At 39.1% G+C, this 71,163-nt stretch overlaps 6 protein-coding genes and 1 long non-coding RNA gene across 10 annotated transcripts in view; 4 read left to right on the forward strand and 3 right to left on the reverse strand.

Moving 5' to 3' along the window:
- LOC137718567 (sugar transport protein 5) overlaps nt 1-284 on the reverse strand; it is an 8,354-nt gene extending 8,070 nt beyond the window's left edge. Inside the window, exon 1 of the mRNA XM_068458119.2 lies at nt 1-284. This exon is cut by the window's left edge and continues 41 nt beyond it. Coding sequence (XP_068314220.2) covers nt 1-98 — 98 coding nt within the window. The 5' untranslated portion in view covers nt 99-284.
- A 7,165-nt stretch (nt 285-7,449) lies between these two features.
- On the forward strand, nt 7,450-11,356 carry LOC137717603 (uncharacterized). 4 transcript variants are annotated; one of them, XR_015965642.1, is made up of 9 exons: nt 7,450-7,678; nt 7,793-7,951; nt 8,032-8,098; nt 8,217-8,294; nt 9,359-9,550; nt 9,642-9,879; nt 9,992-10,158; nt 10,518-10,854; nt 10,969-11,356. XR_015965642.1 is itself a non-coding variant. In XM_068457017.2 (7 exons), the coding sequence occupies exons 1-7, from the start codon at nt 7,603-7,605 to the stop codon at nt 9,995-9,997; spliced, it is 816 nt and encodes a 271-aa protein (XP_068313118.2). In that variant the 5' UTR covers nt 7,450-7,602; the 3' UTR covers nt 9,998-10,251. The 4 variants fall into 4 exon arrangements, 2 of the variants coding, with proteins under 2 accessions (XP_068313118.2, XP_068313119.2); XR_015965641.1 differs by having other exon boundaries at nt 10,518-11,356; XM_068457017.2 differs by lacking the exons at nt 10,518-10,854; nt 10,969-11,356 and having other exon boundaries at nt 9,992-10,251.
- Nucleotides 11,357-14,578: 3,222 nt separating this feature from the next.
- On the forward strand, nt 14,579-23,315 carry LOC137716810 (putative protein phosphatase 2C 8). Its single transcript, XM_088698832.1, has 4 exons — nt 14,579-15,140; nt 21,369-21,493; nt 21,702-21,785; nt 22,971-23,315. The coding sequence occupies exons 1-4, from the start codon at nt 14,900-14,902 to the stop codon at nt 23,100-23,102; spliced, it is 582 nt and encodes a 193-aa protein (XP_088554958.1). The 5' UTR covers nt 14,579-14,899; the 3' UTR covers nt 23,103-23,315.
- A 14,266-nt stretch (nt 23,316-37,581) lies between these two features.
- On the forward strand, nt 37,582-38,130 carry LOC148694653 (U-box domain-containing protein 12-like). Its single transcript, XM_088698284.1, has one exon. It carries the CDS (start codon nt 37,582-37,584, stop codon nt 38,128-38,130), a length of 549 nt encoding a protein of 182 aa, XP_088554410.1.
- A 9,385-nt stretch (nt 38,131-47,515) lies between these two features.
- On the reverse strand, nt 47,516-51,801 carry LOC137716877 (uncharacterized). Its single transcript, XM_068456235.2, has 5 exons — nt 50,127-51,801; nt 49,866-50,028; nt 48,636-48,799; nt 48,019-48,274; nt 47,516-47,946 (listed from the first exon to the last, which is right to left on the reverse strand). The coding sequence occupies exons 1-5, from the start codon at nt 51,587-51,589 to the stop codon at nt 47,842-47,844; spliced, it is 2,151 nt and encodes a 716-aa protein (XP_068312336.2). The 5' UTR covers nt 51,590-51,801; the 3' UTR covers nt 47,516-47,841.
- A 4,001-nt stretch (nt 51,802-55,802) lies between these two features.
- On the forward strand, nt 55,803-56,900 carry LOC148694654 (uncharacterized). Its single transcript, XR_015965639.1, has 2 exons — nt 55,803-56,230; nt 56,354-56,900. It is a non-coding gene; the product is annotated as an uncharacterized LOC148694654 (long non-coding RNA).
- Nucleotides 56,901-57,528: 628 nt separating this feature from the next.
- On the reverse strand, nt 57,529-59,955 carry LOC137717906 (uncharacterized). Its single transcript, XM_068457410.2, has 5 exons — nt 59,564-59,955; nt 59,378-59,451; nt 58,614-58,743; nt 58,170-58,490; nt 57,529-58,068 (listed from the first exon to the last, which is right to left on the reverse strand). The coding sequence occupies exons 1-5, from the start codon at nt 59,678-59,680 to the stop codon at nt 57,796-57,798; spliced, it is 915 nt and encodes a 304-aa protein (XP_068313511.2). The 5' UTR covers nt 59,681-59,955; the 3' UTR covers nt 57,529-57,795.
- Nucleotides 59,956-71,163: the final 11,208 nt, after the last annotated feature.

The following is a 71,163-nucleotide window of genomic DNA, read 5'->3' on the forward strand; positions in this document are numbered from 1 at the left end:
GCGGCGACGACGCACGTTATAACCACCGAAACTGTTATCTTCCCGTCAACGCCAGTGACGGCCAGAGGTCCATCGACAGCGAAACCACCCACGGCCATTTGTTCCGCTCTTTAATTCTCACTCTCCTTTCCTCTCTTATTTTCTCAGGAAACAAACAGCAGGTATCGCTCAAGTAGTCCGCTCTTGGACAGCTGCAGTTTTGCAGAGAGTATGCATGTGCTGCTTGCCCGAGAGTTGGGGGTCATAAGAAAGTGATTAACTTATAAGCAAAGACTAATGGCGTTGCAATAATTAATTTGTTTTTGTATTTAAAAAGACCAAAAGCCCACGTTACCCGCCACCTTAGGTCCGTAACAAGAAAAGCTACCTTCCAGTAAGCAGGTCTATAGTTGTAAATTATAGGTCATTTTGTAAACCCATTATGCATGCATAATATCCATTTCCCTACAAAAATAAAATCCTAATGAGGGGAAAAAATGATAACTATACACCATTTTCCTCTTTCTACACATCCATATTTAATCATGTTTGTTATTTTTGTTTGAGTGATTCAATCTGATGGCTATTAAGGGTTCCACACCATTAGTTAGTTAAACTGATTGTACAAGTCAACAATTAATTAGTAAATTTGTTAATATTTGTTAGATTTGTTAGGATCTATTATAAAAACAGAGTTGTAATAATAATTCTCTAAGGTGAATACAAGTCTCACATTTTTTTTTCTCTAAACTTTCTCTCTCTATACTTTTTCTCTCTGCTATTCTTTCTTCTTCAGTTTCTGTACCATTCTCAAATATTTCAATGTAATTAACAATGATTAGAAATAAGCAAAGATTGTGTAAGAGGCTAATTTTTTTGTTTTTTTAAATAAAAATCAGCTCCCAAGAAAATCCTGATGAGAAAAAACAACACCATTGTCCATTACTTTATCAAATGTAAGTCTTTACGTAAACTTCAAAAAAGATGCAATCATATCACACGCATCAGCTAAATCCATATATGAATATTCGTAATTAGGTTTAAAAAGAGCGGGTACTTGATGATATTCCTAATTATGAATGCCAAATATTCAAATTGATCGAATACGTATGATTTCTTTGACATTCATAATTAGGATTTTTAAGTAAATTTTGAAAGAATAATCATGTTAGAAAAGAAATCATGATATTCCTTTAGTGATGGAGTATCAAGCTTCAACACGTTCACTTGAATTAGAAAAATGAATTGACCAAAAACAAAATGATTAGAAAAATGAAAAGGTCACATGCATGCAATTGTTTATAGATTAAGCTAATTAGCTAGGGGTGGGTAGTTGGTGATGAGACGAAAACGTGCACCTTCCCTTCCACTATTTCCTTCTGTTTCCGCTGTATGCAAAGTTTGATGTGACATGTGGCAGATGAGATGGCTTCCACTACGTGCAATTAAAGGGAATTACCGATGGAAATGTGTTAATTACCCTTTCTTTTTCTTTTCTTTTTTATCGATACGTGTTTATGTGGTTATTAATCAGTATTTTCTTGTTGATATGTGCTTAGGTGGTAATTAGTAGCAGTTGTAACCTACCTAGCACTACTAGAAAAAATCTAAAAACAATAAGTTGTGAATTGCTATAAAGAATAAGAATTTCCTTTTTGCGTATTGTGTTCTGAGTTTAAATATTAAGTAATGCTAGAGAGATTAAATATGTGAACAAAATTTTGTAAACCAAAGACCATAAAGTTGTCAATTGAATTATTACTTAAGCGTTGATAAGTGTGTTCATCCTATTGGTAACATATCATTTAGTTTGTAAATTTTGTCTTCCTAACATTACCTTTAATCTTATCTCATTCTTTTAGTAAAACTTAAAATATAATCTAAACTACATTAATAAAATTTTCTTTGTCAACCGAAAGAGGGTGAAAAGATAATTTTATCTTCTACCAGAAAACAAAATCATGGATAAAAAAAGTAAATTCACATAAACTAAATTTTACAGTTTTTTTGTCAAAACCTTATCCAAGAGTGATTCTAACATCCTCTAATTTTGAAAAATAAAATATAAAAAGAAAAACATCTCTGTAATCCACATTCATTTTTTCTCTCTTTCTCCTTCCCATTTTAAAATAAAAATAAAAATTATTTTCATACACAAAATATGGGACATATACTAATTGTTTATAAATAAAAAAAAAATTAAAATAAAACTCTTAAAACGCAGCATTTAAAGTAATGGAATGTCAACTCACCATAAGAGAATACGACAGAGTTTTTCATGAATAACTTATCACAAAAGCTTCTTCTTCATGATAGATTTGACTTCACATCGTGAAGCAAAATTGTACAAGATTCGTGCGAAGAGTTGAGTTTGAACATCATAAGCGGTGGCAGATGAACAAATATTGAGAAGAAAAACCCAAACCCCAAGGAAACACACTGGACAATATTATGCCTACTGCCGTGGGCGTTGAACCTGTGTAGTGGATGGGTGGATTTGTATTAGGATTGTGATTTTCACACACTCTTAACTACTTTTTTCATATCCTTTTATATTTTTAATACTTAATTTGTATCTTACTATTTAATCTTCCATATATACCCTCCCTATTTAATCTTTCATTAATTACCATAAAAAAGTAGGAAGGGTATATATGGAAGATTAAATAGTAGGATACCAATTAAGTATTAAAAAATAGGAAGGGGTGTGGGAAAAGTAGTTAAGGGTGTATGAAAATCACAACCCTTTGTATTATTAGATTTTAGAGTAAATCTCAGTTTACTATCCTCAAGTTTCGTGATTTTCAACATTTAGTACATAAAGTTTTTTTTGTCCCAAAGTCATACCTAAAATGTTAATTTTGGGACAGTCTTATATATCCGTTAGTCTGACTGTTAAGTCTCCTTGTTAACTGATGACGTGGCGCCCATGTGGATAATGATTGGATGTCACTTGTCATTAAGGCGTCCACATGGAAATTCAAAATTAAAAAAAAAAAAAAAAAATTCCTGCCCAACTTTAAAATATTAAAATAATTAATTAAAAAAAAAAAAACAAAACCCATAACCCTTTTTGTCTTCCCCACCCGACACCCCTCCACCCCCTTAGTCCTCGCTTTGTCTCTTAGCTATTTCATCAAACACTTTCTCTGCATTCAAAACCATCACAAACTTGCCAACCTCATACATGCCAACCCACCCATTAATTTCATTCAAATAAACATCATCCATCCCCACCTGACCATCAGTATAACACACAAGTAACCTATCCAAAATCCAATGCCATTTGGCCTTCCCGTGTGACAAATTGTAAATGAGTGTGGCGGCTAGACGGGTGAATTTGTCATTGCTCTCAACAATGGAGATGATATGAGTAAAGGAGGAATGGAATAGACTTGAATTTTCAAGGGAATTCACTATGGGTTGCCATCTCTCTCTTGTATCTTAAGTCGTGGAAGTTTTTGGTGATCGAGATCAGGAATTTCAGCATCATCAGAAGACATCGGGGCTGGATCAGAATCGTCCCCAGCACCAAGAGCCAAGTCATGGCGTAACAGAGCAAGGTTACAGCAGATTGGTGCGACTGCAAAATCCACAGCCTTGCAAAGAGTGAGGGTAGAATCCTGAATTGCACGGAACTCAGCACACATCGAAGCTTCAAGGGAGTCAATTGCAGCTAAGAGGTGTGCATCCATGGCAGGAAGATGGGTTGGGGGGTCGTGCACATGAGGGAAACCAGGATTCGAGAAGGATGATACCATTGATAAGATCCAAATCTCTAAGCCTTTAATCAACCTGCAAGTAACACAGAGGATAGAGAGGGAGAGTGAAGGAAGAGAGAGATGTCGGGTGGAGCCGTGGAGGGGGTGGATGGGATGGAGGGATGTCGGGTGGGGAAGACAAAGAGGGTTCTGGGATTTTTTTTTTTTTAAATACTTTTATTTAATTAATTAGTTTAATATTTTAAATTTGGGTGGGAAATTTTTTTTTTGAATTTTTAATTTCCATGTGGACCCCTTAATGACACATGGCGCCTAATCATTGTCCTCATGGGTTCCATGTCATTAGTTAACGAAAGACTTAACAGCCAGACTAATGGATGTATGAGACTTTCCCAAAATTAACACTTTAGGTATAGCTCTAGGACGAAAAAAACTTCATTTACTAAATGTTAAAAACCACAAAACTTGAGGGTAGTAAACTGAGATTTACCTTAGAGTTTAACAGTTTTAATATAACAGTTTAATTCGTTTAACAAAAAATATAACAGTTTAAACAATGGTACATCTCATACGCTAGTGCATTATAAATAACCTTAAACCAAGTAGAGAGAGAAATTGAATTGACATAAAATTAACTATTATTAACCTTTCTTATCTTTGTTGCAATTTGACAACATTCACCATACCTCCAATCCTGTCATCAACTTTATATTTGTTGTTTGTCTTTGAATTTGTTAAAATATTCATGCAAAAGAGTTGAGTTTCAAGTTTGAGCTTCAATTGATGGTGTACTTTGACGATTAAGTTGGTGTCCTTGAGCTTGTCGATCTCAACTTCTATAATCTTACTTCGTTTACTTTCATGATTTCGTTTATGCTGGATAACTGGTATGGCGGTTGGGTCCAAGTGGAGGCGATAGCAAATCACGAAGTGGTCAATCCCAGGCATGTCCTCTGCGGACTAAGCGAACATGTCTTTGTTGTCGCATAAGAAGTTGGTGAATAGTTCATTCTTTTGATCGGTCAATTTTGATCCGATCCTAGCTTGGCGTTTTGGTTTGTCGAGATCGAGGCTGATATACATAGCGTCCTCATCCGTCTTTGACTTCGGAGTGCTATCGTCTTGGTGGTTAATATCTAGGTTGAACTCTTTGTAACTTGTTTGTTGAGTCCTAAGCTGTGACTGCTATGCTGATTCGTCTATGAGAGTTTGGAAGGAGCACCGCTCATCATTCCCAATCATATTCTTGCTTTCAACAACACATCAGTGTGCCCTCGCTTGGTCTCCCTTGATTTCTTTATTCCATCCGGAATGACGTAGCGAAGCAGCTAGTGGTAGGTTGAGGGAACGATTCTCATCTTGTTTAGGTAGTTTTGACCGAGCATGGCATTATGAAGAGTTGGGCAACCATAAAATGGAAGGTGACTAGATGGTTGTATGCCTCTGCCTGAACCACAAGTTTCATAGCTCCTAAAGACCAAACAGAGGTTCCGTTGAAGGTATGAAGGTTATTTTTTCTATTGTTGATGTTGTCGAGGATTCTTATCTTCTCGACTGCGTCTTTGAAAAAGACATTGACTCATGATCCATTATCCACCAAAACTCGGCTAACCATAACGTTAGAAATCTATACCTTGATGGCAAGAGCGTCGTTGCGAGGGGAGTAAACATCTTCTAAGTTTCGATCAGAGAACATCAAGATGTTAGAATCGATAGGTAGTGGTTGTTGATTGAAGCCACCATTCGAGGCTTCTTGCTTGCTGCCTTTCTTTCCTTTCAAGTCTTTCCCAGATATTCTTGTTCTCCGTCTATTCAATTGATCCTGGATAGTGATTCTTTTCCTGACCATCGGACTGGGTGAAGGTCCTGAATCTTTCTAAACTTTCTACGTCGCATTTTGGGAGTAGGTTGTTGGGGCTATGCACATAGCTTAGATCAACGGTTCTTATTGGGTATGAGTAGGCGTTACCTATACCATTGCTCATTAAAACGGGAGACGACATCTTCAAGAGCCTTTACTCGTATCTTGAGGTCAGTGAGTCTCGCTCGTTCCTTAGATAGTGAGCTTATTCAGAGATCCTTTACAAACACATATATCTGCAACATAATCTCCCATATTCGGTCCACGACAGAAACATCTTCGTTCTCGCCGTGCCTAGAAGTGGTGCAATCACAACGTGATCTCTTTAGAGGGGCCTTCGTAGGGGTATAATGATATGCTTGAGATGGATATGAGTTCACTCCCAATGAAAGCAACAATTATTGGAACCAAATTCGTGCACTGCCACAAGTGATGGAGATGCATAAATCTGAGTAACCTGTAAAAGAGTAGACAACCGTGAGCAAGCTAAAGACTTGGTGTGTGCTGGTCAAAGGCTTTCAAACAGTTAAGTTAGTAAGCAAAATAACTCAAATAGTGGGCAAGAAAGTTAGAGTGCGATAATTGCATTACCAGAGATGAACCCTAGAATGATGTATTTATACCAATCGGGAGAGAGACATTTTTAAGATAAAATTCTCTATTAAACTGGGAGAATTTCAGAGGATATTTAGGAGTAGATATTGCATGCCTTTTGGGGGTGTGATTACTTGTGGTGCACGCCAATTCCTCAATGTAGGAACTCCAAGCATATACGAAACTTGGTTGATTTCGTGTTGGATCAAGTTCCCGTAACTTGCGGAACAAGTATGGTCATTCTTAGTGAAGTCGTTCGGACTTTGCCCATTGCTCAATTAATCTATCTTCGCTCAGAATTGTTGAGTCCATGACCAAACTTCTTAGATACTTGTATTCTGGTCCACCTTACTCCGGCCCTAGAAAATCATGGTCCCACAACTACGTCCCAACTTCACACCCTACTCTTTTTCTTACTGTAGATTAGTGTATAATATCGTTTGTACTCGAAAAAATCATTAAGCATATGTCCCTATGCGTGTGGTTTCATTATTTGTGCGTTTTAATTAGGGCTAGTACACAGTTTTTTGCAGTTTTATTTTAGGGTAAAAGCAAAGCCGAATTTTTTTGCGGTTTATTCATTTTAACTGGAATCGAAGTAAAATCAAACCATTCAGGTTTAGTTCAATTTGGTTTTAATTTGGGCCTAACTTATAGGTGTGTTAAAAAATTGGGCTTACCTTACATGCCTGTTTCGATTTCGGGTTCTCAACTTATTTTTTCAAATTTTAATTTTACAATTTTTTTTCCAGTTTGTTTTAGCCCTCAAATGGGAGAGAAGAACATTTTAAAGTAAGTAAAACCAAAACTGATAACCACTATACCAAAGTTCAAGGAAATTCCTTTGGGTTTGTTTCAAAATCAAAAGGGAAAAATAAATTCCAGCAACCAATGACCACTATACTAAGATTCAAGTATCCAAATTTAAATCTTGTATGGATTCCGCCAAATAACCAATACCCAACACCTAACTTGCTAATTAAATTAAATATTTCTTTATAATGCGGTTCGGCTCTATTTCGTTTCGTTTCCAAATATTAGGAATCGAAACCAAATTGTTATTTTAGCTTTTGGTGTGATTTCAAACTGAAACTATTTTCAAACCAAAAAAATGAATCGTTCGATGCAGTCCAGTTTAGTCTCGGTTCAGTTTTTGATTTTCCGTCCCAAATGCCGACCCCAAAACTTTGCACCTATATGGAATTTACATATGGGCGGAAAAGCGGAGAAAACCGGGAGAAGTCGGTAAACATAGTAAACCAAAAAACCACATTGAATAAAGAAACAAAAATAGGGGCATATTCGTCAACATACCGCCCAATAACTTGACCTCCTCCTCACTACGCTCGCAAAATCCCCCACCTCAAATCACAAACCCTAGCGCTCGCGAGCCCTCGGACACCGCCGCAGATTCACGCACCCCCGCCGCTCCAATCCCTCTCGGAGATGTCGCACTTCGGTCGATCCGGACCTCCGGACATCAGAGAGACCTACTCCCTCCTCGTCCTCAACATCACTTTCCGTAATTCCCCTTTTGCCCTCCTCCTCCATCATCCCCTTGCTCAAAATCCTAACTCTCTCCCTCTCTCTGAAACACTCTCTCTCTCTCTCTCACTCTCTCTTTGTGTGTTTACAGGAACCACCGCGGACGACCTTTTCCCTCTCTTCGACAAGTACGGAAAGGTCGTCGATGTCTTCATTCCCCGAGACCGGAGAACTGGCGATTCCCGCGGATTCGCTTTCGTTCGGTATAAGTATCAGGATGAGGCGCAGAAGGCTGTGGAGAAACTTGATGGTTCCTCTCTCACTCTGCCCGCTTATTAGCTTAATTAGAAGCTGGGATTTTTTAATTAATCAATTGAATTTTGATTTCAGGGAGAGTTGTCGATGGTAGAGAGATTATGGTTCAGTTTGCTAAATACGGCCCCAATGCGGAGCGAATGTAAGTTTTTCGTGTGATGTAATGGGTTTTGAGAATTGTGTTTGTTGCAAGTTTTGATTTTTTTATTGGAGTGTTGCTGTTTTAACAATTTTGGTTTGGTTTGTTTTTGATTTTCTAGCCACAAGGGTAGGGTAAGTGAATCAACTTCTAAGCTCAAATCAAGGTCCCGAAGCCGTAGCCGGAGCCCTCATCCTAGGTGAGGTTTCTTCATTTGCTGGAATTGGGTAAAGCACAAATCGTTGTATTCTGATTAACTATAATTGGGTAATACCGATATCTTGTGTTCTAATGTTGCGTTTCTAGTCATGCATTACCACATATTGGTTTTGCAGTTTCCTTCTGAATAATATGTGCGTGCTGTATTTAGTTGGTATTTACAGTTCACTGTTTGCTTTAATACATCTACGCATTTAATTTTAGCAGCTGATAGTTATCAGTTGCCATTGAAGTGGACTGCATATATGCCAGGGGTATGCTGTTGTAGCATGGGGTGATAGTTGTATCATAGGGTGATAGGTGTAGCGGTCTGGACTGGTCGATTTTTGTTTCTTAAACGCTATCTGGTATTGGTGTTTTTCACCATCCTACAACTTTTTGGGGTTTTGGTGAAATTTTCTGCCGAAGGAGTAGAGGAAGACTTGGGTAGACTTTGGAAGAGACTCTAAGAAAAGACTTAGAGGACTTGGATCTAACGGAGGACATGACACAGAACCGAGCGCAATGGTGTTCTAGGATTTATGTAGTCGACCCCACTTAGTGGGAAAAGGCTTTGTTCTTGTTGTTGTTGTTACACCTTCGTAGATAATTTTTCTTTCTTTTCTTCATTTTTTACTGGGGGTTTGCACATCCGTTTCTGTTTTTATTTTTTAATGATTGGGGTCCTAGCATAATGGCAGAGGACCAAAGGACTCTTTAACAAGGCTCAGGTGTTTTGAATTCGAAATACCTACTTCTTTCGATCCTCAACATTCTTTCTTTTTTCATGTTGACGAAGAGCTCTTAACTATTTCTTAGTGCTACATGATGCTTTGGGTGGAGGGTGATGTCTCTGTTTCAGTTATTTGATTCTTGCAACGGTACAGCTGTTCTTTGAAGCTGGTGTATTTTTTTTATTTTTTATATAAATTTTTTTTATTGAGTTTATTAGTACAGTTATTATGTGTTTGTTAGTAATTGTGTGCTTTTGGAAAGCTGTATCACTGACATGAGTATAAAATTTGTGGAAATTATGTTGCAGCAACTGACCCTAAAAATTTTCAGGTATCGAGATGAATATAAGGAAAAGGATTACGGAAGTCGCAGTCGAAGTAGGGATAAATATAGTCGTGACAGGCACCATAGGAGTGAAAGAGAGCATCGCTACAGAAGTAGGAGCCGCAGTGCAAGTCCTGATAATCGTAAGAGGGGCAGATATGATGATGAGCGGCGGAGTCGAAGCCGGTCGTATGGAAGGTATAAAATATTGTTTCTGATAATGTCTTTTATCATGAATTATTGTGCCTTACTAAAGTGTTATATGATGCTAACCTTTTGTACTTGAAAGTGCCTCTCCTGTTCGGAATAGTCCCAAGTCTCGCAGGAGCCCCTCTCCTCGTAGGAGCTCATCTCCTTGCAGGAGCCCTTCTCCTCGCATGAGTACATCTCCTCGTACGACACCTTCTAGGGTTGAGAATGTTCATGGACGCAACCGCAAGGAACGCTCTCCTACCCCCAAAGATGTTTCACCACATGGACGACGTGATGATTCTCCAAGTCTTTCCCCTCGTAAATCTGATGCTGATGTAAGCCCATACACTTTGGGTAGATATTTAATTGTTCCTATTGTTGGATTGCAACATATTATTGCATGAATAAGTCTGTATGAGTCGTTTAAGATGTTATATTGTTCTGCAGGAATGATGGACCCTCATCTATTGGCCCGAGATGATAACCTTTGGCTTGACGCCTTGTGTCTGCATTCTTAGTTGGAGGATGAGTTTCATATTTGGATCAAAGTATTGAATGTTACTTTTGACTTCCTGCAGTTTTGTTGAAGGTTAAACATTTCTTTGTTGGACTCAGTGAGTTTTTTAACTCATCTAAGTCTGATGGTAGCCTTTTGTATTCTATTACTGGGCTGGTACAATATTAAGGGTTTGCTGTAGTTTTTATAATGGCCTTAGCAGTCCATGCGAATGGGAGTCTTCTGATTATTGTTTTACATTGCAGTTTTTTAGGTTCTATAATTAGCGTCTTTATTTTTTTTTCAAAATATTTAATCTTTTTGGTTTCTTTCTATTCGTATTTGTTTTGAGCTTTTTTATTGCTGGCATTTTTTCTGCTTCGTTATTTTTACTTATGTTTGTTTTTTCTTTCCTTGAACTGAAACTTGCTTTGTTCATATGCTTACGGTGGACCATATACTGGCCTTATTTATTAGTGATGTTCGGGAAGAGTGAACATTGCTGATTGGTGAGATGCTGTAGCTGTACTAGCTGTTGGTGCTATTTCTACTACAGAAATGGTAGATGTCAATGTGTCGTGTCTCTGCTGATTGCAGTCTGATTGCAGTCTGGTCTTATCCTATTATCCTACTTGCAATGGTCGATAGTTTGGCCTTTATGTAGTGGTATCAGGAAGAGTGAACTTGCTGATTGACGAGATGCTGTAGTAGCTGTTGGTGCTTTTTTAACTACACAAATGGTAGATGTCAATGTCATGTTCTTGCTGATTGCGGTCCGCTCTTAACCTGTTTTGCTTTCATGAAACTCTGGTTGGTAAGAGTAAAACTCATGTTTCCAATCTTATATCCATCGGTTTTTCAGTTTTTTGTTTTTCCCTTGATCACACTGATTTTGCTTCACTGATTGTAAAGTTTTGGTCCTGTAAAGGAATCGGGGATGCTGTGGTTGCCTAAAGTTGGTCGGAATTCACTTGCCATTGCATGTAGCCGATGCAGTATAAGCTGATGCATTAATTATTTTTAGGAGCTGATGCGGTTTTTTTCTTATAGGAGCTGATGCAGTTTATAGGAACACATTGATTTTTGTTTTGCTTTTGTTTTCTTTTCTGGGAGTAGAAAAAGTAGCTAGGTGGTGGGCGCGTTACGATCGATCATTAGCTAGTTGCTGGCAGCCGCAGCAGTGCTATGAATATTCTCTAGTCATGCCCTTGATGCAATAATTGGATATTTAGGTAATATTTAGTTCATGTTCAACTGAAGTTAAGCTTGTATAATGATATTCTACTATTGTGCAATTTTTCTTTAAATTCTTTGAATTTCTTTCGGGTCTTGGTACGACGATATCATTGTTAAAACTCCTAGATGCTATAATCGCAATGTAACATGTTCATTCTACGTTGAAGGAGGCCTTTGCGTATTGGGTTCTGTATTGCAGTAATGCTGCGTTATTCAAAGTCTCACAGGGGAAGGACCTGGCTACACCTCACTGTGGCATCTTAGGCCGAAAGTAGTGTTACTTTAACTTAAAAACACTAGGCATTTCGATGTTGGCACTGGATGTCACTGTAGCGTGATCAGGGGTGTAAGTCTTGCGTCTTGCGGGATTTTTGTTACACTGATGATTGGCCTTGTATACGTGTGACTGGGTCTTCCGACTCCTCACAACTAATAGAAGAGTTCGGGCTGGTTTGCTGTTGTGTTTTTGCAAAAAAGTAGCACATTAAAAAATTTGGAACATCAATTATATATAGTAAAACAAAACAAAAAATGCTTATTTAAAAAATTGTTGCCGGTTCCAGTAGAGAAACATAGCAAAGTTTAAGCATAGTCTACCATGCGACCATGCTTCTAAAAAAGTTATTTTTTCTTTTTTCTTTTTCTTTTTCAAAACATAGTGAACAAGTGCCCATTTAATGAAACGTTCAAAGGATGTGTATATCTTTGTATATTTTACAAAATGACAATCTTTGTTTTGCATTATATTTTTTGGCAATTATTATATTACATTAAATATTATATCATTTTTAGTCATTTAACATATTTATATCAATTTTATATTAAAATTTACCAAACATTCAGACACTGTTTTTTATGTTAAAAACACTTTTACAACAAAAAACTTTACCAAACACTCAACAACTTTATTCTACAGTTGTTTATTCTCACAATACAACATAAATAATTTTTTATTTATTTTTAGGGTAAATTACACTTTACCATCTCAGGTTTGTGGTCGATTTCAATTCCTTACAACATCTTTAAAATATTTTAATTTCATAACTCAAATACTATTTTATTTCAATATAATACATCCGTTACATTTTCCATCCATTAATCCTTTAAGAGTTGACATGGCTGCCACATTTGTGCCACGTGGCAAAAAAAAATAAAATTTTAATTGAAAAAAAAAAACTGAATCTTCTAAAAAAAAAAAAAAAAAAAAAACCAAGAAACCCAGAATCCCATCCCTTCCCCCCCACGCTTCTCCTCCACTCTCTTCACCTCCCCCGACCCCAAAACCCAGCCCATTTGAGCTACTCCACATCATCTCTCTGGCTTTTCAATTCCAAAAAATCCATTCTAGAAATCAAAGGGCAATGGAATCAAAAACAAAAACCCACAAAAGTGCAAGAAACCTAGAAGAAAGAATGGTCCTTGCAGGACTTCGAGATCGGAAAACCCATCTCCTCCACTCTCTTCTTCTTCCGCTTCTTCTTCCCTCTCAACCCACCTGGCGATGCCGCGAAGAGGCCCGTCTCGAATCTGACTTTCCACAACAAAGTCGATAGCGAGGAAGAAGGTTTTGTCAATGGGGATCCAGGTCGAAGATCCGAGACCAAAATGTGGCGGCGGCGAGGCGGTGGGTTTGCGGGGATGGAGACGTTAGTGAGCGAGGATGGAAGAGTAAGGGGTTAGCGGGTTGGAGAAGAAAGAGAGAGATGGGGGAGTTGGGGGTTGGGTTCTGCGTTTTTCGTTTGTTTTGTTTTGTTTTTTTTTTAAAGAAGATTTAGGTTTTAAAAAAAAAAAAATTAAAAAGTTATTTTTTTGCCACGTGACACAGCCACATCAGCTCTTAACATATCAATGGATGGAAAATGTAACGGATGTATTATATTGAAATAAAATAGTACTTGAGGTATGAGATTGAAATGTTTTAAAGATGTTGTAAGGAATTAAAATCAACCCCAAACTTGAGGTGGTAAAATATAATTTACCCTTATTTTTATTTATTTTTCAAATCACAACAATACCAAACTAACCTTAAGCTTCTAAGAGGAGAAAATGCGAGATGTAGTAAATGTGAGATGCTTTTTTTATGCAACGGGTGCAGCCTTTAAAAGGTATTACTTGGTCCGATTTTCGATCTTACACCAATAATTTGAGGACTTGCCCACCAAAAACCGTTGCTAAGTCTTTACAAGACAGACTGTCGATCCTACGCCACTGCAAAAGTCTGCTGCAGCCCTGAAATAATTATCTTAGAAAAAAGAAGCCTAACTCGAAAATTGGTTTTGTGCACTTCTTGATCATGCTTCCTGCTGTTGGGGCATTTATAATTGCTTTCTATTCAATCTATGTCATTTTGAGAAGAAAAAGGAACAAAACGAACAAAGCGACATTCAACCAAAGATTTGAATTGCTACAATATCAATATTTGATGGAAAATATTGTACGAAGAAATCGTAAAAGCAACTGAGGATTTTGATGCTAAATATTGCATTGGGAGAGGGTCAGTTGGAAGTGTTTACAAAGCAATGCTGCCCTCAGATGACTTGGTAGCAGTTAAGGACTCCATAGTCCGTGTGATGGTGGTGAGTAGAGCAATCGAAAGAGTTCTTAAACGAGGTAAGGGCATCAACTGAGATACGCCGACGGAACCTTGTTAAGCTTTATGGTTTCTGTTAACATTCGCGGCACTCATTTACGACTACCTTAGAAGGGGTAGCTTGTATTCAGTCTTGGATAATGATGTGGAAGCTAGGAAGTTGGACTGGAGTAAGAGGGTGACTATCATTAAAGGTGTGGCTTATGGTTTATCCTATATGCACTCTAACGTGTCTCTGCCAAATGTTCATCGAGACATATCCAGCAAGGACATTTTGTTAGATGATACATATGAAGTTCGTATTTCTGACTTTTCTTTCTGTCCAATTTGGTATTGAAATTTCTTTCTGCCAATTTCATGGTTTGACATTTCATACACTGTTATTCTGACATAATTAACCATAGTTGAGTTGGTAAGTGAGTTAGAGAATTCTTATTTGGGCATGGTGGTGATTGAGATGTGATATATTAAGGTTTTGATTACAAGAACGAAAATTCTTCTTTCATGTCCGAAAACAATACAAAAGAGAAGAAAGACCCTGCAACCTCAATCAAACTTTGAAAATGAACACAAATAACACAAAAATCGTGTTTTTCTTAAAAAAAAAAAAAAAAAAAGAATTTGGAGTAGCGTTTGCCACAAGAAAACCAACTTAAAATTTCATATTCATATTTCTATATACAAAATCAAGGCCAGAGATAAAGATCTCGGGTTTTGGATTTCCGTGATTTCTCTAATACACTGAAAATGTGAAAAACGGCAAATCAAAGAACATGTGCATGGAAAAAAGAATTGAATTTGAACGCGCCTCACACGCCTTGTCAGTTTCTTCCTTTTTCTTTCTCCAGGTGAGTTTTGCTTTGTGCTTTTCAGCGGCAAGGTGGATCTGGCGGATGGTAGTGGAGTGGCAGTCTCCAGACTGTCAAGGACTGCTGTTTTCGAGTTTAAGTCTATTGATTCGAGGGTTTTGAAATGCAATCGTGTTGATCCTGAGATTGCGACTGTTGGTAATGATGATGATCAACAAGCTACGATGGAGACGACCAGGCTAGTGATGGCTGTTGACGGTGTCAAATTGAGTTGGAGAGACAAACGTCTGAATGTTCAGAATGGATTACATGCTCTGGATTTGGATAATTTCAAGTGCGATCTTGATGATGAGTTGGATTGTGCAGTTACAAGGGGTGAACATGGCCCTAGCTTTCAATTTTCTGAACGAGCAATGAAGAAGATGTGCGAGCCATGGGAGAAGTCATTAATTGTCAAGTTGTTGGGTAAGCCTTTCTCAATTGCTGTTTTGTATAATCGTCTAAAAGGAAAATGGGGGCCGAATGTTGGTTTTAAGCTTGTAGATTTAATTAATGGCTATTTTGTTGCAACTTTTGAGAAAAAGGAGGATTTGGAATTTGTTCTTATTGGAGGACCTTGGGTTATTTCGGGTCAGTACCTTGTAATTCATAAATGGAAACCTGGGTTTGATGCTAATTCTTCCAAAATTACGAGGATTGTTGTTTGGGTTAGAATTTTAGGAATTCAAGCTGAATTTCTTGATGTTTGGGCTCTGAAACGAATTGGTTATTTTCTTGGTAAAGCTTTGAAAATTGATGCACTGAACTTGGCTCGGGCTAGAGGAATTTGCTTGAATTTGTGTTGAATTGGATCTAACTAAACCTTTGGAGGCTTATGTACAATTGAATGGTGCATGGTTCAACTTAGAGTATGAGGGTCATCCTGATATTTGTTTCAAATGTGGAGTGTATGGTCATAGAAGAGATAGTTGTATTGTCATTAATGAGGTGGTTGGTGATGTTTCTAGTGATGTAAATGGTATGAATGTTGATATTGGTGGGAAGGAGATTGGTGCAAGTGCTGGTTGTATTGTTAATTCTAATACTAATGGTTGCAATACTAGCGTTGATGGTTCTGTTAAGGAATCTGTTTTGGGACCTTGGATGATTTTTCAAACAAAGAGAAGGAGTAAGAAAATGAGTGGGGATGTAGCTTCTAGTAGTAATAAAGGAGCTACTGGGTCTCATTTTTCTATGTTATCGAAAGAAGATAATTCTCCTCTAGTTTTCAAGTACTAAAGTTTGGACTCCTAAAGTCAAGAAGACCACTATTTCTAATAGAGCTCATATGGTTGATATTTCTAATTCTGTGCATAAAAGTGATACTCAAAGGTTTTATGAAGAGCACTGATGTGGAAAATTCTAGTGTGATTCATCCTCATTTTGAATTTGGTGAATCTGTTTCAACTGATTGGTTTCGCAGTGAGGATTGGCAGATACTTGTTGCTAGTCGCTCAATTGGTTTTTAGGCTTCATTTAATGGTCATGAACCACCTAACATCCATGCTCAAAGTAATTGTGGTGAGATGGACATGACCATTGGTAATGATTTGCATATGCAAGGTCAAGATGATTTGGTGGTTGGCAGTTTGTTACCTATGGATGATATGATTTCTAAGGGTGGTCCTAATTCCCATGTTGGGGAGGGACCATTCTTTTCTTCTTGATTTACCTGATTGGGCCCCTTCCTCTATAGTAGTTGCTATGAATATTTTAACTTGTAATATCAGAGGAGTTGGGATAGATTTGGCTGCCACGACTGTGAAGAAGTTGGTGATGAAATATAAAGTAGATTTGTTGGTTGTTGTGGAACCCCGTATCAGTGGGGATAAAGCGAAAGAGATTATTCGTAATTTCGATTTCTGTAGTTGGGAGATTGTGGATGCTACAGGTTTTTCTGGGGGTAATTGGCTTTTATGGAATGAGACTAAAGTTAAGGTGAAGTTTGTTGAAGCTTGTGAGCAAGCTCTTACTATTCAAGTATTTTATGATTGTAAGCGTAGTTGGTATTTTTCTGCTATTATGGCAGCCCTGATATTAAAAAGAGAAATGCCTTATGGGATTTTTTCTATAATTTTAAGTCTAGATGTGATCTTCCTTGGCTTCTTGCTGGAGACTTTAATGAGTTGTTGGCCTGTGATGAAAAGAAGGGGGGCTCTGGAAGCTTTAGTTTGGGTGGTTTTAAGGATTGGTTTGATGCTAATTTTATGGTGGATTTGGGATTTTCGAGTCTTTTTTTTCACTTGGGATGGTGTTAATAAAAATGGTGTAAGAGTCTTTGAAAGGCTTGATAGGGCAATTTGTGATCTTGCTTGGAGGGAAATTTTTCTTGAAGCCCATATCAAACATCTTGCAAAAACTATTTCTGATATTACTCCTATGCTCATCACTTTGGAAAGCAAGTATATTCCCAATCCAGAGTTTAAACCGTTCAAATTTAAGGCTATGTGGATGAAGCATGAGAATTTCAAGCATTATTTGGAGTCTAATTGGAAGTCCCAAGATGTTGGTATAAATTAGAAACTTGGTTTTCTTTCTGGTAAGTTGAGATGGTGGAATAAAAATATTTTTGGTCATCTTGAGTGGAAGATAAGAAGGTTACTTGCTCGAATTGAGGGTGTTCAAAAGGCTCTATGTAATAATTGCAGGCTTTTTTTTTTGTTGAGGTTCAATACTTCATTATCTAAGGGTTATAATAATCTTCGAGTAGGAGGAAATTTTTTGGAAGCAAAAATCAAGAGTTAAATGGCTTCAGGAGGGAGATTGGAATACAAGGTTCTTTCATCTTTCTACCATCATTAGAAGGAGAAAGAACAAAATTGAAGGTTTGTTGAATAATGATGGCGTGTGGGTGGAGGATACGGAGGATCTCAAGCAGATTGCAGTACATAACTTTTGTTCTTTATTTGCTGATTCTTTTGATGGGACTTCTAACGGTGTGATGCCTAATCTTTTCCCTTATGTCGATCAGTCTTTGCTTGGTGCTTTAAAAGAAGATGTGTCTCTTCAAGAAGCTAAAGATAGTTTGTTTTCTATTGGTGATATTAAGGCTCCTGGGCTAGATGGTTAACCTGCTGCATTTTTTTCAGAATTTTTGGGGGTTATGTAGCTCTGACATCATTTGTCTTATTATTGAGTGTTTTAAGAAGGGCTCTATTCCAAATGGTCTTGGTAGTACCTTAATCACTCTTGTTCCTAAAGTTGAAGGCCCTCAAGATATTTCCCAATTTCGTCCTATAAGTTTATGTTCTACTTTGTATAAGGTGGTAACCAAAATTCTTGTTAATAGATTGAGACCTATTATGAAATTTGTTATCAGCCCTAATCAAGTTAGTTTCATCCCTGGAAGACATATTACTGATAACATTATAATTGCTCAGGAAGTTTTGCATACGTTTTCCATCACTGAATGGGCAAGAGGCTATATGGCTTGGAAAATTAATTTATCTAAAGCCTATGACAGACTTAGATGGGATTTTATAAGGGAAGTGCTTGTTGAAGTGGGTATTGATGATTTGACTGTCAAGCTTATTATGGATTGTGTAAGTAAAATGGATTACAAGATTGTAGTTAATAGGGAATGCTCAGCCAGTTTTAGGCTAGAGAGAGGTGTTAGGCAGGGTGATCCTCTCTCTCCTTATCTTTTTGTGTTATGTGTGGAGAAGTTGGGGCATCTTATCAATGAAGCTGTCTCTAATAAATGTTGAAAGCCTGTCAAAGTGGCTAAAAAAGGGCCTGCCATTTCGCATTTGTTTTTTGTAGATGATATTATTCTCTTTAGCGAGGCTTTTATTTCTCAAGCTAAAGTGGTTAAATGCTGTTTGGACACTTTTTGTTGTTTGTCTGGGCAACAAATTAGCTTTGAGAAGTCTCAAATTTTTTGCTCTTCTAATGTGGACATCAGTGTTGCTGATCTAATTAGTGAAATTTGTGGCTCTCCAATTGTTCAGGACTTGGGAAAGTATCTAGATGTGCCTTTAATTCATTCTAGAATTAATTCTAGCACCTATATGGAGGTTGTTAACAAGGTTCAGAGTAGACTCTTTGCATGGAAAGCCAACACTTTATCTATTGCTGGAAGAACTACTCTTATTCAAACGGTTGCTTCAGCTATTCCAGTGTATATGATGCAGACATGCAAGCTCCTAGTTAGCACTTGTGATTTAATTGATGGATTGAATAGGAAATTTTTGTGGGGTTCTTCTGAAGTCAAAAGTAAAACTTGTTTGGTGAGATGGAGTTCTGTTTGTCTTCCGAAGAACAAAGGTGGTTTGGGTCTTAAGAGAATGAAGTACATGAATGCTGCTCTTTTGGCCAAGTCCAGTTGGCGTTTGTTATAACGTGATGATGGTCCTTGGGCTAGTACTTTCAGAGGTAAGTACCTAAGTGGGGTGAATTCCGATATTCTCAAATGGCCAACTGGTAGGGTAACTTCTAGCTCTTGGAAGGCTGTGGTTTATGGTGGTCAATTGTTGAAAAATGGTCTTATTTGGAGGGTTGGCCCATGTGCTAATATTAGTTTTTGGTTTGATGTCTGGCTTGATGATGGCATTCTCGCTAATAAGGCCTTGATTCCTTTGGATGATTCTACTAAAGCTTTAAAGGTTATAGACTTTTGCTATGGTAATCATTGGAATGTTTTTGCCTTGAGAGCTGTTCTTCTGGAGGAATATGTTTGGAAGATTTCTGCGATTCCTATTGGTCTCAACGATGGAGATAGTGATTGTATTATTTGGAAGCATTCAAATGATGGAAATTTTAGTGTTAAATCAGCTTATCTTGCAAGTATTGATGATGAGGTTTTTGCCGATTGGAGTTGGAGTAATATATGGAAGCTTAAGCTACATCCTCAAGTGCTTCATTTTTTATGGCTGACTTTGTATGGGAGATTGCTTTGCAATGAGCAAAGAGCTAAGAAAGGTATGACTGATATTTCCTATTGTGTCTTTTGTGATGGTTGTGTTGAATCTATTGATCATATTCTTCGATGGTGTGATAGTGCAAAGTTAGTGTGGAATCAATTGGGTATGCATTCAATTGTTATGTCCTCGGTTGATATTGACTTTCATGATTGGATGAGAGTGAATCTTTTTTCGAGAAGTTTGCTTTGCCATAATCTGCCTTGGTGGGGTGTTTTTGCCTTTGCTTGTTGGTGGTTATGGAAATGGAGGAATTTAAGCATTTTTGCGTCTGATTTCATTTTCCCAAGTCAACCTTAGATTTTCATTTTTAAAGCTGCTAAAGAGTGGTTTGAGGTGCAAAATGTTGGTGCTAAGCTTGTGAAGAGTAGGATTTTTTTAGCCTGGGATCCTCCTCCTCCTAATTATGTCAAGTTGAATGTGGATGGCAGTAGAAAGAGTGGCAAGGGGTGCTCTAGTGCTGGTGGGATTTTACGTGTTGTTGCAGGTGTGTGGATTGCTGGTTTCACTATAAATATTGGTGTGGGGAGTGTGCTTAATGCTAAGTTATGGGGTCTTTTTCATGGTCTGTCTCTTGCGTGGAGATTGGGTTACAGAAAAGTGCTTGTTGAATTGGACTCCGTTGTGGCTGTTACTTTAGTAATGGATTTTAATTCCTCTATGCACCTTCTTGTTCACCTCATTACTGCTTGCCGGGAGTTATTGAGCAGGGATTGGATTTGCTCGGTTTCTCATGTTTATCGTGAGAAGAATAGAGTGGCTGATGGTATGGTAGATTTAGGCCATAAGTTTGACATTGGTCTTCATGTTTTTTGTGAGCCTCCTCCTCTTGTGGATAGGTTGATCTTGAGGATGCTGTTGGGTTTCCTCATACCCGTTTTGTTAATAGTTAGTTGTTTTTCTTGGGTCTGATCCAATTTTGTAAGTCTGAGGAATCATGTTTCTGTAAGTATTTGAGTACCTAATGTTTGTGGGTGGTTACTTTTATTGTTTTCTTAAGAATTTAACGTTGAGAATCTGCATGTGGTTAGAGGCTGAGAAGGGAAGGTTGCAAAGGTTTGATAATTTTTTATTTTTGTCAAAAGGAAAAGCATGTGATTTTGTTACTCTGTTAACTCTCATTCGACATGTATACTTGTGTTTATTTTAAGTATTGTAATCAAACTTGTTAACTGCGCTTGTGCTTGAACGAGTTGAGGACATAACAGAACAAATTCAATAATACCTTAACCAAGTACATACTATTGGTACCGGTGTACCGCATGGTGATTGGTTCTTTATGAGCTGATATGGTTTTCATAATGTTGCATGTTATTGATTTCAGTTCAATAGAAGGAGCATATGGTCTTATAAAAATGCAATATTTACCTTAATAATCTCAATAGTAATATGGATTTAACTTCCGAGTTTGTGGTGCTGCAAATGACTAAAGCTTATAGTTTTCTACTTGTTCCTTATCTCTATGTCATTTATGATGGACCAACCTTATCAATTTTTAGGAGTAAAGACATCCTGACGATCATCAAAGATCAACTGTCAAGACTTGGTTAGTTTTGTAAATGTTAGAGTCAATGTTAGTCAAAGATATGTTAGAGTTTTTTAACTTTGTTTAGCTGAGTTGTCTTCTAGTTAATCTATGTATATCTGAGTATTTAATCAGCTTTGTAACCATTATTCTCCTGCAATGTAAAAATCAATTATCTCACACGTTTTAACTAGTTGAGTTTAATATCAGTAACTCAATCATCTCCCACTGAGGGACTGCTACATGGTTCTAATGAAGCATGTCATCTGAAAGAAATTGTTTTAACTAGGGAACCTGAAGCCACCTATGCACAGGAGTGTTCTTGTATTCAGAAGGTAAGGGTTGCGTATATGTAAAGTGGGATTAAGACTTAGTTGAGTTTATATTGCTTTTTATGTCTGCTATTTTCTAGGGGACTGATGATTTCATTCTTCCTCAAGTCCGGATAATAATGTTTTATTTCCTTATAACATTTATTTGTGCATGTAGTTCATGTTTTATTACTTCTATCTGAATCTAATTGAAACATGTGTTGTCACATAGGATGGTGGTAATGCGAGTTCAAATGGACGACTCCAGGAGCGCCTTGAAGTTTGTAGGGCCTTTGGAGATTGCCAATTCAAAAAGGTTCTATTTTTTCTTCTTTAACGCTTTCCCCTCTCGTTATTTGTTTCCTTTGTTTTGAATGTAACATAAAACAATTGTTTATAGCTCTATATTGAAAAGGATCAAATCTGTAAAACTTGTGCTATTGTTAATAAATATAGCTCAAGTTATTATTAATTGGGAATTTTATTTTTAGACAGAAAGTCTGTGTAAATGATTCTTTTGTAATTACTAAATATGCTTCAGTTTATCCATCCACTTCTCTGGGGACAAAACCATATTACTTTACTCTGCAAAAGATGGTTGAATTGAATGTTAATGTACTAGAAGCTTTGATTGTATTATCTCTGTTTTTCCATTGAATGAATTAACTGCTTAGTAACTTTAGCTGAATGCGTTGGGCTGTGACAACCATAAATTATCAACAACTACTAGAATGTTAAGCAATGTAATATAGTTGTGCAATGTATTTGCTAACTATTATGATAATAAACATGAGGACTCTATATCCTTGTTATCTTGAGCGCCTACCATGTCCTAAACTACCTTAATGCAAAGTGTACCAAATATGTAATTACGCACTATACACTCTATCCACACGACATGCACATGATATGCACAATACATTCATATGATATGCACACCATGTGTACTACATGCACATGATATATATATACACAATATGCTTAGTTTCCTGTCAAAACATAAGTTTTCAATGATTCTGTTTTGGTTTTACAATGTGTATAACTGACCTTTCAACTTCCATATGCATGTTAGGTCTTGGATTTGTAACTTCAATTACATTCATATTTCTCGTTAGGGTGCATCTGTCCTGGGCCTTGGAGAAATGATATTTTGTTACCTGATTATGAAATGTCCAGTGTTGGCTATTAAGTATGGTTACGCTGGTAAGATGAGAACGTGCATTTGACAAGAAAACGTCGGGTACATTTGTAGGGCAAGTATTTTTGTGAATTCGAGTGGTGCATTTGTCATTCTTATTTCTCTAGTGTATCTAACGTATTTTATTTGATTGCTTTAGGCAAATTAAGATCTACAATATTGGACCAAGGCTTGTAGGTGTTGATAGTGTTGGCAATAAATATTATGAGAAGCTTAAGACTTAATATGCTTAGTGTTTTCTACATTTTCCCCCTTCAAATTCAGTACAATTTCAACGACGACGTTCTTCTTCATCTCTTGCAGCTTTTATTGCTAAAACCAAAGAGGTGCGACATTGTACAGAAAGAAAATTCCACTGTGGAAGGTGATGAATTTATTTACCATTCCAAAGGGCACAGCCTCAATCGAGGGCGGAGAGGCTGGATCACATACTAACCTTGGGAACCAGCCAAGAAGGAGCGAGTAGTATCTATGACACGTGCGTGCTCAAACTTGAAAAAAATCGGCTATATTGTGTTGTGTATTCCATTCGGTTAATAAATGGAATGTGATAGCTGTGAATCTTTTGGATGCTTGCTGTACGTAAATAACACTCCTAAACTTGATGGTTTAATTAAATACTGGTATTTTGATTTGTCAAGGGGTAAATTATCTTAGTTCAAGTCTAGAAGGTTGTGTTTCACACTTCACAGTGTTTATACTTAGCGGAATGGTGTTCGTCTTGCAATGTGCATGTTTTCAATATGTAGTGTGCATATTATGTGCATGTGTTGATCATGCAATGTGCATGACATACACAGGAGCATGCAATGTACATGACGAGGATGCAATGCGCATGACATGTGCATCTTTTGTGCATGCAATGTGCATGAGCAGTTAATGTCCTTTCGGAATGATTATTTTTTTCGGCGAATCAACGTCAGAAATGATAGCGGAATTCCAGCTTTTGGCCCCTCTTGTTAGCTCAAACGGTATGAGGGAGATAAGGTGAACCTCACACCGGCAAAATCAGAGGCTAAGCTGCTCCATGAAAAGATTTCAGACAACGAGGCCTACAATGATGACGATATCATCAGGATTCTGGCTACGCGGAGCAAAGCACAGACCAATGCAACTCTCGATCACTGCAAAAAAAGAATTCGGGAGTGACATCAACAAGGTATGCAGTTGAGTTTTACGCAATCCCATTTTTGACCGGAATCCTCTGAGGCTTGGATTTGATGAGTGTTTCTATGCCCAGGATCTGAAAGCTGACCCCAACGAGTACCTTGCAATACTAAGCGCCACAAAAAAGTGATTGGTCCGCCCTAACAAGTGTTTTGAAAAGTCTCTTCGTCTGGCATTTAACAAACGAGGAACAGATGAAGGAGCCCTCACTGGAGTTGTCGATGTTAAAGATGCTCCACATGCAGTGCACTGTGCTTTACAGATTCAAAGATGCTCCACATGCAGTGCATTGTGCTTTACAGATTCAAGCTATGCTTTACAGATTGGAATATGGTTCCCACGTTAAGGATGTATGATTATGCATAGTGGACAGCAAGGCCACTACATGTGTATACTGACTGATGCATCATAGACAGCAAGGATGCTTATTCCAGCTGCTTTGTTTATTTGCATGCGTATGTAGTAAACTGTGTATAAAAACTCTGCTGCAATTGCAGTAGATCAATCATTCAAAAATAAATTGGATCCAAGTTTAATATGGTATCAGAGCACCGATCTTGGTGACTCTAGAAAGCTCATTCTGCTTCCGCCACAAACACAACCAGTCCATCTTCATTAAACACAGCCACCATGGGCGACGAAAGACCAACTGAGACGATACCCCATGTATCTGATCCTCTCATTCTGCATCATTCAGACTCACCAAGCCTTGTCTTAGTCTCACAACTTCTTGATGGACACAACTATGGACAGTGGAGCCGTTCTATGCGAATCGCCCTCAGCGCCAAAAACAAACTAGGGTTCATTGATGGATCAATCAAGAATCCCGCAACCACTGATGCCAAGTATCCAATTTGGCAGAGATGCAATGACATGGTCTTGTCCTGGATTTGGCAATCCGTGCAGGGCAACATTGCCCACAGTATACTCTACTGCAAAACTGCATCAGCAGCATGGAGAGATCTTGAGGATCGTTTCTCGCAAGGAAACGATTCCAGGATCTATCAAATTCGACAAGAAATTGCCGAACACCGACAAGGACAACTATCTGTTTCAGATTATTACACAAAATTGAAAGCTCTCTGGGATGAATTAGCATCATATCATGGGCCCATTGCCTGTGAATGCGAGGGATCCAAGGCACATGCAGACAGGGAAGAAAAAGAGAAAGTCATGCAGTTCTTAATGGGTCTGAACGAGAGTTACTCAATCATACGAGGTTCTATCTTGATGATGAGCCCACTTCCAGATACACGACGAGTCCATGGATTGGTTCTTCAACATGAACGCCAATTGGATGTGGTAAATCGACGTGAACCTATCGCCCATACAATGCAAACCAGTCATTCGACAGCACCAAAACGAGGCTATGGTGCCAACAACCCTAATTCACGGAAGATATTCAAATGCAGCTGTAGACATCGAAATTTCGGTGAAATGAATGTTAACCAATAATTAAAATTTCAACGCTCACGTGTCACATAAATTTTACATGTAGCGTGTGACTCAACGAAAAATCGAAATAAATTGGAAAGGTCATCAAATAGGACACGTGTCAATATCTAGCAGAAATGATTTATTTCATCTGATTATTTAAATCCAAAAATCAAGTTTTGAAATTCTATAAATAGGAAGCCAAGGCATTCATTTGAGGAAGAAAAGAAAGGAAGAAGAAAAGAAAGAAAGAAGGGAATTTACATCACACCAAAACCTTGAAGCCTTGAAACTCTAAAGCTCTCAAGCAAAATCCCGAAGGATCAAGAAAACACTCTTCGTTCTTCGTCAAACCCTCCTTCAAGGTCAAGCCCCAACGGCCCTTGAAGAACTTCCGCCGACTCAAGATCAAGCCCCGACGGCCCCTTGAAGAAAGTGTTCATCATCCGTTCGTCCTAAGATCAAGCCCCAACGGCCCTTTGGATCAACAACCTCAACAAATCCACACATCCAATCAGTCTTCAAGATTAGGCCCAAAAGCCCTTGAAGATCCGCTCATCCATCAACCCTCAAGATCAAGCCCCGACGGCCTCTTGAAGAAATCCATACACTCAGTCTTCAAGATTAGGCCCAAAAGCCCTTGAAGATCCGCTCATCCATCAACCCTCAAGATCAAGCCCCGACGGCCCCTTGAAGAAATCCATACACCCAGTCTTCAAGATCAAGCTCAAAAGCCCTCGAAGATCCGTTCATCAACTGTTCATCCCTAGATCAAGCCCCGACGGCCCTTTGGATCAACAGCTCATCCACAAACCTACACTCTACGAAGATAGAATCAGAGGATCAAATTACAAAGAGATTGTAACCCCAAAATCATTAAACATAAAATATATTTTGTACACGGTATTCTTGTTTCTTGTTTCAGGAACTTTTCGTGTTTACAAATTTGGCACGCCCAGTGGGACTTCTCTACCTCTCATCTCTATCCTCAAATCATCGAAAAACGCAAATGGCATCAAGAAAGGATCAAGCTGTTCCTGCAATCAAAGCAAAGAACAAGAACATCATCGCCGCAAGTGGTGATATTTCGGGCATCATAACCCGAAGTAAGGCAAGAGCTCTTTTTGCTGCAGCTTCCGCCCCTGCATTAACTTTGTCAAAGGAACAAGAGCACTTGAGGTACGAGCCTGTGATCACCCTAGCCTCGCTAAGGGCATCAAAGGGGGAAAGCCCGAGGAAATACTCAGAGTCCCTACTCTCCGACGCTGATTCGAGCGGTAGTACAACCATGCAAGTCATGACCACTGGAGCAACTTCAATCGAGGAGCAGCTAGCTCAGATGAATGAAGCAATCGCAAAGCTCACACGGACTGTGGAAGAGAAGGACTTGCAGATTGCCGCACTTGTCAACCAACTAGATGCGCTGCCCGACGTGAAAGTCGACCCAAATATTGGCCTATTAAAGAAAGAAGACGACGAAGAAGAGGAGCCACCAGTGGAGAAATTTGAAGAGAAGCTGAAGCTAGACCAATCAACGGCATTCATGGGATCTCTCTCTATCCAGCAGCTACAGGAGATGATCGCAAGCACTGTCAAGACACAGTACGAAGGAAGCTCGCATGACTCCGTACTGTACTCAAAGCCTTACTCCAAGAAGATTGATGCTTTAAAGATGCCAAGGGGTTATCAGCCCCCAAAATTCATGCAGTTCGATGGAAAAGGCAACCCGAAGCAACATGTCGCCCATTTCATTGAAACTTGCAACAATGCTGGGACAGAGGGAGACTACCTCGTCAAACAGTTCGTGCGTTCGCTGAAAAGTAACGCTTTTGACTGGTACACTGACCTCGAACCTGAGTCTATCAACAGTTGGGACCAGCTAGAAAGGGAATTCCTCAACCGTTTCTACAGCACTCGTCGTACTGTAAGCATGCTAGAGCTGACCAGTACGAAACAGTGGAGAGATGAACCTGTCGTCAACTACATAAATAGATGGCGCTTCTTAAGTCTGGATTGCAAAGATCGGCTTTCTAAAACCTCTGCCATTGAGATGTGCGTTCAAGGCATGCACTGGGGGTTACATTACATCCTCCAAGGTATAAAACCAAGAACATTCGAAGAGCTAGCAACTCGTTCCCACGACATGGAGCTGAGTATCGCTAATCATGGGAAAAAGGAGCCAATTACTAACTTCAATAAGGAGAAAGTATTCGCCCCAAATGTAGACAAGACCGGGAAGAAGCCCGCTAAGGAAGCTTTCACCGTCAACACTACCCCCATCAAGACCTCTTCAGCGCCCATCAAGACCTCCTCAGCGCCCATCAAGATCTCCTCCAAGAAGAAAGCGAAGGAGATAAAAACAAGTGAGCCTTCTCGCACCCAAGACAGATACAAGAGCACCTTGAGAGAGAGTTGGAACAGAAAACGTACCCTTTTCCTGACTCTGACATGGCTGCCATGTTAGATGACTTGCTGGAAAAAAAGGTGATTGAGCTACCCGAATGCAAGCGTCCTGAAGAAATGAATCGCACAAACGATCATAGGTACTGCAAGTACCATCGTATTGTGAGCCATCCTGTTGGCAAGTGCTTCGTTCTCAAAGAACTCATCATGAAGCTAGCACAACAAGGGCAAATTGAGCTCGACCTTGAGGACACGGCCGCAACGCATACCACTACAATTGCGTTTGGATCGTTTAACCCTGTGCCTCTCCAAATGACACCTGACCGTTCCCGTGAATGCTTAAGTTGCACGGCACCTCCTACACAACCATCATTGGAGAGAAGCGACCAAGATACACATGCTGATGATGAAGAAGGATGGATATTGGTAACCTACAAAAAGACAAGGAAACCAAGACCACAAGTCATACAGCCAAAGGTGGAACAAAGAAGAAATCACCACGGCCGCAACAATGCGAAGCCTAAAAGAAACATAAAGCATAATAAAACAACATATGCTAGGGAACCTATGGAGCAGGAGCCACGCATTCCCGTTTCCTTGCGTGAGTACTTCCCGAATGACTTTTTCCAACAGTGCACTACCGTGGCCTGTCACATGGTTGAAGTAGAAATAGAAGAGCCCTCAAAAGGCAAAGCTATCGCCACTGAGGTAGAAAAGACCCTTACACCTGGAGAAGGTCTGCCAACACACTTTAGCATCGAGGAAGCGCTACCATTGCCAAAAAAGATGCGAAGAGCACTAGCAGCAGTCTTGGCAGGTCCCGACGACCACGAAGTGCAAGAAAGTAACGACGAAGGCTCGAAGCTTCAGCCACATGAATGTGCCACATGTTGTGCCACCCATGACGTAATTAACTTCACTGACGAAGACCTACTGTTGGGATCAAAGCCTCACAACCGTCCTCTCTTCGTCTCCGGGTACATAAAGGAATACAAAGTCAACCGCATGCTTGTGGATGGTGGGTCGGCCATAAACATCATGCCAAAATCAACAATGACCATAATCGGCATCAAGGTGAATGAACTATCCCTGAGCCGTCTGCTGATCCAGGGTTTTAACCAAGGAGGACAAAGGGCGATAGGCATGATCCGAGTAGAGATGACCATGGGAGAGCTCAAATCAAGCACGATATTCCACGTGATTGATGCAAGAACTTCCTATAGCTTGCTCTTAGGAAGACCTTGGATCCACGCAAATGGGGTAGTGCCGTCCACCCTTCACCAATGCCTAAAATTTTACCGAGAAGGAGTGAAGGTGATCCAAGGTGATACCAAGCCATTCACCGAAGCCGAATCACACTTTGCAGATGCCAAGTTCTACATGGATGAAGAGACGGTACCCGAAGCCCTTCCGGAAGAGATCAAATCCACGGGCAGAGCAGCACCTAAAAAGCAGGAGTGGCAAGCCATGCCTAAAAAACAAAAAGAGCAGGCCGGGCCATCTTCAAGCAAAGATGATGACGAGTTTGCTAAACCTGCAACAACCAAAGGGAGTAGGATGCCGTCAGAAGGACCGAACGCACCCATATTCCGGTATATCCCGATGTCAAGAAGAAAGAATGGTCAATCTCCATTCGAAACTAGAAAAGCCGACACACAGTGGCACACGGATAACGTGAAGTTGCTCAAGACGAATGCAGTTTTGCCTCTGACACAGCTAGGGGGTGCTAAGGCCGCAAGACTACCACAAGGCTTCATAAAAGCTCTACCAAAGAAGGTGGAATCAAGCTTTCTTCCAACCAAGAGGACCGAGGAAGGTTTCGACCTTAACACCTACAAACTCATGTCAAAGGCCGGGTACGACTTCGCTTCTTCTGCGGTGGCTGGAAAGAAGGTTTCAAACACTGTCAATGACGAAGAACGTAACCTCACCAAAACTCAAAAGAAGTTGAAGGAGCATGGTTACGGAGTTGACAACAACAAAGCCGGACTTGGTTTCACACCAAATGCACATGTGATGATTTCAAGCCAAGCGAAAAACACTAGCACTCAATATGTCAGCATGAGCATTGAACAAGACCAAGAAGAGCCTAAACCCTCCCCTCGGACGTCGGTCTTCGATAGGATGAGCCAGTCAAGCTCCAGAACTTCAGTGCTTAATCGCATTGGTGGTCAAGACCGAACCTCTGTCTTCAAGAGGCTTAACGCGCCGACATCCCAAAGCTCTGTTTTTGAAAGGTTGTTAAAGCCTAAGAAACAAAGCAACACAATTATCTCTCCTCTGCGACGATCAGCTTCAGAAAGGTTTGAAGATAATGGGAAGCCTTTTGGAAAAAGGAAGACAACACCAAAGGAAGAAAAGCTCAATGGGTTAGGAGAAAAGGACGACGTTCGAAGCTTGATTCCTTCAAGGATGAAGCGCCAAGCAATCCTAGAGGTTGACACAAAAGGACCACTAAAGGTAAGGAGGCGCATCATCGTCCACACTGGCAAATCTTCATGCCAACAAACCCAAGAGAACGGCACTGAAGATGAAATCCCTAAGAAAGATGTCACTTCTGGCTCTTTCGACTCAAAGTCTTCACCTCAACCGCTGGGGCATGCTCCAAAACCATGTCAGTCAAGTCAAGTGAAGATGAAGGATGGATTCATGTCACTCCGAAGAAGCTGCACGAGAAACATATGTCTTGTCCACAAGTTCACCAATCGGAAAGGGGGCAAAGCAGCTACTGTCAACCTTCAAAGCTACATGAAAATGTTGAGGATGATGAAATTACAACACAAAGATCGTTCATGCGGGATCTTTTCTTCCTCGAAGATGTCTTCAATTTCTCGATCAAGGCTCCTTGTTATGAAGATTGTGAGGAATACATTTCGAAGATCGCTTCGAAGAAATTGGACAAGCAGCAACCATCTTGTCCACAAGTTTATCAGTCGAAAAGGGGGCAAAACAGCTCCTGTCAACCTCCAGAACAATGTGAAAGTGTTGGAGATAATGAAATTTTGACACAAAGATCGTCCATCCCCATCACAATGTGCGACCTCTTCCCAGAAAACTTCTTCAATTACCCGGTCAAGGCTCCTTCCTATGAAGATTGCGAGGAACGCCTCTCCCAGAACACCAGACAATCCTTATGCCGACAAGCTCGAGAAGACAGCACCGAAGAGGAGATCCAAGATGTTTTCCACGTCACGGTTCAAGAAGGTAAAGAAGACGAAATCCCCGAGGAAGATGTCACTGCTGCACCACCACAGCTCGAAGATGGGGGGCAAGCCACAATCGATGATCTCAAGGAACTCAACTTAGGTACAAGCAAGAAACCAAAGCCTATCTTCGTAAGTGCATTATTAAGTACAGACGAGATAGAGGAGTATTATCAGCTGTTGTTAGAGTACAAAGACGTCTTTGCCTGGACCTACAAAGAAATGCCCGGCCTGGACCCTATCATCGCTGTTCATCATCTTGCGGTCAGGCCTGGAACACGGCCGATAAAGCAAACTCAAAGACGCTATCGATCTGAGCTTATCCCACAAATCGAGGTCGAGATCGACAAGCTAATCCAAGCAGGCTTTATTCGAGAAGTGCAATACCCCAAGTGGATCTCCAACATCGTCATTGTCCTTAAAAAATCAGGACAAATACGTGTTTGCGTAGACTTCCGGGACCTCAACGATGCTTGCCCAAAGGATGACTTCCCCTTGCCAATCATTGAAATCATGGTGGATGCAACCACTGGCCATGAGGCATTATCATTCATGGATGGCTCTTCTGGGTACAATCAAATTCGCATGGCCCTCGAAGACGAGGAACTAACAGCCTTTCGTACTCCAAAAGGTATCTACTGCTACAAGGTAATGCCCTTTGGTCTAAAGAACGCTGGAGCTACGTATCAACGCGCAATGCAGAAAATCTTCAATGACATGCTACACAAAAACATAGAATGTTACGTAGATGATGTGGTGGTTAAGACGAAGAAAAGATCAGAACACTTGAAGGATCTGCGAATAGTGTTCGAAAGGCTGCGAAAATACAACCTCAAGATGAACCCGTTAAAGTGTGCGTTTGGCGTCACTTCTGGAAAATTCCTCGGCTTCATCGTCAAGCACCGTGGTATTGAAGTAGACCAATCAAAGATCAAGGCCATTCAAAGCATGCCCGAGCCAAGAAACCTGCACGAGCTGAAAAGTCTACAAGGACGGCTAGCCTTCATCAGACGCTTCATCTCCAACCTCGCAGGGCGTTGTCAACCGTTTAGTCGCCTTATGAAGAAAGATGTTCCATTCGTATGGGACAAAGCATGCCATAATGCTTTTGAAAGCATAAAGAAATATTTGTCAAGTCCACCTGTCCTGAGGGCACCTGTGCCCGGGAAACCACTCATATTGTATATTGCTGCTCAGGAAAGTTCAATCGGAGCACTCTTGGCGCAAGAGAATGAATCCCAAAGAGAATGAGCACTTTACTACCTCAGTCGAACTCTCACCGGCGCTGAGTTGAACTATTCCCCAATAGAAAAGATGTGCCTCGCTTTGGTGTTTGCCATTCAGAAACTCAGACATTACATGCATGCTTACACCATCCACTTGGTTGCTAAAGCCGACCCCGTCAAATACGTTATGACTAAGCCAGTCTTGACAGGGCGACTCACTAAATGGGCTTTGCTTCTTAATCAATATGAGATCATCTACGTCCCAGCTAAAGCCGTCAAGGGACAAGCGCTAGCAGACTTCCTTGCCGATCATCCAATCCCGGCTGATTGGAAAATCTCAGATGACTTGCCTGACGAGGAGGTGTTCTACATCGACATCTTCCCGACATGGACGATGTTCTTCGACGGATCCGCACGAGCAGACGGAGCAGGGGCAGGAGTAGTATTCATGTCATCACAAATGCACATACTACCTTACTCCTTCCAATTGAATGAGCTATGCTCCAACAATGTTGCTGAGTACCAAGCATTGATCATCGGGCTCCAAATGGCGATCAACATGGAAATCACAGCTCTTGAGGTATATGACGATTCCAAGCTCATAATCAATCAACTCTTAACTGAATATGAGGTGAGGAAAGATGATCTCGTCCCATACTTCCGGCTAGCGACCCAACTGCTACAAAGGTTCGAAGCTGTGACACTAGAACATGTGCCAAGAAAGGAAAATCAAATGGCAGACGCTCTCGCCAATCTAGCCTCAAGTCTGATGATAGGAGCATATTTATGCGACTTAAATGGCTTGTTCTCGTACATTTACGTTATGTTTCTTTAGTTATTTTAGTACTTTAAGCTATTTTCGTGTGTTTGTAGGTCCAAAGGGCTAAAAGGAGCAAAAAGATGCATTTTGGAGACTTTTGGAGCACTTTTGGGCTAAGGACGGATAGCTTATGCTTGAAGCCAAAGTGTTGGACAAAATTGAAGACCTAATTGGAGCCAAAGTGTTGGAACCTTGTTCTCTTTAGTTTTAGGACATTTAAACCTTTCCTAATCCCAATCATGCCATGCATAACACACATCCATTCTAACACATTGTCATTGCACATGCATTTCCTTCATTAGTTAAACCACATGCACTTATCACTTATCATCACCACATATCATACCACTTAACCACTTATCATATCATAACCACATATCATATCACTTATCACTTATCACTTAACATATCATCCACCTACTTCACCTACAACATCCACCTACTTCACCTACAACATCCACTTCACCTACAACATCCACCTACTTCACCTACAACATCCACCTACAACATCCACCTACTTCACCAACAACATCCACTTCACCTACAACATCCACCTACTTCACCTACAACATCCACCTACTTCACCTACAAATGACATAGCCATATGTTCCCTCCACTACTCCTATAAATACCCTTGCATTCATTCATTCATGGACATCTCATTTCATACACAACACACCACAAACACTTCCATTCCTTCTCTTTGCCGTGAGTTCCCTTGTAATCCAAACACCATTTTTCCATTTCCCTATTAATCCAAACACCACTCCCCAAACCATTCACACCATCAAACTATCCTTAGACCTTGTGCTACAACAACGAGGAAGAGAAGAGTGCCTAAACGTTCATACAATTCAAGTTTGAGTTGTTGGAATGTTTAGGTGTTTCTTTGATTTCAATGTTTAAATTCAATTCTCTTTGTTTGTACGTATGAGGAATGGAAGAGAAGAGTGCCTAAACGTTCATACAATTCAAGTTTGAGTTGTTGGAATGTTTAGGTATTTCTTTGATTTCAAAGTTATAATAAACTAAACCCCCTTTAGCTAGGGGGTGATTCGAAATATATGTTTATGCTTGCATTTTGATTTGATTAATTCTAATTGCGTTTCATAAGTTGTGGTTCAATTTGTTTAACCGTTTGATTGATAACTTATTTATGAATGTTTATTAAGAATGCGCGCTTAATTTTCATGCATCAATATGACGCTAGAATATAAGTGAGTTTCACCTAATAGTTACGAACTTATATTCACAAGTAGTGGAGGTTGCTTATAAACAATCGCGTTAAATAAATTCTTGGCATAAGTTTCATGCGTAGTCCATAGTAACGAATGCCTCGTCAACACTTAAAGTTTTCATGATGCTTAATGATCTTTGATTGTATCTTTATTGTGCTTTTCACGTAAAGGACTTTTGGAGAATGTTGTGAATTGCGTTGCGCTAACCCATCCAATTCATTAACTTAAGGAAAACTTGACGGTTAATTTAAGCGGACCTAATTGACCCGGGGCGTTGAGAATTAATGATTTGTTGAAATGCAATTGGAAATCGTTTTATTATGCAAGTATAACATATGTGGAGATGAACCCCGTAGCTAACTTTCCATCCATTTGTTCTTTCTTTTCTTGTTTCTGTTTTCATGTTTAATTTAACTTGTTATTCAATTATGTTAAACATGTGAAACTAATTTCTTTTTAGTTAGAGGCGAATTTGAAGCCATGGACATATGTTGGTTATGATTTGATTTACTCCAGTTATGAATTCATGAACTTTAGATGTGGGTTACTTTTCTGTTTTGATTAAGAACTTGTTTATGTATGTGGGTTGAGGGTCGACACTTAATTTGCATGCCTAAGACTTGATGCTAGGATATAAGGGAATTTCACTTAATCGTTATGAACTTATATTCATGAGTAGTAAAAATCGCTAGTCACGATTGTGTTTAGTAAACCCTAGGCTGGATTAACATGCGTATTCCATAGTTATGAATGCCTAGTCAATGTTTATGATTTCCGTTGAACTTAATGATCTTTGTTGAATGTCTCTATCATGCGTATTCCATGTGAGAGACTTTGATTAGGAATAATTTGGTTGTAATGCGTATCTCATTCAATCCAATGAATCTAGGGAAATCTGAAGGTTAATTTAAGCGGACCTAATTAACTTGGAGCATTGTCATTCATCGTTTGTTGAAGTCATAACTGGGAGTCAAATTATATGCTTATGTTCATGTGTGGATAAGGAACCCTCTAACTAGTTTTTCTTCATTCTATTCCATCAATTTCGTTTGTACAATCTGTTTTGTTTCCAAGTTTCTATTTTAGTTTAATTTCGTCCAAAACCAATCCCCCATTTATTTTAAAGTGTTAGATTAGTTAGAAATACATTTATTTTGTGTTTTTACATTTTTTTTTTAGTCAAATCCAAGTGATTAACAATCCCTCCTAATCCCCGGTCCAGAACGATCCCTACTTATACATATACTACAATTTGACGAAAAGAGGGTTTAATTTGTGTGCGTATAAATTTCGCATCATATGACACTAGGAAAAGATGAAGTTGCAGACGTGCCAGTTTGCCAAAGATGGGTGATTCCTCTCGTTAATGAAATGTCACTAGATGATACAAATGTCATCTCAGTACTTCCAGTCGATGCTGAAGAGTGGAGACAGCCGTTGATCGACTACTTAGAGCACGGAAAGCTTCCAGATGATCTTAGACACCGTTCCGAAATACGTCGACGAGCACCTCGCTTCCTTTACTACAAAGGAACACTCTACCGACGCTCTTTTGAAGGACTGCTCCTGAGATGCCTAGGTGAGGAAGAAGTTAATCAAGCCATGGAAGAAGCACATTCAGGTATGTGTGGGGCACATCAATCTGGACCAAAGCTACATTTCCAGCTTAAAAGAATGGGTTACTACTGGCCGAGCATGGTGAAGGACTGCCTGGAACACGCCAAAAGGTGCCAAGCCTGCCAATTCCACGCCAACTTCATACATCAACCGCCTGAACCATTACACCCTACAGTTGCTTCATGGCCGTTCGACGCATGGGGATTGGACGTTGTAGGACCAATTACGCCAAAGTCATCTGCAGGGGAAGCTTACATCCTAGCTGCAACAGATTACTTCTCTAAGTGGACTGAAGCCATACCTTTAAGGGAAGTAAAAAAGGAAACTGTTGTTCGTTTCATCAAGGAGCATATCATCCACCGATATGGGGTGCCTCGCTACATTATCACGGACAATGGAAAGCAGTTTTCCAACCGACTCGTGGACGAGCTTTGCGACAAATACAAGTTCAAGCAGCACAAGTCTTCCATGTATCATGCTCCGGCCAACGGCCTCGCAGAAGCATTCAACAAGACGCTGTGCAACCTCCTGAAAAAGGTAATTGGCCGAACAAAGAGAGACTGGCATGAAAGAATAAGTGAAGCACTTTGGGCATATAGGACTACACATAGGACTCCTACCCAAGCTACACCTTATTCTCTCGTATATGGCGTAGAAGCTGTTCTACCGCTTGAAAGTCAAATCCCCTCACTAAGGATGGCTATACAAGAAGGCTTGACTGATGAAGAAAATGCAAAGTTGCGCCTTCAGGAGTTGGAAGCGCTGGATGAGAGAAGGCTCGAAGCTCAACAACACTTGGAATGCTACCAAGCACGGTTAGCCAAGGCATTCAACAAGAAAGTCCGCCCAAGGTCTTTCCAAGCCGGAGATCTCGTGCTGGCATTGCGTAGGCCTATCATTACAACCCATAAGACAAAAAGCAAGTTCACATCAAAATGGGATGGACCCTACGTAATACAAGAGATTTACACCAATGGCGCCTACTTAATCACGGCAGAAGACGGGTTGAAGATCGGCCCCATCAACGGCAGATTTTTGAAGCGCTACTACCCCTAAAGCAAACGCGCCACGCTCCTGGCCCGCAAGAGCATAAACTGTGTACGGCAAAATCATCATAAAAAAAAAAAAAAAAAAAACCATCACTCATTTGAACTACGTTATGACTTGATCTCTTCTTTGGAAGAGTACGTAGGCAACTTGAAACTTCAAAACTTCAAGTACAGTCACATCAAAATAAATAAATAAATGTTTCATTAAAGAAAGTCAATTTTATTACAAAAGAAAAGAAAAGAAAAAATAAAAAAATAAAAAAAATAAATACATATGTTACTATGTATTAAAAAAAAATATATATATATTCTCTACTATAAAATAAAAAAAATAATAAATACATATGTTACTATGTATTAGAAAAAAAAAATATATATATATTCTCTACTATAAAATAAAAAAATAAAATAAAATAAAAAAAAAAAAAAATCGAAACACGGTAAAAGGTGGGTTCACGGCAAAGCGAGTAAAAGTACTAGGTATAAATTTATTGTTTATAATTTGTTCTTTGTCTTGGTGTTGCTTCAGCTTTTTGCAGAGGAAGAGAAAGAAGACTTGGCTCTTCTTATTTTCACAAAAGCAAAGAAAAAGGTGAAAGTTCCACCATCGCAGCCATGAACGGCCACAACCCATCTCAGAACAATCCCAACCACCAAATCCGAATCAGAACCCGAATCGGACCAAACTTCGCCGATTCAATTAGTTTTCGGTAACGGTTTTATTCGTTTAAGTCTGAGAAATTTCGGAATTTCAGATATGGAGACGGAAAATCCAGCGAATTTCAGTTACATGGGGAGGAACTTCAGTGATCTGAGCAACGGCGATAACTCCTCTGCTTTCAGCGAGTGTAACAGCGATAGATCCGGTGAGTTCTCGACGACATCGTCCCAGAGCCGGCGGCTTCTGATTGCCTGCGCTTCCGACAACTCCGACGATATGATTCAACAGCTCGTCGCCGTGCTCGAGGCCGGTTCGACTGAGGAGCAGAAGCAGGCGGCGATGGAAATCAGGCTCCTCGCCAAGAACAAGTCCGAAAATCGGCTCAAAATCGCCCGAAACGGTGCGATTAAGCCTTTGCTTTCGCTCCTATCGTCGTCTGATCTCCAGCTCCAGGAGTACGGTGTCACTGCGATTCTCAACCTCTCGCTGTGCGACGAGAATAAGGAGCTCATCGCTTCGTCGGGAGCGATCAAGCCGCTGGTTCGGTCGCTCAAGACGGGGACCGCCACAGCGAAAGAGAATGCCGCCTGCCGCCTGCCTTCGGTTTCTGAAGTCTTCGTCGCCATCGTGAAATATCTGCTGTGATTGCTGAGACAGGGGACTCATAGTTTAACTGCCAGAAACTGAAATTGCCGGCTGGTTGCGGGTATGAGTTCCAAATGCAATATGGATGAATCGGTTGGTCGGTTGGAGCAACTCTTGAGTATGCTCGGACTGTTCCTGAGAAGCGTGATTGCTTTCATCGGTGACGGGAGTTTCTAGGTGACTGCTCAAGATGTGTCCACCATGATCCGAAATGGGCAGAACACCATCATCTTCCTGATAAACAACGACGGCTACACTATTGAGGTGGAGATCCACGACGGACATGGTTATAGAGGAAAGAGAAATGGCTGGTAGTGCTTGACGTAGTTCACTATGCCGTTTACATGCTCAGTATCTTCGACATCTACTTCAAGTCCTTCATTGTCCACAACATGGATCCCGTCACCTTTCGCTTCTCAAGTCACCATCTCTGTTCACCATAGTTTTCCTGTGCAGGGGGGAGTTGGGTGTCTTGAGAAATTCTCCTCGATTTCATCCTTGCAGTCTCTACCGCAACGGATGTGCTTGAAAGGTAAGAGATGGACGCATACTGCGGTGATAGCTGCCATTGGGGTGAATAAGCAGAGAACGCAGAGAGGTTTCAGTGGTGGAGGAGCAAATGGAGCTCAAACTCCAACAGTAGCTTGTTCGCTGCCCGTCAACGCCTCCACCGATTGCAGCAGCAACCATCCTTGCCGTCTTTGCCGCTGTCAACTCCTCCCGCGGAGTGTTCCTTCTTCATCTCCACCGATGGAGGCATTTGCAGCACTAAAAAAAAAAAAAAAAAAAAAAAAAAAAAAAAAAAACACAACGGATATCTCACCAAAACGCAGCAACAGCATCCACTAACTACCTTGAGCTCGTCACCCTGGCCACCATGATCAAAATCAACGAAGAGCTTCATTGACCGCTGTCAAACGACTAGCCGGTCTTCAAACTCAACGCCTTACGCTCTGCTTCAAGCTCTGGCTGCTTCTGCACTTCCGCCATGGCTGCTGCCTGTGAATGTGATTAACAAAAACAAAGTTTGTCAACTCACATCTGCTTGCCTCTGCTGCTGCCTGTGAATGTGATTAACAAAAACAAAGTTTGTCAACTCACATCTGCTTGCCTCTGCTGCTGCCTTTGAATGTGATTGACAAAATCAAAGTTTGGCAACTCACACCCAAAGACTTTCTCCGTCTCTTACCTCCTACTACTCCAAGCTCCTCTGCATTTCCTCCCTGCACCATGTGGGGAATATATATATAAAAAAAATATATCTATCTTGGTGGATCAGCACCACCGAAAGCAAAAGAAAAAAAAAAATATAATAAAAAAAAAGATCTATCTTGGTGGATCAGCACCACCGAAAGCAAAAGGAAAAAAAAAAATATAATAAAAAAAAAGATCTATCTTGGTGGATCAGTACCACCGAAAGCAATAAAAAAAAATATAATAATAAAATAAAAAAAAAAGGGATCTTGGTGCACCGGCACCATGTGAAAAATAATATATATATATACGCTCTATTTAGCACATTACGCTAAATAAAATAAAGTTTATTTATTGATATCTCTGATAAATTACAGATATGTGCTTACACATGAAAAAAAAAAAATACAAGATTGGAGCTTTCACAAAGGATGTTCACGTGAAGCCCCATTATTTGGCAAAACTCTCGGAGCGGAAGGCATCGGAGCGGGAGGCATCGAAGATAGAGCATTCGAGGCCTCAATACTTGGCCAAACGCTGGAAAACCCAGGAAAAATGTGCCTTTGGAGGAAAGAAGAAAACCTTTGACGATCACTTTGAATTCGACCTTCAGATTCTTGCAGCTCATCAAGCTTCCTCTTCATGCCCGACGAATAGTTATTTGCAAGCACGTGCAAACTTCTATTCTCGTACTTAAGCTGTTTGATCTCCTCCTTAAGATTTTCCACCTCTGCCATCAAAGATTCCACCTGACGGGACCGAGCAAGCAGGCGTTGGCCCATGTTGGACACAGAGCATGCACACTGAACGCTAAGAGCGAGGGACTCTTGAACGGCCAACTCATCGGACCGTCCTGACAGCAGCCTACTATCTTTTGGAGTGAGGAGGTTCCTAGCTACTATTGTAGCTGTTGTGGCGTCCTGCATCACGGAGTCTTCACCTGTAAGAGGACCGGTAGAAGATAAAAAAGAAGGGCGCCATACATTACCTTGACCGGGTGCAACCGGATCGCTGCTGAGACTCAAATCTAAGCAGAGGTTCGATGAGTTAGTCATTTTTTTCAAAGGTGTTCAGAGAGAATGGGTGGATGAAGATAATTCTCAAAAGGCCGGAGACGATTTTCAAGAATGGGCAATTTTCAGAGTGTGTATGTTGGAGTGATCAATACCTCTGTAAAAAGCCAAGCGACACGACCACCGATTCAAAAAAAAAAAAATCCGGATTTTCCTGCATGAAGTTCGGCGACGCGTTCGCGGCTTTTCAGAAAACGCGTTCAACTTTGTCAAAAGATATCTGACAAAGTCAAGAACACGTGGAGGCCATCATCGCAACTACACGTCTTTAGCCGACAAGCGCAAAGTTCGGCGACGCTTTCTCTGCTTTTCAGAAAACGCGTGCAACTTTGTCAAAAGTGGCGCTCGTTCAGAAATCGAAGAGGCGTCGTTCAGAAATCGAAGAGGCGTCGTTCAGATATCAAAGAGACGTTTGTCGACAAGGGTAAAAGAACGGTACCACCACTTGCTATTAAGAAATCCCTATATGTGTCGACATTCGTCTCTTATGGCAAGGCAGACCTGAAGAAAATGCCCAACTCTTCCTCACCTCTGAGGGCGCACTCCCAGCAAAGCCTCTCGAAATACACAATTCTTCTTCTTCCTTTGAGAAAACCTATTCAACCTTTGAAGATACCAGATGCCTGGAGTACAGATGACCCAGGAGGAAACGATAGATTAAAGCATGTGCTGATTCATTCACCGCTTCTTCAAAAGCAAAGGTATCTCATATCATCAAGGGCGAAAGCAAAAGTATCTCATATCATGCTTTTTCCCTATCTTTTCCTTTGCCCTTGTTCTCACCTGCCAAGACAAGGACAGAGAAAGTAATATGTCGGAACCTCCACTCAAACCAGTTGCCACCAAGAAGTGAAGCACCATTTAAATGCAAAGGTTGCATTCAACTCCTGCATCGGAGGACAAATACTACAAGAGAAGATGCTAAACCTGCATAAGGAAATACCACTTCTGCAAAGGGGAGCAAGTAAGGCAAGTGAAAATGATACATCGAAGCATGTGGAGACAAGCACAACAAATATATGTGTTGATTCATTCGCTGCTTCTTCGAAAGCAAAGGTATCTCATATCATGCTTTTTCCCTGTCTTTTCCTTTGTCCTTGTTCTTACTCGCATGGCAAAGTGGAAGAAGCAATCAGCCGGCACTTGGAGTCAGTCTTCCGATCTGGAACCGACTACCTGGAGTCTATTCCTGATTGCTTACCTAGTATTGCTCTCGAGTAGTCATCTTCAACGGTTGATACACTGCCAGAGAAGGGACAAGGAAACTTCAATCTTTCCGATTCGTATTCAATACGAATTGGAAAGATTGAACAAAGAAACAGGTCAGCACCTCCACCTCGTACTTGCCTGCCATATCCTGAAACCGCTCGTAGACCTTCGGGGGGAGACCAAAAGAATCCTGCTGCCCAGTTCAAGAGTAGCACAAAGGAAAATCAACGAGCGGAGGAGACCAGAAGAATCCTCCAGCCCAGTTCAAGATCAAGCCTCAATGGCCCTTGAAGAAATCACAAGTCCGATTCAAAATCAAGTGTTCACCACCCTTGAATCAAATTCAACTCCAGATAAAAGGAGTAAGTTCAGACCTTCGGAGGAGACCAAAAAAATCTTCCAGCCCAGTTCAAGATTAAGCTTGTGGAAAATCAACGATTGGAGGAAACCAGAAAATCTTCCAGTCGAACTCAAGATCAAGCCTCGATGGCCCTTGAAGAAATTTCCAGCTCAATTCAAGATCAAGCCTCGACGGCCCTTGGGTTGACATCTACATTAAGGGACTTCAAAACGCATCTTCTACACGTGACAAGCACATGTCAACGACGCGCCTTGAAGTGGGGGCATTTGTAGACATCGAAATTTCGGTGAAATGAATGTTAACCAATAATTAAAATTTCAACGCTCACGTGTCACATAAATTTTACATGTAGCGTGTGACTCAACGAAAAATCGAAATAAATTGGAAAGGTCATCAAATAGGACACGTGTCAATATCTGGCAGAAATGATTTATTTCATCTGATTATTTAAATCCAAAAATCAAGTTTTGAAATTCTATAAATAGGAAGTCAAGGCATTCATTTGAGGAAGAAAAGAAAGGAAGAAGAAAAGAAAGAAAGAAGGGAATTTACATCACACCAAAACCTTGAAGCCTTGAAACTCTAAAGCTCTCAAGCAAAATCCCGAAGGATCAAGAAAACACTCTTCGTTCTTCGTCAAACCCTCCTTCAAGGTCAAGCCCCAACGGCCCTTGAAGAACTTCCGCCGACTCAAGATCAAGCCCCGACGGCCCCTTGAAGAAAGTGTTCATCATCCGTTCGTCCTAAGATCAAGCCCCAACGGCCCTTTGGATCAACAACCTCAACAAATCCACACATCCAATCAGTCTTCAAGATTAGGCCCAAAAGCCCTTGAAGATCCGCTCATCCATCAACCCTCAAGATCAAGCCCCGACGGCCTCTTGAAGAAATCCATACACTCAGTCTTCAAGATTAGGCCCAAAAGCCCTTGAAGATCCGCTCATCCATCAACCCTCAAGATCAAGCCCCGACGGCCCTTTGAAGAAATCCATACACCCAGTCTTCAAGATCAAGCTCAAAAGCCCTCGAAGATCCGTTCATCAACTGTTCATCTCTAGATCAAGCCCCGACGGCCCTTTGGATCAACAGCTCATCCACAAACCTACACCCTACGAAGATAGAATCAGAGGATCAAATTACAAAGAGATTGTAACCCCAAAATTATTAAACATAAAATATATTTTGTACACGGTATTCTTGTTTCTTGTTTCAGGAACTTTTCGTGTTTACAGCAGCTACTGTGACGGAGGACATCCAGTCGAACGTTGTTTTTTCCTTATTGGATTCCCTGAAGGACACAAATGGCACGGGAAGAATGTGCAGCCCAGAAATAGATGTGCACCTCCAACTTCCAACAATGTTGAAGCATTACCGTCGCCAGCTACCAAAGCAACAACCTCCAACAAATTTGATGCAACGTTCACAACCGAGGAGTACAACCAACTCATGGCTCTCATTCGCAATAAGAATGGTACCGATCTGCCCCTTGCACATGCAACAGGTATCTATACACCCAACTACAATTTTGCACATTATGATCCAACATTGTATTGGATCGTGGATAGTGGGGCCACAGATCATGTTTCTCACTTATCACCCAGCCATAATCACACTAAAACCCAACATGATTTTGTTGGTTTACCAAATGGCGGACAGGCTGCGATTGAAACCATTGGGTCCATTAAATTGTCCCCCGAGATAACTCTTGATGGAGTTTTACATGTGCCACAATTTCATGTGAATTTGTTATCTGTGAGTAAGTTGACCTGGGCATTGAAGTGCATTGTGATATTTTACCCGGGTTTTTGTGTTGTGCAGGACATGGCTACGAAGAGGATGATTGGCCTGGGCAAGCAGTTTGATGGACTTTACTACCTCACTCCAACACAAAACCCTCATCTCTCTCACCATGTCAAACGTACCTCGGCACTTTGGCATCAACGTCTTGGGCACCCATCCTCGGCTCCCCTTCACTCTTTATCCCAGACTATCCCAGAAATTATCTTTGATTCTACACATGTTTGTGATGTTTGTCCTTTAGCAAAACAAACTCATTCATCCTTTGTTTCCAGTTCAATAAAATCAGTTGCTCCTTTTGATTTGATCCACTGTGATATTTGGGGGCCACATAAAATCCATACACACTCTGGGGCACGTTACTTCCTCACCATTGTAGATGACTTTACCCGTTTCACATGGGTTCATCTTATGCGATTTAAATCAGATACACAAACCTTGTTGCACTCGTTCTTTTCTTGGGTCAAAACCCAGTTTCATCGTGACATTAAAACCCTTCGTGCAGACAATGGGGGAGAATTTGTATCTATGCGTTCGTTTTTAGACACTCATGGCACCCTTTTTCAACACACCTGTGCATACACCCCTTAACAAAACGAGGTAGTTGAACGCAAACATCGCCATCTTTTGAACGTTGCCCGTGCCTTACAATTTCAAGCTAACCTACCCTTAAAATTCTGGGGGGAGAGTATACAAACTGCATGTTACCTTATCAATCGCCTTCCAGCACCCTTACTTTCCCACAAATCTCCCTATGAACTCTTGCATGGGACACTACCTACATACTCTCATCTCCGGGTTTTTGGGTGTTTATGCTATGCCACCAACCTTACCCCCTCCCACAAATTTGATGCTCGTGCTCGTCGCTGCCTCTTCCTGGGTTATCCCCTTGGCCAAAAGGGCTACCGTGTTTATGACCTTGATAGCAAACGCGTTTTTTCCTCTCGTGATGTCATCTTTCATGAGCATATTTTCCCCCTTGCTACCTCACCACCAGAAAAAAGACCTCGACTTCCCTGTCTTACCTATCCCTCATGACGATCCAACTCCTAACCTCCCTCTCACTGCCGATATCACTCTTTCACCCCCAAACATCCCTCCCTCGCCAGTATCTGCTCCCTCACCTTCGCAACCTCCTTCTCTTCGCCGCTCCGACCGCATTAAACACCCACCTGCCCATCTTCGTGACTACCAGACACATCATGCTGCTTTGCTTCAGCGCAGCGTCATCCCTTCCACCATGTCCGGCACCCGATATCCCCTTCAACGGTATGTTTCTTACTCCCATCTCTCTCCTGCTCACTACTCTTTTGTCCACAACATCTCTCACTTGGTTGAACCAGCCTCTTATGAGCAGGCCCGTCATGACCCTCACTGGCTTGCAGCCATGAACTCTGAGATTGAAGCCCTTGAAGCCAATCACACCTGGACTATGGTTCCCCTCCCTCCTCACTAACGACCCATTGGCTGTAAATGGGTCTTCAAAATCAAGTACCATTCCGATGGTACCATCGAACGCTACAAGGCCCGTCTTGTCGCCAAAGGGTTCACGCAGCGCGAAGGGATTGATTACAAAGAGACGTTTGCTCCAGTTGCTAAACTCATTACTGTCCGCTGTCTCTTGACTGTTGCTGCTGTTCGCAGCTGGTCTCTTCATCAAATGGATGTCCAAAATGCATTCCTTCACGGTGCATTGCATGAAGAAGTCTATATGATACCGCCTCCTGGATATCGTCGACAGGGGGAGACCATGGTTTGTCGACTCCACAAATCGTTATACGGACTCAAGCAAGCTTCTCGCAGCTGGTTCCAACGTTTTTCATCTGCCATTCAAGAAATTGGCTTCCAACAGTCCCGTGCGGATTACTCGTTATTCACTCAGGTCTGTGGACAATATATTACTGTGGTATTACTCTACGTTGATGACATGATCATTGCAGGAAATGATGAGGAAGCCATTAGTCGACTCAAGAAGTTTCTTAGTGGTTGTTTCCGAATTAAAGATCTCGGACCATTAAAATATTTTCTTGGTGTCGAAGTTGCACGGTCCAAGGCTGGGATCTCCATTTGCCAACGTAAATATACCTTGGATATATTGGAGGAAGCTGGTTTGCTTGGAGTAAGACCTGCCAAGGTACCCATGGAACCTGATTTAGTGTTGACAACAACAGGTAGTGATGCTCTCAAGGACCCAACTCGATATCGACGTTTGGTTGGTAAACTGATCTATCTCACCATTACAAGGCCAGACGTTACGTATGCAGTAAATAATCTCAGTCAGTTCATGCAAGAACCCAAACTTCACCATCTTAAGGCAGCACATCGCCTTCTCCAATATCTGAAAGAAGCACCCGGACAAGGCTTAATGTTCTCTTCCCAAAGTGAATTACATTTAATCGGTTATTGTGATGCAGATTGGGCACGTTGCCCCATTACCCGTCGATCAGTGACAGGTTATTGTATCTTCCTTGGAAAGTCACTTATGTCCTGGAAAAGCAAGAAACAAGTTACAATAGCTCGTTCCTCTGCTGAAGCGGAGTATCGATCCATGGCTGCAGCTACTTGTGAATTAAGTTGGCTGCGATATTTGTTGAAATATTTACGTGTTGAGCATTCCCAACCGGCAAAGTTATTTTGTGACAACCAAGCGGCTTTACACATAGCTGCAAATCCTGTGTATCATAAACGCACAAAGCATATTGAGATCGATTGCCACACTGTTCGTGAGAGGGTTGAAAGGGGAGAAATTAAAACTTCCTATGTCGGAACGGGAGAACAAGTCGCAGACTTGTTTACTAAGCCACTGCGTGCGCCTATTTTTCAAACGCATCTAGGCAAGTTAGGCGTCATTGACATTCACGCTCCGACTTGAGGGGGAGTGTTAAAGATGCTCCACATGCAGTGCACTGTGCTTTACAGATTCAAAGATGCTCCACATGCAGTGCATTGTGCTTTACAGATTCAAGCTATGCTTTACAGATTGGAATATGGTTCCCACGTTAAGGATGTATGATTATGCATAGTGGACAGCAAGGCCACTACAGTGTATACTGACTGATGCATCATAGACAGCAAGGATGCTTATTCCAGCTGCTTTGTTTATTTGCATGCGTATGTAGTAAACTGTGTATAAAAACTCTGCTGCAATTGCAGTAGATCAATCATTCAAAAATAGATTGGATCCAAGTTTAATAGTCGATACGAGGGCTGAGGTTGACATGAAGATTATCAAGGACCTGTACCACAAAAGGAACAGCGTCCCTCTGTATCAGGCCATTAAAGAAGACACTAATGGAGATTATGAAAAAATGCTTCTGGCCCTGGTTGGGCATGAGGATGCTTGATCCATTCCGGTCTAACGGTTGTACTTCTTTTCCGAGGAAGGCAATATTTTTGAATCCAATATGTTCTACTTACGACAGATAGTAATAGTGGGAGCTTGTTTTTGTTTTACAATTGAAGAGCATGTTTTTTTTTTTTCACTATTTCAATGCATCTTTCTTGCAGCTCAAGTTAAACATTCTTGTTCATAGCACCAAAACCATTAGTGTTTTATTAGTACACCTCGCGAAGGGTTTCTTAGAGGCAAGAAATTCCTGGATAGAATCGCTGTGTACAACTTTCAGCCCACAAGACCTGTCACTTATAAGCAGCACAAGAGGAGTTGAACGTGAGAGGAATAGCCAGCGGTTTATGTATATAACCTGAAAGAGATGATTGTCCGGTCATATATAAACTATCTCGGCCTCAAGAAAGAAATCCCGGCATCACATTTATACAACATCGAATCAGAAATCCACAGTTTCGACAGTGGAATATCATACATCCAAAGTTCAGATCAAGACACAAAAACAACAGAATATTACAAGAAGCAACCGCATCAACGAATCAAAACTCTGTTTTAACTCCTTCAGACTTCTTAATGCCATCCATAAAACCAAAATTGCACTCTTCATCTGAGGATCGGTAAGAGATTTAGACGAACATCCCGTATCTTAGCTAGGGCCAAAAAGAGAGCAGTTATTAGCAATTAACATAGAGAACAACAACAAACAATCCCATATAGACTAAAACACATCACTTCTTCAGAAGGTCCCTTGAGAAAATCCTCTTGCAGTATGGACTGGTGCGTAAGATTGTATGAGGCTTCACTGCTTCGACCAGAGCAGCATGAAGAGGGCCCTGCCAACGAAACAAAACGATTAGGACGTGTGTACATGAGAGAGAGAGAGAGAGAGAGATTAATTTCTAAACCTTTGTAACTCCAAGAGCAGATTGAATCACGTAGTTCGCATAAGGGTCTTGTAGCAACTGATCAAAACGCGGAAATGAGAGCAATTCGTGGATGATTTTAGGACGGCTCTCTTCAAAATACTTGAGGCACTTTTCAACAACATGACTACTGCACTTCTGCATGGAGAGGCGTACAAAATTTCCTTTTAACTGAGTAGTCAGTTTGGCCATGGCAGATGGGATCTTCAGTTCTATCACATATTGAACAACATAATTCCTGCGGAGCAAATGGAACAAAATAAACCCTCACTTCAGTCATAAAGCCGAATCACGTAGTTTGCATAAGGATAAATCGTTAGTCATTTCGATAGATTTTGAATAGAAGTTTGTAAAATACTAAACTGAAAGTTAGATTAGAAAAGTGAGGAAACGAATGAAGTAACACAATGGTTGGAAAGGTGATGTAAATATATAAGAGATCAGCCTTATGTTTGCATTGAAGTGGATCAAAGAAATTGCTGACTGGAAAACTTTTGGTTACTCGAGAAACAAAATTTATCAAACAATATCATATTAGGGGTTTATGGCCAGCAAAGAACAGAAATTATGGGAGTTTGAAGATGCTCGTAAATGATTACCCATAAGGATCTTGTGAAAGGAGAAGCCCATTTCTTGAAATTTCAATGATCAGCTTATCTCGATGTCTCCCAATGGCATGTGCAATGCATTTTTGTAGTACACAGCATCCATGGCGTTGAGTTGCAATCTCGACACAATATCTTGCAGCAGCATCAAAAATAAACTACAAGAGATGATTAACAGAAAGATGAACAGAATAAGTTCAGAGTCTTTTCAACAAAAAACAAAGTAGATCCTACAGAAAGCACATAACCAGTCCTTAAAGCTTTGTTTGGAATTTCAGTAGTTTAATCTCATATCTGTCTGTAAAATGCTTTTAAAGTAAACATATATTCCAGTCCATCCCGCCAATCTTGTGATGCAATTCTAACAAGTAGGATCGTTAAGAGCAGGCTTACAGTCTCATATTGAATCTGATCAAGCATTCTTTAAAAGTGTCTCATTGCTCTGCAATCAGAAGCTCTGTTTCTTTCCTTTTCATTAAGGTTTTCAGAAGCAAATTTGCAATTTGGATAATCCATAGAACACTAGATTTGCATAAAACATGTTGTAAACAACGCCCCAGTTTCTCTTTGCGTTGATTTTTTCTGGTTCTTCCCATTGTTCCCATATAAAGCTAGGTAACAAGTGATTCATATAGTTTTAGCACTGCTACTGAAAACTGAGTCTTCGGTTGTGGTCCTTAAATTCAGACTGACGTCTTCAATACAACGGAGAGTAGTATATATGAAAATTTCTTGCATACATCTAACCCGCCCCGCTGACTTTTTAGCGTAGAAACTCACCAACGGATTTCAGAACACATCAGATGAAACAGTTCACACCTTGAATATGCACTTCCAGCAGTATTATACAAAAACACTCTACAGCTACCCAAGTAATGAGTAAGAACATCATTAAGGTTCACATTATTTGTTGCATTAGAATAAATTATACGGCGAACATGTGAAGGTTAATGGAAATAATGTACTAAAACAGTGCATTACCTATGGCAAATACATGACTTTACAAAATATTGTATTTGCAATTTTGCATAATAGTAATGATCAACATAATTTTGCTTGACAATCATTAGCATTTGCATGGTTACCACATAAAACTTGTGAGAAAACACAACAGAAAAAGAAGAAAACATGAATCAGACGGTATTCATTCAGAAGATATTTATTCTTAAGAGCCTATTTGAACCTGGTCAATTTAACAAGAAATATATTTGAGTAGAATCATACCTTATTGTCTTCGGTGCTAAAGCAATCCAAGCAACGTTGTACTACATGATTGCCATTTGGATCCTTAATAAGATCAAGAAAACCGCATTCAAGGGACGATTTAACTAACGCTATCTGTTTCCCAGGTTTCACAGTCTCAATCAATTTCTGTACCACACGAGTCCTGAAACCATAGCCAATTGTATTCAGGAACATGATATCAGTAAAGAAAGAACAATACAAATTTAGTGACAACAAATGAATACAGTATGAAGAATATACCCATGTGTGTCTAAGGAAACTCTGACAAGCTGTCCTGGTTCTTTTATCACCTTGATTACAAATTGCATTCTTTGTTGTTCATTGCAAACATCCAACAACTTCTGCATAAGGTAATTGCCAAACGGGTTTGTCATAAGTTCGAAAACATGGTTGATTATTTTGTCAAATATTAGTTGCAAATCTTGGCTAGTCCCCTCATCAAGCATCCTTTGTAAGAACCGACAGCCGTACTGATCCTTTGCAATGAAATATATATATTCCTCAGCCAATGAACTCAAACTTAGAACTGACCAAAATGAGTTATTGTCACTCTGGCTCCATTCATTTCCACCATCATATGAATCGGAATCAAGTCTGGAGCTTTTCTCTCCTGTCGGCATTACCATCTTAGAGCAAGAGTTCTTCTTGTAGCCCCTTGAAGACTTGCTACCTTTACTGGTGGTGTGATTCAAATGGTTTCCTTGCATGATGGAACTAACCTCGCAACCATAACCCTCAAAGTCCCGTGCACAATTCATGGACTTGAAAGATTCAGGAAGCCCACTATTTGGATTCACTCTAGTCCTTTGTTTTATCATTGAATGGTTATGTGAAAGATTGTCCACATTCAACTTAGCAGCCGAGGGGAACTGAGGGGAACTCATCGGATACATAAGACCCTTTCCGTCACTAGAACCCGATTCACGTGGCTGTAAGCAAAAATAGTCCTCATCTGGGTAAGACCTAGCACTAGATGGGTTCCTCTGATACCAGCCATCTCCCTGTTCCATTCTTTTAACACAACTAGGCCCAGAATACAAAGCATTGGGTTGCATATGATTGCAAAAAGACCCCATTGAATCGCCAACAGTGCATTTCGGCTGCAATCCAAGTATTGCTGACTCCATAGTCCTACCAAATCTCCCTCTACCTCCCAAACCCGCAGATTGAAACCCATCAAAATCCGAAACATTGTTCTTAGAACTCTCAAATAGGCCATAGTTTTCAGCATTCCAAGGACTAGTCCCCCCAAAAAACCCACCACCGAGTCCAATCCCATCTGGGCCTCCCTCAAATCCCCACCTTTTAGTCCCATTTTCCTGTTCTTCCCCAATATGCATCCTATAGAAACGCTCAGCCAAACCCAGATCATCCGGGGGCGGCTTAGAGTCCAGGCACAACCCGTTCACGTAAGGTGTTTGATACTTTGCCCCTTCAAATGGGGTTGAATACGGAGACGGAGAACCGTCGCCGGAGGAATAGAACCCATTTGAGAAAGAGCTCGACGGAGAGAACTCCGACGGCAGAGAGGCTCTGCTCACCGGAGAGTCGCCAAGAAAGTGGTGTTGGTGCGGAGGATGAAGGAGGTGGAAAAGACTGGAATAATGCTGATTCCTAGTGGGATTCTCATTCCAGAGCTTTTCCAGCTCTCCTCCTTCCCTCTGCAAAACCCTCTTGTCCTCCTCAGATATTTTGAACATCATACAACACACAACATACAATATATTATATATCTAATATAAAATACACGTGAGAGAACAAGAAATATATAAATATATATACTTTTTCAGAGGAAAACAACGAGAACCCAGATTCAGAATCCGAAACCCCACGTCGGAAAACGATTCGGAAGCACCGATCAGTGAAGGACGATCACTGCTTGTATGTCAATGTCGTTTTGGGGATTGGATTTTCGGCAATGGGGTTCTAGAGAGAGAGGGTTTCGAATTGTGGGTTTTTCTGTGAGTGTATGTGGTAGTACAGTCTGCGACCGCCTCGCACACTCACGCCATTAGACCCTAAAATGAAGAGTCGCACTACAGCGCTCACCGCCCACAACTCACTACAACTCAGAAAAAAAAAAACAGAGAGAGAAGAGGGAGAGGGAAAGAGGAGAGGGAGAAAGTCTGAGCGTCTGACTAGGAACTAGGCAAAGGCTATTTTTCAGTCTTTTTTTTTTTTTTTTTTCTAATTTTCGGACCCGAAAGAATATTTAATTTATTTCTTGTATTGTTGTTCCTTAATTAATCAAGTTTTTTTAATATTTGATCTTTTTAATTAAACAGTATCTACTTCGTAAACAGAGCTTTGAAATTGTTCTAACAAATCGGCTTGATTTTCTGTTGTCTCAAAGTTTAGTTTGTTATTGTTTTCTCTTAACTTAATCCGATTCGATTTTGTTTCTGAATCTAAATTAATTATTTTATTTTTAGATTGGGTACTATATTTATTTTTTTTTATTGAAGTACCGTATTAATAGGGTGAATGTATTTTTTTAATTACAAGTAAACTAAGAGTAAGAGTCGATCAAAAAAAAAACTAAGAGTAAGAGGAAAGGTTTATCATATTCATCAAGACAATTCACTACTTATAAAAGAGTAAATGAATAAGTACAATAGAATAATAGTGTTCATTTTTTGTAAACAATAGATTTGGTAGATTAGGAAGCCAACATGATTCGAACCTACACCGTAGTGCAATGATAAAACTATTTTCCACCACTGTAGTAGAGAGCCTCTCACATAGACCTCGATAAAAATCTTTCTCCAGAATTCAACCCAACCAAAAGAGAGAAAAAAAAATCTCACATCTACATCACAAGTTAATGTTATCCATTAATAACAAATCACCTATCATCAGGAGATTTCTCGAACCAAATGCCATTATATTCTCTTACAACAACATATTTGCAGCTGATTTCCAGAATTTAAAAAAAAAAAAAAAAAAAAAAAAAAAACACATATATGCACATTGTTAGAAGAAGAAAAAAAAAAGTAATTAATCAATTAATCTTAATTAATAGATTTATTTATGATAATTCTTTTTAATTTTTTACAGTTGTTTCCTACTGCCTGCCTGCGCTGCGTTACCTTTCTGGCCAAGTCTTATACCAAAATTAGAAAAAGCAACTTTCAGTCCAGGTCAATGTTTGCCATTGGATTGGAGCTCAATTTAAGCAATGGAATCGCTTCTTCCTATTGGCTGCTGCAATTTATTTCATTTTTTGTTTTTTATAAACACAAAATAATTCAGAAAAGTTAATAAACTAAAGACCCAAATGCAAGTGGGCCCCGCGTTTAAAAATACAGTGTTCAGAAGCTAATCCATGATTGGCCCAGGAATTTGTTGGTAGCCCAACAAATTGTCTTTCCAGCTTCCGAGGGTATAGGGGGTTGGTGCCATAGGGACCAGGCACCTAGGGGGTAGGGCACCTCCAAATTGGAACTGTATTAATTTTTTCTCCCAAACTGGAATTGGGAGTTGTTAGGAAATTATCATTGATTGTATGTTACTTGCCACATGAATAAATGGTTCATTCGATGTAATCAAGGTTCTAAGAGCATTCTCAGTAAGGAGCTCTATATGATGCTGAAAAAATGGTGGATATAACTCATTTTAGAGCTTCGAATAATCTTTGGAGCTATATCTTTCAGGCTTCATATGAGACTATATATATTTATTTATATAGTAATTTAATTAAGCGATATTTTTTTTTTTTTTTTTTGTGTTAGCTTTTCTTAAGTTGATTTTTTGACGTAATATCTTAAATTTTTTTTTTTATGAACCTTTCAACCTAAAAAGTTTAAATTGTGATAAAGTTAAATTTCATTACTTATGAATCGTTCGTTGAATTAGATTCTCTTTTCTCAATCTCATCTATTGAAAGAAATAAACTCTTACTTCGCCCTCTGAAATAATTTGATTTTCACGTATAACACAACAATTTACCTAGCACCAATTGGTAAATTAGTATCATACAATTTTGAAAAAAAATTATTTGAAAATTTCACCCACCAATGCCCATGAACGTTAAATCAATTTGAAATTTTAATTCTTATGAAATTTAAAACAATCATTAATTAGCCAAATTGCAAGAAAAAAAAAAGTAACAAAAAAGAAATTAAGAAAATAATGAAAGGAAAGTATAAGTACATTCGCAAGTGAGGGAGAGTGATAGAATTTTACTCACACGAGTTGCTCCTTTTTTGGGGGACCCACTATTTTTTAGGGTTAGATGTAACCCAATTTTATGCTACCCAAAAAAGGAAGTTGCTAGCCCCATTGGCGGATCTAGCCCCATTTTTCAGCTCATTGGAGATGAAATTTCTTGCTAAAGCTTGAACTGTAGTAGTCTCATGAAGGATAGAGCCCCTATTGGGTATGCTCTAAAAGACGCTAGGCACTAGTCGGATGGCGGGTTAGGATCTAGGCGGATTTAGGTAAATATATTATATTTCATGTAAATAAGTGTCTTGTTTATAATTAAAATATATATAATTTCATCATAGAACACAAAATAGAATGACATATATTTTATGAAGTACTGGAACATAATGAAAACATAGGAAACAAGCATATAATGTATGTTCATATAAGTATTCAACAAGTCTTTACAATTTATTTTAAAAAATAAAATGCAAAATAAAAGTTTATTTTTTGTCCAAGTGGGTCTAGGCAGGTATAAGCGGGCTAGGCGGGTGCCTCAGTGGGTCTAGGCGCCATTTTTTTAATTTTTAAACGCCTAAGTATTAATTGGAACGATGACCAACCGCCTAGGCCTAGGCAGCGCTAGTCGGGGATTTCTAGTACAGTGTGTAAAACATAAAGATTTGAACTCAATTTAAGTTTGTCTTCGGTAATCCAACTTATCAAATAGTCCGATATTTTAAACAATCATTACTGTTTGATTTCAAGAGTTAATTTTCACCTTAGATTTCCCGATTACTCAAAAGTCCCCAACAATTTGTTTTACCTAAATCAACTAGATGAGAAAAGAACCTCCTTAAATATTCAAATATATGTCACTAATTCCATGGTCTGCTAATATCCTTTTGATTCTATATAGTTATTAGTTCAAATATTTGTCAGTAATTACATAGTTCATTGTATTGTACCAAATCAGTGGTCCGGCTTGTGCACTACACATTATTTTATTTTGGGAAATTATCATTTTTTTACATTTGGTTGCAGAAATAATCATTTTTAATAACGTGACATATTGATTATATATCGACAACACAACAATAACATAACGACACTTAATCATTTCTGCAACTAAATATCAAAAATTGATTATTCTTACTAATTGCCTTCTTATTTTTTTAGCATTCAATTTCAATCAATCGGCACCTGCACACCCCTCGCCTTCCCAAGCACCGTTGAGGCTCCCCGAAACTGAACTAACCCGTCCGTTATGATTTGCAGGCGTGGCCCCAGAACGTGGCTGAGGTGAGCTCAACCCCAACCGAAGAGTGTCCAGTGCAGGCTCACCCCACTTAATCCAAACCCAACCCATTCAAACCAACCCCAGACAAAAATTCTTTATTTTGTTTATTTGTATTATGGAATTAGGGATTTATTAAGGGGTGTGATATAGGGGTGGGCAAACGGGTACTAGATCCGCGGGGCAGGTCGGGTACATGCGGTTCAGGACAGGTATGGAGCGGGTCTTAAAATTGTAAAACACAAACGGGACGGGTCGGGGTGGGTTCAATAAATTAACGGGGCGGGGCGGGTCCAAAAGGCCCAAGAAATAGGGCCCCGACCAAACCCATTTATCCCAAGCCCACTCAATTTTCCGATCCAAAAGTCCAAGTACTGCATTGGTTTTGTGTACTACACTAGTACTTGTACTGCATTTCACTTAGTTTTTTTCACTCATTTCACTAGTTTTTTTCACTCATTTCACCTTTTTTTTTTCACTCTTTCTTTCTTTATTTTTATTTTATTTTTTTCACTCATTTCACTTTTATTTATTTCTTTTTTTTTCCCACTCAGACCCTCTTCTTCTCCATCCCAAGAGATCCACGAACCCCAAACTCCATTAAGGACAAGAAGATTGAGGACTCAATCAAGAGACTGCCATCCAGTGGTTGGACAACAACCAATTGTCGGACGCCAATGAGTTCGAAGACAAGATGGAATTGGAGAGCATCTGCAACCCAATCACAAGGTGAAATTATTTAGGTTTTGTGAACTTGAAATTTTATGTTTTATTTGGGACTTGAAATTATAGATCAATGCTTCTTTTTTTTTTCCCTAATTGCAAAACCTTTTGGTCGATGAGTAGGAAGAGGAAATCACAAGGGAATTGATTGAAATTGCTTAGATTCAAAAACCCTAAGGTATTCCCCTTCTTTTATTTTTTGAATTCATAGCCGATGAGAAGGGAAATTGGATTCGTGGGTTTGTATGAAAGAGTTATGTGAAAACCTTAATTTAATCCCAAATTTGCCTTGAGAGTGCAGATATTGCGGTGGTTGTTTTGATAGAACCGCCGATAACAATGTTGTTTGAAGAAGTGAATCTTCAAATGAGGAGAACAAAGAGGAAAGACCACTAGACTTGAGGCGTGAGTGAAAGATTTGGACCCGTGGGGACTCGTAAGAATCGGCCTGTTTCAAAAGGGTCGGGTTAAGTCCGGATTCTATTTTGAAAAATCCAAAACCCGCCTCGTCCCGCCCCGTTGTATTTATGAACGGATCTGGTTCGGTTCCTTCAATTTTGGGCCTAGCCCGGCTCGGCCCGTGCCCACCCCTAATGTGATATCCACACACCTCATTTTATTTTTCACACACCTTTTGAATTTTCGGCCGTCGGATTGCATGAATTGAAGAAGATCAACAGATAGAAATTATCAAGCGATGTGTAAGAAGTAAAATAAAGTGTGTGGATAGCACACCCCTTTATTAATTACAGATACAGGGATTGTGGAATTGAGGAAAATAGAGATTTCAGCTTATGCTTGTGTATACAATACATTGCTAAATTTAACAATTGATCCACTTAGTACTACAGTCTGATAGTATTCCTCTTCACTTAGAAGTGAGAGGTCTTAGGTTCGAATCTTATGGATGGCGAATTCAATACCAAAATAGATTGTCCATTGTGTACCTTAACCAAACTCTCTCTCCCCTTAATGTAAATTTAAGGGATGAACCTGAGCCGTTCCACTACTGCCAGTACAGGCTACAGCTGCTAAGTCTTAAACTCCTCCAGTTACCGGTCGGATCAAAATGGTCCGTTGTGCTCTTCACAGATATGTTTCACAGATTGAGGCAACTTGAACAAGTACAAGAAGCAAGCTTATCCTAAACGAGGTTGGTTTTCTATGGGGAATCCAGTGCTCCATAAACACCGAATTCACATCAGTTCTGGCAACCTTCCTCAAGCACAAGCTCACAAGCAGATTCCAAAATATATTTCCGAGAAGCGGTATCCTCCGAAATACTTCATCTTTCTGACATACAAGAAGATTTGAACCGATGATCCATCATTTCCACTTCTTGACCTATCACCACTAGCCTATCTCCGTTTTAATGCCACTTAATCTAGGGTTCTTCGGAGTTCAAAGTACAAACACAAACAACGCAAAATAGCCAAAACGATACCAGTAATCAAATTAGAGCTACTAATCCATAGATTAAAACCCAGTAAAACAGCCCAAGCATTTCATTAAGAAAAACACTGAAAGAACACAAAATATGGACATAGACAACCCAATTAGCAGATAGTCCATAGCTCTGGTCGACCCCGTTATAACCTAAAACATAACCCCCAAAACCCACAATGAACAAAAGAAACGGTCAAATAATATAGTATCACGTCCTCCCGGCACTAGGAGAAAACCAGAAACAAAACCAGACACCATGTGATCAAATAAAATAACCAAGTTAGACCTAACATGATGTTAAACCAAGGCAATGCTGCTCTCTCCACCTGGGGGTTTGCGTACGCCTCCTAAGTAGTCTCGAGCCTCCTTTTTCCCATCCGCAAAGATGTTGCTGCCACTCATCTCTCGTAGTTTTGCCGAACTCAGTGGCTTTTCAGCTGACGACGGAGGAACATTACCCTTGAATATATCATTTCCTGAGAGCTCTGAAAATTTCTTGTCATATATCTTCTTGGCCGTCTTGGGCACTGGTTCCTCGATGGATGTTATATTGCTCTGACCCCCACCAGGCTATTGCATAAAAACCAAATTCACAAGTCAGATGCTTAACTACCACATAATGGTAAAAGATAATGATATGTATCAGGCGTAAAGTAATGCAGTTCACTTACATTAGAAACCTTAACAGATGTGCGACCGTTGGGTGAAGTAGGTTCTCCTATCTCGATGCTTCCTTTCAAGGCCAATGCACGCGGGGCAGTAGTAGTCCTGGGTAAAATTTCAGGAGGGGGCGCAAATATGTCATGCCCACTAAGCTCCTTGAATTTAGACTCAGAGAGCTGCTTCTTCAGCCTTGCCTCTCTCTCTGCTTCAGTTTCCAAGGTCCCGCTTAGCTCGCGCTGCTTTGCAACTTCGGGAATGGTGGTAGGCTTTTTAGGAGAAACACCCTCTTCATCACCAAACGAGATATGACTGATTCCAGCAACCGCTTGCTGCCATTTCCGACCATCAGAAGAAAAATTCAGCAAGAGGGTTTTGTGCTAAACAGACATACCACGCTATAACATCTGTGTTTTAATAATGAACATAAAACTTGACCACATATTGATCGGTACCTGGTACATACGAATTCCGGGCTTTGGGGTAGGGTTCGCACCATCGGCTTCCGCGGCATCGTTTTCTGCTTTCGGTGCAAAAATGCCGCTCCCGGTGATCTCCTTCATCTTATGCGCTGAACAAGGTTTGCTGGAAATTTCATAGTTAAACAATGTTAGAGGTCTTCCATATTACATTCCATTACATATTTTTACCACATCCTGTATATTTTCACTGCATAACGTGATTCAAACTTTCCCCAAAACAAAACAAATTTAACATTTTACGAAAATTACAAAACCCATCATAAATCCATACATAAATTCAAAATTATAACTCAGTGATTAAAAAATACAATTTTTTTTGGGTGAAATTTGCAAAATTTATACAATATGGAAATTTGAATTATTTATGTGGATTCATAGGCCAATTAATGTAGATCGATCACAGATCATTGACTCAATCAATCTTCAAGTTTAAAAATCCAATTTCCATATTAAGAAGGGAAACTTACTGGAAAATACCAAGTAAAAGTTCCAATAGAATATCCAAATAACAAAAAAAAATATATATTTAATAAAAAGCAATATTTTTTTTTAAAAAATCCTTAATTTCGTTTTTTTTCAAATTCATAAGCATTGAAGGAGAAATATCTGTTGCAGGTATATTTCTAATGGCCACAAACAACGAGAACAAGGAAACAAAATTTGGAAAAACACAAATCCCAGAAAATAAAATGCGAAGGAGAATTGGAAAAGCAGAAGCAGGAAGAAGCAGATCTGACCGTTTGTTCAAGCTCTCGACCTCTTCGTCCGTCACCTGCCCTCCAAACACCACCTTTCTGATCCCATCCGACGGCTACGATCAATCCCCAAAACAACACCAAACAAACAATGAATCATCAAATCAGAGAACAAAACGAGAGAGAGAGAGAGAGAGAGAGAGAGAGAGGGAGAATTTGGAATGTCACCTGGTGAGGCCGAGAGGCGGAGGAGGGAAGAGGAGAATCAGCAGGGGGAGTCTCGGACCAGGTGAGCAGATCCGCGGTGGATGTATGGGGTTTCCTCACCGGAGTGCTCCTCTCCATTTCGGGTCGTGCCTTCGGATTCTCACAACGTCCGATTCACCACCACCACCACTGTCGCCGGAGCTTGCTGGCAAAATGACGGTACTAACCTCGTTCCGGAACGTTCTTCTGTGTCTGCTCTGGGGCACGGAGTGTAGTGGGGGGTATTTTAATGGCCTTTTTGGAAAGGGTGGAGTTGAAGGGAGAGTAGGAGGAGGTGACTTGGAGTCCTGGAGTGAGCCACTGACTCTTCCTTTTTTTTTCTAATTTCCCTTTTTTTTTTCTTTTTCTTAAAACGAAAGGATTAATGTGGGTCGGGTTTTACTTATACGCAAAAATATTTGAAAACTTGTACCGCGTACAAAGATATGAAAGAGATTCTCGTGGGATTATTTTTGGGAGAATTACGAGAATCTTTCAATTACATTTGTTCATTATATATCGTACGGTTAGTTTTTATCAGATATTTTTTATATTTAATTTTAAATAAAAAAATTTACAATGATTTATGAACTCACGATGTACAATTAACGAATGTGATTTGAGGATCTCTGAAATCCTTACAAAGAGGATCCAGCAAGGATCCTCTCTCCTAAGATATGACCACCCGTTGTACAGGCACGTAGCGGTTAAGTTAATTTCTCACAAAATAATTCAAATAATTAATGATAGACAAACATATACTACTTCTATTAATTTCAAATCGAATCAAATTACGTTAAATAAAGATAAAATGATAAAAATATCCTTAATTTTTATCAAATAAAAATTAAGAATATTTTTATCGTGTTAATCCTTATTTAATAAAGATTTTTTTAAAAATGTCCTTGGTATTTTAGACTTCCGCGATTCAGCTGCTTATGGTTTGATTAGGAAAGGTTGGTTTTTGAAATTTTGAAATCCGGCCCTTGGTTGCGTGGGTGTAGGAGATAATGTTATCAACGGTCGGATCGAGATGACGTCCCCAGAGTGTGAAGGATTTGAAACGCATTATCCAATTATTTGAACACAGGTGGGTTTAATCCTGTGCGGGATGATGTATTTTGGGCTTTAATTTGAGTTCAAGTCCCTTATGTCAAAACTCATAGTTTTAAGCATAAGATACTTGAAGCATATTACCAAACTTAGATGATGTCATGTCAGTTGAGAAATACAGTAGATATCCTTAAAAAGAAAGTTAAAATTACCATCACTCAAGGATCATGTGCACAAGTAGAAGGGTCTACTACATTCTTCTTGAAAACGAGACAATATGTCTTGTAATCGAATGGTATTACAGTCTTCCTACTCCTTTCAGAGCAGAATCCAGTACTTTTTGGTCGTGAATATCTAAATGAGACAAATCGTCATGTAGACGGAAGCCCGCTGTAGCAATATCGCTTGAGTGAATTAGGGCAATGTCAATTGTGAAGCTCTTTCGTCAAGTGCACGATCATGATAGGACTCGAGGAAGATGCCCCGGGCTAACTTCGTTCTAGTAGCCGTAGTAAGACAGGGTGGGCCTTATTGATTTCAACGATGATAGATACATTTGGAAATATTCGATTTTATTAATTTCGACAATGATAAATACATTTGGAAAGACTCGACTCATGGAACCTTCTCGGTTAAAATTACGTACACAAATATAGGAATATTCTTTTGGGAAGTAAGAAGACTCTTTGACATCTTCACATTTGCAGAGAATTCTCGATGACATATCTAAATGACGCAATAAGATTCTTTTCGATGAAATCCTCGTGCACTCTATGTATGTAATATCATTATGTAAACAAAGTCAAAAGGCTTGTTGAACACTATTGAGTTGTTCTGCAAGAACTAGGAAAAACTGCATGATTTAGAGGTCTCCACCTCCCTCCATGTGTATTTTGAGTTGTGAGTGCGTGACCCAGAAGTGCAAAATCTCGGTCTCATTCGTGGGGCAATGTCATGTGTATTGCCGGCCAGTGTTTCACGTGTACTCTAAATCCCGCGTAAAGCTTCTCTCATTCTCTCCCGGTTTCTCTTTCGTCAGAGAATTCTCCTTTCTTTTTTTCTTTTTCATTTTATAGTAATTTGCCCCTCTCTTCTATCGACGTATGATTTTTTTCTTGAACTTTTATTTTGGCAGACTTTCTCGTGAACTAAACTGTTATAATTGACTAATTTCACCGTACGTATAGCGGTACTCCTATAGATTGGATTTCCACAACTATTAGATATTTCATTTTTAATCTTAGTCATACATTTTCCGTACCACTCAGTGTTATGCACTATTAATGAAAAATTACGTTTCAAGAAATAAAAATAACTAATAACAAATAAAAATGAAGGTAGGGGTGCATCTCCGACCATGCTTTCTATTTTTAAGTCAAAATTTATCTAAAAGACTATAAAGTTACTTTAGGAGCTCCCTAGAAAATTTCGACTAAAATTTTAGAGAGAATTCGAAAAGGATAATACTTGCATTTCCTGTCAGGGCTCATTCCCTTCTTGCAAATAATGTATCTTGATAGTACAAGTTTCATAATTGGAACCATTAAATTTCTTAATCTTCATTTGAAGATCACTTCTCCAAAATATCATTTCAATTGAAGATCATTGAGTCATTCAAATGTATAAAAAAAAATTCAACAGTGTAAGTACTAAGTAAAATATTAATGATGAACCGTTCATTTATTTGATATATTTTGATGATTAAACGATCTCCAATTCGAATGATTTTTTGTAGGATTGATCTTCAAATGAAGATTTATAAATTGAACAGTTCTGATCATTGATTTTACTTGGTCACACCACATTTTTCACAAATAAAAAATTTATTTTAGAATTTGATACAAACTCGTTGGGACATTATCTATATCTCTAAGGCTCTAAATCATGATTTTGGTGTTTTAAAAATTTAATCTAGTTCACCAAACTCAAATTTCAGAACGTAGGACTAACTGTTTCGTAACTTAATTAAACTTAATCGCCCTACAACGCTTCTTTCAATCCTAATTTTTCCATAGCAACTTTCAGAATATTTTTTCGATGCATGAGCTTAATATTGATATTTACCTTCTTTTTACACAATAAATACATAATACGCCGGGAAAATATTTTGAAAAGTGCTAAGAATTCGTTGCGATATTGTCTACTATGATAAATTCCTAAAATAATTTTAATCAAGTAAAAAAAAATGGAATTGAAAGAAGCGTTATAGGGCAAGGAAGTTTATAAATTAAGTTACGAAACACTTAGCCCTAGTTTGGTACTGAGGTGATTCTGAAAAAAATGGCTATCAAAAAAAGCTTTTATGTTTAGTAAACATTCAGCTTCAACTTTTTTTCACAGTTTTGGATGAAAAAAAGCCAAAAACACAAAGATGTAAAACCCAGCTTTGAAAAACCAGCTTTTTTTCACATCTGTTTTACATAAAAGTTAATCAAACACTATAATACTATTTTATTCTTTTCAAAAGCACTTTTACAAAAAAGTTTACCAAACACTTTGTTGCTTTATTTCACAACTGCTTATTCTCACAGTACAGCAGAAGCAGTTTTTTTTTCAAAGCACAGTAATATCAAACCAGCCCTTAATCCTATATTTTGAAATTCGAGTTTTGGGAAATATATTAATATTTACACACCAAAATCATGATTAATTTAGAGCTTTAGAGAAGTGAAAAACGTCTCAACGAGTCCGTAGCAACTTTCAGGAAAGTTTTCGACATATAATGGATTTATTATTCATACTTTCTTTTGTTTTTCATAAAAATTGATAATAAATACGTTCTGCATGTCGGAAAAATATTCTGAAAAGTGCTATGAACTTGTTGCGATTTTTTTACTATGAAAAAGTCCTAAAATAATTTTTAATCAAGTATAAAAAGTTAGAATTGAAAGAAGCGTTATAGGGGCGAGGAAGTTTAATTAAGTTATGATACAGTTAGTCCTACTTTTTTTTTTTTAATAAATAATATTATCTACACTAAAGGGAGGGGGTAGACTTAGCCTTAAAATGGGCTAGCAATAATATGGTTCAAATTCGTATTTGGCGAAAATTGAACATAGGACATCTTATTTACCAGTAAAAATGAATATTACTAGACTGTAGTATCAAATGACCATTAATCCTACGTATTGAAATTCAAGTTTGGGGAAACTAGATTATTTTTTTAAAACACCAAAATAATGATTTATAGCCTAAGATATGTAGGAAGTGTCTTAATGAGTCTGTATCAACTTTTAGAATATTTTTACGATGTATAATTAATTTATTACTAATTCTTTTTTTTTTTTACTTTAATGTATTATGCACCGGAAAAAAAAAAAATTCTAAATAGTGCTACGAATTTGTTGCGATGTTGCCTACTATGATAAAGTTCTAAAATAATTCTCAATTCAAATTGGTACCAAGTGGAATAACCTACAATTTAAAATCTATATGCATGCTTGACTAACTAGTTAGCAACACTTACCAACTAAGCTCAGATATGTTAGTTTACTCACAATATAAGAAGTCAAATTAAAGTTCAGTTTACTAAAAAGTTCCTAGTTAACTAAGATACAGTTTAGTGCACATTTTAATACTAACAAGTTTAGTTGCAATGACTTATCTATTTGTGGATAATGATGAGCATATATCACAAGCAAAAGGAAGATGAGTAAACTAGTAAAACGATAAATTGCATAAGATGTTTTTGGCCGGAAAAAACCCACCTCTGGATTGAAAAACCGGAGACTTTCCACTAAGTCCAATCTGTTAGTGAAATCAAGATTCTTACAAAGTAACCACACAAGCTTAATTCCTAAATCCTAATCTATGGAGTAGCTTGTACCTTTGTGCAACGTTGCCTTTCACGAGATGAACTCCTTCGGTCTACACGAAGTGGCAACTACTCCCGAGCTCATCACTTTGTGGCACTGAAATCTATTCAACTTATGCAAATGATGTTATGATGAAGTTGATGCAAATCTGTATTCAATGTCTAGTCAGTTTCACCCATCAAATACTTAAAAGATGGAACTGAAACGAATCCAAAAAGAGGTCAGTTCAAAGATTTGAAACTTAGAAAAACTTGACCTAAAACAAAGATCAAAATCACAAAATCAATGCTACCCTAGTATGCAATGATGTGGCTACTTAGTGCATGAGTGTAATTTTGTGGCTAGAGTCTTCAAGTAAAAACTAAGGGGTAGCTCACAACTAAAAACAATCCTTATTAGAAAATATAAATCTTCAAGCCAATCCAAAATGAAACCCTAGATTGTGCTTTTATAGTGGGCTGATGTTTTAGACAAAGAGAGGGGATGAAAAGGCCATGTGTCATGTGCAAAGGCAATCAGAAAAGATCTAGGGTTAAAAAAAAAAAAAAAAAAAAAAGCTCTTAGAAAAAAAGCTGTCAAATGGCCCATGTGGATTGTCTTAAAGTGGGAGCCCAGTTCGCGTGAAAGTAGTAAGAAGTTTTGACGAGACAGAACCACTAGACAGAATGTACTGAAAATAATGACATGAAGTGCATATCTATAAACAAACTTTTGATATGAGAAGTTAAGCTCTTAAAGTGATATTTCCAGCAGCATGATCCCAAAAGTAGTAATTTAACCCAAAATCTAACTAGAACATGTGTAGTTCAATTTACAACATTTGACCAGGAAAGCCAAAACATTAAAACTAGACTTCACAATCTCCCCATTTGGCTTTTCTTGACAAAATAACCCAAACCCTATATCTAAATTCACTCAACCTCACTCAAGAGAACACAAATGATGAATTTTGCAAAGAAGTACTCTTAACAAAGAACAAGTGAAAAGTTATCATGGTTAAACCAATTGCAAGAAAGTAAATTGTATAGCATATTGTATATGATTGCAACACAACACAAAATTTTAAATTCTATTTTTCTCCCCAATTTAGTCATGGCAAAGACAAAGGATGTAAAATGAATGATATGCCAGTTTCATTAAACAAAAGAAATTGATATATCAACTGCGTTCAACAAATAAATAACCACCACCACAACCAGAAATATACAAGAATTATCAACTAAAACATAACATAACGAAGTTTAAGCACACGATACAATTCTCAGTACCAAAACATGTAGTGCACTAATCAATTTAAGGGATATGTTCAGGATTACCATTTAAGGGATATGTTCAGGATTACCAACAACAACAAAACCCAAGAGTAGCACAACCACATTATACAAAAAAAAAAGGGAGTTTCAAATTACAACTTAAGCACATAAATCTAACAACTTAGCAGCAAAAAAATGAAACCCCCCATAAGATGTGCTCTTCTAACAACCTACACTCACAAACTACATTCCCCCCATTGGTTCATTCCTCATACGCTAGAACTCCTCAGATTAAGACGATGCATTCGAGTGAAGTGGTGAACCAGTAGCCTCGGTTTCCTCAGCAAAGTCTTCTTCAGGGTTTTCTTCAACTTCATTCTCCTCATTATTTGAGTATGTAAACCTCACATGCTTTGCCATGAGAATTGGATGAGAGGGAAATTGATGAACTTCATGAAAGGTTCATTTACCCTTGGCAGCAAAGATGACAACCATTTTTACAGCAACAACACCAGAATGATCAGATGTAGCAGTAGAGGAATAAGAAGCAGATGATGGGGCCACAAGACGTTGGGGTGCAAGTTTAGATGGACAGACTGACGATTGAGGTACAAACGAAGATAGACCCATATGACTGACTTAAGGATTGTGGTGAAGATAAGTGACTTAAACGAGGTGAGGATGAGGACTGACCCAACTTGGATTGAAAATCCACAAATTGCTTATGGAGAGAATTAAGTTCAGATTCGAGATAAGTAATTTTTCTTTCTTGAGAGACATTTGGTGGTTGAGAAGGACGAGGATCACTATGATCACTATAAGCAACGACACACATCATAATGATTAGGTCAATGAAACCTTTGCCCAAGTTTTTAATGGATCGAGGCTAGACATCATCCGATTGAAATGGAACCCTAACACTTTCATAAATGAATGTAATTAGACAAGGATGGATAATGGACACACTGTTCTTTTACGGGACAATTGATCTTGGACATAATTGAATGAAAGATTAAGTATCCAAATGGGACATTAGAAAGGCTCAACATAGCATGTAAAACTTTGGTTGACTCTAAGGTGGGATTTCCATTATTGAATGTACCTAGAACATTTCTACGAAGGAAATTAGACCAATTCATATGGAAAAGCTTAAGGCGAGACTTGGATGCTTGATTTTGTATCAAAGGAATGGAGAGGTCTAAATAAGCTTCACGATGATAGGCTGTCATAGTAACATGTGATAAAGTCAAAGACATGAATACTAGAAGCATTTGATAAATCCAGACCTAGGATATCACAAATAACACGAGAATCAAAAGATACATAAATGCCTCAAACAAAGACTTTACCTCTAGAGTCGGGGAAATTTGAAGGAACATGTGCATAAAATTCTTGAACAATCGAAAGATTGAAAGAGGGAGGTGGATAGTTCACCTTCTGCAAACGATAATCATTGATGAGATCATCAGAGAGCATTGCATCTTGAAGAGGAAGATCATCCCAGATGATTCTTCTTTCAGGAACCACTTTCTTATGAACAACAACTTTATAGAAATTCAAGATTTGGTAGTTGGAAAAATTTGAGGATCGACGACAACAGATTCATCTACAATAGCCTTGGCAGATTAAGACCGTGTGCGCCTACAAGTAGGTAGAGAGATTGAACTGGAATGCTGGGAGGAAGCATTTCTCGTATACTTGATTAGGGTTTGCAGCACAGAGAATATAAAGTTCAAACAAGGGAAGGACCTAGTAAGAGAAACCACCCGGATGAAATAACGTGAAAGTGAGAACCTAGAAATGTTAGAAGGTAAAAAGCCTAAGATACTATGAGATTAATATGGGCCTTAGAGTTGACATAAGCGGTTGAGATTTGGAGGTGAACACATAAAATGCAAGGACAGAAAAACACTTAATGAGCATATCTTTTCTGAAGATTACCTGACACTAGACAAAAAGAGAAAACACCTAGTTTGAACACAATTTGGTGCTAAAAGTAATAACTTGAGAAAGAATCACACTTAGGACTAAGGGAACACATAAGATAAGCATAATCTTGACACCATTAAGCTACAATTATCCAAACAATTCTCAAGGAGATCCAAGATGAAAACAGGTCTAATATCTATGCTTTCAAGCAAAAGAATTAACCTTAACTAAATACTTGAAGAAAAATATGATATGCAGTACTATAGAAACAAGTCTTCAAAGTGATGCATGGACAATAAAGCATACCAAGTTCATATAGCATCCATGATGTGTCAAGGTATGGGAATGAGAATGGAGATAGCCATCTTTAAATCAAAACTTCATTCCACTAGGCTCAAGGTTAATTTGAAAGCTAATCAAACTTTTAATAATCCATTAAGTTCAAGAAACAACACTTGGAACATAAATTGAGCAAATGAGCAAATAAAAAAAATTACACACAATGGAAAGTCAAAGCCAAATGAAACTTTAAGATGGCATAAGGAAATAAGAAACCCAAGTCCTTTGATATGGTTGGTGCAAGATGTGATGAACATGACATTACATGTGAGAACATATTTGTAAGGATGAATGATTGAGATTTCCTTTTTGGCAAATTGAGTATGTTAACCATAAGTGGTGATATTGATGCTCAAACAAATGATTTTCTTTTGAGGAGCATTTACCAAGATAGCAAAAGAGAAACTAGTGGTGTTTTGCATTGGAATTACTACCTAAAACTCAATTTACGGAGCAAATTGTCATTATAACCCAATCAACACCAAAGTAAGCCTAATCCCAAAATCAACATAAGTTTTTGCTAAATGAAATAATGATTTTTTAGAGACCATCAACCATACAAGGGAGAACCTATGACATCACAGTGGAAATATTATTCAAGGTTAATTCGCAAAATATCACCCATGTATGTCATTTGAGAGGTGCCAAATGAGAACAACAAAATTGATTGATGAGAAGGTTGTCTGGTCACATACAACTGATTAAACTACACATGCAATAAAGAAAATTGGAAGTATAGTTGTTCAACCTATTCAGTTGATGGCATAAAGAGCAACAGACCATCGAAGATTTTTATGCCATCGATGGTCCAAAGTGCTTGTGAGATAGTTAGTTGTTTCTCAAGTGACACTAAGATTAAGCACACGCTTTTTTTTTTTTTCCATAAACTCACCAATGAAATGTAATTAAGTTCCAAAATGATTTATTGTTAAATGCAAGATGGGGCCATTCCAAAAAGCAATTTCATACATACGATCACAGTGAAAGCAAGTAGCCAATAGTTTTACACCAGAATTATTCAACATATACAATAACCATAACAAAATATCACAAGGAAATAAGACAATGTCACAATTCACAATTGCATGATAGAGAGAAACATATCTTTGTTTTTCAATGCAATTGGCAATAGAGATTGTCTTCATTTTTTCATGTAGTAACATTAAAGTTTGATCAGTTGAGATAATTTCAGCTAGATGAGGGGTTTTGGGGATTCCAAAGTAAGTGACTCCTATGTGAGACATTAGAGAGTAGTCTTCCAAGTTGCATGATTCACATAAACAACATTAAGAGAATGAGAGATGTGATTGCCCTATTTGAAGCCATGATATATTAGTTTCTTTATTCCAATGTGTATGCTTACCACTTTTAGGAATGATAAGAGAGTAGCAATTACCCATTGATCTTGAAAAAACTAGCATGTTCTTTCCATCTTTACCAATAACTCTGCAACATTCTTGAGAAACAAATTTCATTAGTAACATTATCACACAATTGCTTATGCTAATAAGGTTTATTGTTAACCCAGCCACATAACAGACTTTATCAAGTTGGGGAAGGTTAGGAATCTTGACAACATCATTTCCAGTAATGTAGGCCATGCAACCTCCACCAAACTTAATCATATTACCATTAGCATATGCAAATGATAGGAATGCCTCTTTGTCACTAGTCATACGACAGAAGCACCCACTATCAAAGTACCAAACATCTAGTTTAGAAACATAAATGACACAATGAATTACCAGACATTTATCATAAACCCTTTGAAGACGACTCAGACATGAGTATAGCTAGAAGAATCAACCAATTGAGCCATTGTATTGACTTCCACAGCAAGTCGATCAACTTTACTTTTCAAGTTATTCTTCTTTTCAGGAATATAGTTTTTTGCACCTAGGTCAAATATGACCAAATTCACCACAATGATGACACGTGGGAATAAAAAATTGTCTTTGAAGAGGTACTGACCATATGAGTCATAGACAAAGATTCCTCTATAACCTGAGAGTTTATGCTCTTTGAACATGAACCACTTTCCACAAAAACAAGAGCATTATTGGCATCATATGGACTTCCAACACATACAACTTTGTTGAATCTTTTACCATCAAGAGTCAAATAATCCACTTTGTGCATAGTCTCATTCAACTCAGATGATAGCTCCAAGTTGACCTCATGAAGCATTTTGTTATTGACCTTTAACTTATAAACTTGTTGTAGTAATCTTTCTTGAGATATCATAATTCCTGAACTTGAGCTTTAAAAGAGGCAATAAAATCATCTCTTTCTTCTTTACCAATGCAAATAGAAACCATTTCATTCAGTCCATAAAGTTGAGCTTCAAGAAAAGTAACTTTCTCATTCAACTTTGTTCTAACTAGACGGAGAGACTCAACTTCTTGTAGCTTAGACACCTTTTTGATTAGCTCCGTATTTTCCAATTTAACAGAGTCATGCATGTCAATGTAAAATTTATATACGTGCTTGTTTGACTAGTCAGCAACACTCAACTAAGCTCATATATGTTAGTTTACTCACAGCAGAAGAAGTCAAATTAAAGCTTAGTTTACTAATAAGTTCCTAGTTAACTAAGATCCAGTTTAGTGCACATCAGGAACGTTTAGGATATGCAAATGAAAGAGAATGATCTCTTGAATCTAACTTCTTTAGATCACATTCTCCCAATTGCATATTCCTTGGACTTATTGTTTAAGCATATAACATTTATTTGAGACGACTTAAAACAATAATCTTTACTCTTTATATTAAACTAGATTAGTTTAACATGTGAAATGTTCGTAAAGTATCATCATATGATTGGTTTTAGGGCACATTTCCAACAATCTCCCACTTGCACTAGAGCTAATCAGCTTAGTCATCAGTGATGATACCTCTTCTGAATTCATTTCAAAAAAGGCTGAGTAGTAGGCCTAGATGATGGATATCCATATGTTATCCATAGAAGTAACTTTGAGAATAACAACGTCACCATTATACATGATTCTCAATCATGTGGTTCAGTCTCTCATTTGAGTTCGAATCTTGATGAGACCTTGATTCCCTAGGTTGAGCTATCGCCCCATTCGTGTCGTAGTGTCGGCATACTAAAGACACTTTCTGGTTGGAACCGAATGGAGAGTTCATAAATGAACTTTCCCATCTAAACAACATTGTTGTAAGCTTCCATATG

The sequence above is a fragment of the Pyrus communis genome, chromosome 8, assembly GCF_041283825.1.
Source record: "Pyrus communis isolate YQ-2024b chromosome 8, ASM4128382v1, whole genome shotgun sequence".
Classification (NCBI taxonomy): Eukaryota; Viridiplantae; Streptophyta; class Magnoliopsida; order Rosales; family Rosaceae; genus Pyrus; species Pyrus communis.

Coding starts and splice junctions, on each gene's coding strand:
- LOC137717603 (XM_068457017.2), top strand. CDS start 7,603: ATGTCGCACTTCGGTCGATCCGGACCTCCGGACATCAGAGAGACCTAC. Junction 7,679..7,792: donor CGTCCTCAACATCACTTTCC/GTAATTCCCCTT, acceptor GTGTGTTTACAG/GAACCACCGCGGACGACCTT. Junction 7,952..8,031: donor GGCTGTGGAGAAACTTGATG/GTTCCTCTCTCA, acceptor TTTTGATTTCAG/GGAGAGTTGTCGATGGTAGA.
- LOC137716810 (XM_088698832.1), top strand. CDS start 14,900: ATGGAGACGACCAGGCTAGTGATGGCTGTTGACGGTGTCAAATTGAGT. Junction 15,141..21,368: donor ATTAATTGTCAAGTTGTTGG/GTAAGCCTTTCT, acceptor GTTTAATATCAG/TAACTCAATCATCTCCCACT. Junction 21,494..21,701: donor AGTGTTCTTGTATTCAGAAG/GTAAGGGTTGCG, acceptor GTTGTCACATAG/GATGGTGGTAATGCGAGTTC.
- LOC148694653 (XM_088698284.1), top strand. CDS start 37,582: ATGGAGACGGAAAATCCAGCGAATTTCAGTTACATGGGGAGGAACTTC.
- LOC137716877 (XM_068456235.2), bottom strand. CDS start 51,589: ATGATGTTCAAAATATCTGAGGAGGACAAGAGGGTTTTGCAGAGGGAA. Junction 48,800..49,865: donor TTAGCACCGAAGACAATAAG/GTATGATTCTAC, acceptor CATCTCTTGTAG/TTTATTTTTGATGCTGCTGC. Junction 48,275..48,635: donor CTTTCACAAGATCCTTATGG/GTAATCATTTAC, acceptor TTTGCTCCGCAG/GAATTATGTTGTTCAATATG.
- LOC137717906 (XM_068457410.2), bottom strand. CDS start 59,680: ATGGAGAGGAGCACTCCGGTGAGGAAACCCCATACATCCACCGCGGAT. Junction 59,452..59,563: donor CCGCCTCTCGGCCTCACCAG/GTGACATTCCAA, acceptor GATTGATCGTAG/CCGTCGGATGGGATCAGAAA. Junction 58,744..59,377: donor GTCGAGAGCTTGAACAAACG/GTCAGATCTGCT, acceptor TGAAATTTCCAG/CAAACCTTGTTCAGCGCATA.